Raw genomic sequence first — 72,089 nt, forward strand, 5'->3', positions numbered from 1 at the left:
TCAACTATTTGTAATTATATATTTATTGTGCAGTAATTGTCTTTTGTAGCTGTCCTCTATCATTAAAATTGTTATGTTATAATATATTTCATTGATTTTAATTCTTTACTTTATGTTGCACGTATATCATAGTTGTTTTTCATTCCTAGCTTCGTATTGTTCATGTATCGTGTCTACCACCTTATCTTTTAGCTGTAGATAGACATGTTACAAATTATAAAAATAAATAATTTTAACTGCTAGGACATGAACAATAGTTTAAAAATGCAACAGTTTCAAGTGTTTGCCTCAGAATCTAATTCTGCAGGTAACTTGGGGGGGAAAAAAAAAGGGGGGGGGGGGGGAGAGGGACATGAAACACATTAAGTTATTGTAAATCATCTCGTAAAAATAATTAATTAAATCTATGATATAAAATGTAGTTTTCCTGTGATACACATCAAAATACATTTCATAGCTCAGTGACAATGTCAAAATTGTAGTGACTGGGACAGTATATTTTACAACTGCTTCCATTTGCTCTTTAAAATTGGTACCATAGCCTGTAGTAATTTATGATTATAATAAAACCCTAATGTTATTTCTTTTGAATTTATATATTTAAGTAATATTTCTTCATAAAATATCTATACTGAAACTATCAAAATGATGCATCCTATAATTCCAACTTTCTTTCTTTCTGTTTTAAAAAGCTGTGACATCCGAGTATTACCAAATGTTCTTATAAGATAATTTTTTAGACACAATTTATAAGTTTTGTAGAAATAACAGAACACATATTGTGTATAAATCTGTACTATCCAGATGTCATTTCTGCTATAAAAAAATTGAAATTATATTTCAAACTAATTTTTTGAGTAGGAATTATTAAATAAAATACTGTAGCTCAATAAATCAAATGTTAAAGTCCTTCAATACTATGTCATATAATCCTTTAAAGGATGAAAAATTAATAACATAAAATAGTTTTATAAAATCTTTATTACTCATGTTTAAAATAAATAATGCAAATTATGCTTTGGAAAGAACTATTATGTTTTAATCATCTTCACAAATATTGCCAAATTACTAAAAACTAAATTTTAAATTCATTGGTTAGATAGAAATGTTTTAGATAAATGTAATGACGTAATTTCATATAGTTTTATTTCATAAATTTTCATAGGTATTACATTAAAAAAATTTGGTAGAACTAACTTAAAACCAAAATTCAATTTAAATAAAAATATTCTGAATAAAGAGTAGTATAATTAAAAAAAAAAGTTAACTAGAAAATTTTTGTTTCAAAATAAGTTAAGTGGTTCAAGTAGTTCATCAATTATTTAATTTATTTTTATAGAGTAGGCCTACAAAATTTTTAAAAGCATTATTTTTTTTTTTGATGTGATGCAAGTGCTTGCAAATAATTTTTATCAAATAAACAAAGCCAAATATAGAAGCTGAAAATTGAAAGTACATCAAACTCCATTAAGTAAAGTGAAATGTTAATACAGAAATAGGCGGTGGAAGGTACCAATAATATAGACAGGAAGATAAAGGTTTAAAAATAGGCTAGGTAAAAAAGATGGTATTAAGGCACTGGGCATATTTAAAAGGTTTTTACATTCATAAAATAATGTATCACAATTCAAATGATTTTACAGGGAAAAATAGTGATTACCAACGTAAGGCTATTAATTATCAAATTAAATGCTACAATATAGTCATATTAAGTTTTTTTATACAATGATAAATCATAAACAATAATGTTCAAGTTATATTCACCAAAATTATTTCATCATTTTAACTAGGTTTCTCAGCTATAATATGTGCAACAATGGATAGAATCAAAAGTAAAAAAAAAAAAATCTTAAATAGTCAGGTATGATTTTTTTGTCAGTGTTTTATTGGTGCATTTATTGCATAGTTAGAAGTTTATAAAGCATGAGTTAACTGTCCTTACAAATTATCATTAAGCCTAAATTTTGTCCCCAATTTTTAATCAAAGATGTTTCTACATCTTTTCTAGTAGGTTATTGAAGAGGAACGTACTCTACATTACAGTTCAAGGAAAATGAGAAAAAAAAACCAATAGCATTGCCGGAGGAAATCAGGTCTGCCAGCCTGGGACTCGAACCAAGGTCATCATATATGGTTTAGTGTATTATCTTTGCATCACGTAACTCTGTAATTACCAAAATGCAATACCTCAATAAAATTGAAATCTCAATGTGATACCATGAGCTCAGTAAAAAGAAAATGGGAGTTGTATTTATTTTAATAAATTCAATGGTTTACATTACAACAAAGATTAAATGAATCAATGAAATAATGCACATATTATTCTCATGCATTGTTAGATTAGCAGTAAATGTTAAGTGTTGTTCAATCATGTAATTTAAAAATAAATATTTTTGTTGTAAGGAACCAGTGCCAACTAAACTTCAAATTCACCAACAAAACAAAGAAAAAAATTAAAATGTAAAAAAAGTTAAAGATAAAAGCATTTGATCATAAATAACAGCTGGCGAAATAATACTAACAGTTGATGCTAAAAAAAAATTCAAATATTACCAAATACAGAAAAAGAATATTTTCTGAGTAAATAAGTTAGGCATCATGCAATTGCCAGGTGTACTAAAATGAATGACTATTATTTTTTATAGGTTGACTAAAATCATTTAAAATTATTAATTTTAGATGCTAAAATTAAATTCATGTAAAACAAATTATGCCATACAATGTGAGATAATTAATTTATTAATGTACAATATAAAAATAAAATGTTAATGAAAACTAAATTAACGTTTCATTTCATATAATGGCAGATTTCAAGTTATTGTGATTTAAGTATGTGAGACCTACATGCTATATTGGTTTAGTTCTGAACATAATCACTCAATTGTTAAAATATTCAATATTCAATATTCAATGTTCAAATATCAATTATTCTTAAAGAACATAGATATAAATTGACTTGTCATACTGGATGAGCCACTTACCTACCCTGTGGTTGGAGAGTTTCAAAGGCTGGTTTCTGAAATATCGAACAATTCCCTCTACTTAAAATAACTATGATCTACACTGGCCTGAAATTATAATTATTGTGGGAAATTATGTAAAAAAAAAAAAACATTAATACACAGCTTTCACACAAGTATTTATATATGTAATTTAGCTCATAACAAAAGCAAGTAAGCCTACATTTTTCAAACAAATTCATTACAATTTTTAAAAGACATACATCAAAATTTTTATTGGAAAGTATTAATTAACATCATTACTTAAATATGAAACATTTCCTTACATGCATCTCCATTTCACTTTATATTACCCCATTTTAAAACCTTTATGAATACATTACAATACAGACACCCGAATATAAAGATTTGATAAGTATAAAACTAAGACTACAACATGGCATACAATTGTGCTGTTACATAAGCATTAATTACAAAGTTTGTGCACAAAATAAATTATGAAGAGTTATACACATTGATAAAAATAATCAATATAATATTTTAATGAATACTGCAGATACTGTTGCATTAACATACGGCAATTAATGTCACATTTCTACACTTAACGCTATACTACATGAAAAACAGTACGTACAGCTGTTAAGTTTAAAACCGGCCATTTTCTTACACAGTACTGCTACGGCAAAATCATTTTGTTTGCTGATAGTAAACTACACATGCCGACCTTTTAAAAGTACACTCGACTGATAGAAGAAAATCATCCATTTCAAATGAAAATTAGGTATAAAGTAATTTACAATAAATAATTACACAACAAACAAAATAATCAAGCATTGAATCAAATTGCATCGCTTAACACAATAGAAACTAGCATAAGTTCTCTACAAACAAACAAATTTTAAAATGAAAGATTTACAAACGAAAATTCACCTCGCTTATGACAGAAAAAACACATCACTTCCACTGGACGCCATGGATACAGGCTCGTAACTAGATTTTTTCCCCCCGAAAAACATTAACTTTAGTAAAAAAAAACTAATATTACTATAAACCTTATAACTGCATTACGAATACATCACGATCTGACATACATTCTAAACAAAAAACCAAATTACAACCGACCTACTCTAACACTTCTTCTTCTTTTCTCACAACAGCTAGCCCAACTGAAGTACTGATTTTATTATTTTCACTGACTTCCTTCAATGTCAAGTAAAATATTAGTTTATTTTTACTGTGTCTATTTGAAAATTATTATTTACGAAAATAATACAGCTAAATTTTTATCAAACAACTTTCGTAATATCCAAAGTAACTAAATAGACAATTAAAAAAAATACAAGCATGATTTGAGTAACGTAGCCCATACGCTTTACGATGTCTTCGATCGCTTGTGCGGTAGCTATACGTGCCATTTAAATGGTACGTATACCATTTTAAAGCTTTATGTAGTACAGAGTACTATGATGTTACTACAAAGCAAAACGGTACACAGCGTTTCCCACGGAATGTGCAACGTGCAAGTATGATGCGAACGTAAGTTACGTAAATGCCGCATACACAATCTATTCCTAATGTAATCAATGGATGTTTAATGCAGCGATCACCTTATGAATATAGAAAGAATCTCTTAAACGTTTGTGACTGTCTTTTATCCTAGAATATTGCAGTGCAATGTTTAGAAGAATTTGCCACCGCCCGGCGGTCTCGTGACTGTGAACCGGGTTGAACTGAAGTTGCTTCGGAATTGCCGGCTACTCAGGGGTTCGGTAGAGGGGGGTTCGGGCCGAGTGGCCGAGGGATCTAGTCTCCAGAATTAAAAAAAGATAAGCTAAGTAAAGTTTCCAGGTCCTTTATGCACATTAGGGCAAACACTTTACATGGGGCTGCCGCGGATCCGCCTGTGACAATTTCTATAGGGCGTAGCCTGGTTCCGCGCACATTTTTATTATACTGAAATACGGGACGTCCCGCCCGTGACGATAAATACCCAAGTAGCAAAGACTTAAATGCGCAATGACTCGCGTTCAATACGATAACTGTCCAACTGTACAACACATTGACTGGGGAGTAGTGGCGTAGCCAAGATTTGTGTATGGGGGGTGTTAAGAAGCATGCCCCTCCCCCCCGTATTAAAGCGGGGGGCCCGGGGGTCCTCCCCCGGAAAAATTTGGATTTTAAGGTGTAAAATAGTGCTTTTTTTAGCAGTTTTCGGTACTTAAATTTAAATATTGTAATGGTAAAATTTTTATTAATTTTAATATGAAATTTGTTTGAGTGATGAATAAGAAATTAATTAAATATTTGGTGCTAAGGGGGGGGGGGGGTTGAACCCCTAACCCCCCCCCCCCTGGCTGCGCCACTGCCAAGCAGCAAAGACGCAATGACTCGCGTTCAATACGATAACTGTCCAACTGTACAACACATTGACTGGGGAGACACGTAAGAAAACAATACTTGCGTCGGCGAACGTCCAGTTTACAAAAATAAAGCACGACTCGCGAAACTTGTGTTGAAAACACGCGTGAGAAATGACTATGTCTAAAGCCTAGTACACACTAGTAGACATGTTGCGCGATTTTTGTCTCTGAGACATGTCTAGAGTTGTCCATGTAGACATGTCTATAGACCAATCGCCGTCTACGAGTCTGTTGCGAGACAAAAAATCGCAGGTCTATGGTCTCCCGATTGGAATGGGAGACCATAGACTGAATACGACTGATTGATAAGTTTTTGCATCAAGTATAACAAATTTTTTGGGTTAGCTAGTGTACTAAGAGCATTCTGTAGTTTATAAATAGGTTCAAAAAAGAGCATAAGAATCGTAAAACTGGATAATGGCCTCGCAGACCACTGGTACCATTTGCGATATTGCCTGCTTAGAGATTCTGAAGGTGTACATGAGGCTTGTGAAAGAGGAAACGCAGGGTGACAGCCAGTCGAAGAGAAGCTGGAATAGTTTCTCTAAATGTTGTATCTTTCTTCATTATTAGTCCTCCAACCCTCAGAAGCAAATCTTCAAAATCAGCAGATGTCAGCCGGGTAAAATTTCGAAAACCCATAGCGTCTTCCAGTCTTAATTTATTTAATAACGTATTACCGAACCTAGGTCCTTCTGCGAACACTTCACGCGACCACCAACGTTTACGTTTTCGCGTTCTTTCGCTTGCGATTAGTACTAAGCAGGTACTCTTTCCGCACAAAACAATGTCCTCCATGATGGACTGAAGGAGACGAGACGAGAATTTCAAATCTTAGTGTGGACGCTAGACGAGACGAAGGACGGTGCCCATAGACGGTCTATAGACCATATATCTAGACCGTCTATATACGGTCTGTAGACAAATCGCGCAACATGGTCTATTAGTGTGTACTAGGCTTAAGACGCGACAGGCAAAACTATGCGACCGAAAAACGGTGGTTACTCCCGCACGGCACAGCTCAAGGCTACTGAAGACACCGCGCCCGTTCAAGTCTCTTACCATCTATCCATCCCGGAGCGACGTCGCTCGCACTTCCGCTGCCTCCCATGCCGGGTCCACGACTGTTGCCCCACCGCTGCCTCTCGAGCCCAGATGACGACTACTCCTCCAGGGTGTCCACAAGGAAAAAATATTTTGTACCAACTTAGGCGAGAAAAAAGTACTAGATTTGAAAAAAAAAAAAGTACTAAATTATAATATTTTTGTGGTTTTAACAATTTAGGAAGTTATAATGAACTTGATGTAAGTTTTTGGACATACGCCATTGCTAAGAACTTTTTCTGTTGAAGAAAAACTAATAAATAAAATAAATAAAAATACACAAGAAAGACAAAAAAAAACACAAAATTAAGCAAACAATTGCTGTTGTCAACAAGAATATAAACACCACAAAATATTCCGAAACAGAAATATGGTCAACAAACAAAGAAAAAAAACAAAGAAAAAAGTACTAAGTGAACAAAAAAACACACAAATGATGACAACACAAGTATTTTTGTGTTGTCATCATTTGTGTGTTTTTTTGTTCACTTAGTACTTTTTTTTTTGTTTGTTGACCATATTTCTGTTTCGGAATATTTTGTGGTGTTTATATTCTTGTTGACAACAGCAATTGTTTGCTTAATTTTGTGTTTTTTTTGTCTTTCTTGTGTATTTTTATTTATTTTATTTATTAGTTTTTCTTCAACAGAAAAAGTTCTTAGCAATGGCGTATGTCCAAAAACTTACATCAAGTCATGCGCTCCCATTGCACAAATCTTTTAAAGATAACAGTTATAATGAAATTGTTTTTTTTAATAATTACGCTTAATAATAAAACATTTTGGAGTTACTGTAATATTATTATATTAAAGAAAAAGTACTAGATCTGAGCGCAAATGTACTAGACCACTAAAACACTTATAAAAGTACTAGATCTAGTACGAAAGTACTAACTGTGGACACCCTGCTACTCCTCCCACTCCGCCTGGCGCGTCCGAGCGCCCGCGTCTCTCCCCTCTCCCACGAGCCCGCGGAACACGCGGATTGGTCACAGGCGGAAGCCACGGCCTTGGCGCCCGGTGAACAAATACAGCTCAGAGAATACATAAAATTTCAAATGAAAAAAAAAATATTTACATTAAATTTAAAACAAAATATTTACAATAAATTTAAAAACAAAAAATATATATACAATAAAAATAAATGTCAAATCCTGGAAAGAAAATAGCACATCGCACAGCACCACACTACCGTTGCACTAATAACGCAAGAGATGGTGCTGACGAGGCATAACGGCCTGAAGGAGCCGGGGAGACACTTGGGTCGACGTGAACCTTAGGGTTGGTGTGGGTCGCCGGCCCCAGTGTGGCTCACTAAGCTCGGTGGCTGAACCTGTTGGTGAGGACCCTACTAACTAACGACATCTTTTTAGTGCTTCCTTCTCCGTATAGCTAGTTGATTCCTAAATAGGTTGGGCGACGAACTACTGAATGAAACAAAATGTTTTTGGCGTGCGTGGTTTTATTCACACGAGTCAAGGGACAAGCACTAAGCCTGAGTAGGGAAGCTACAAATTACACTGGAAACACTGTTAACACATGTTGTACTTCACGTCACTCGTCTATGCCTTCTGGCGGCAGTCCTGCTATATAAAGGCTGCGATCCGAATCAGTCGGCCCCGAACTCTTTTTTAAAAATCCACGGTGCGGTCGCACGGCGAAGGAGAAGTTACGGCGGGAGGGTTGCGGAGTAACAGGCGATTTGCCTAACGGCGGTTTGCCTAAACATGAATTCGTCACGGCGATTTGCCTAAAGTCATTTCGCCTAAAGGCGTTTTGCCTAACGGCGATTTGCCTAACGGCGTTTTGCCTAACGGCGATTTGCCTAACGGCGTTTTCCCTAACGGAGTTCTACCTGACGGCGATTTGCCTAACGGCGTTTTCCCTAACGGAGTTCTACCTGACGGCGATTTGCCTAACGGCGTTTTTCCTAACGGCGTTTTGCCTAAAATGTTACTATGATGACAAAACCTCGTTTTTCATAACAGCATTTTGCTAATGGCGATTTGCCTAACAGCGTTTTGCCTAACCTAATTTAACCTAACCTAACATAACCTAGACTAACCTAATCTAACCTAACCTAACCTAAGATAACCTAACCTAAGCTAACCTAACCTAAGCTAAGCTAAGCTAACCTAACCTAAGCTAACCTAAGCTAACCTAACCTAAGCTAACCTAAGCTAACCTAACCTAACCTAAGCTAACCTAACCTAAGCTAACCTAAGCTAACCTAACCTTACCTAACCTAAGCTAACCTAAGCTAACCTAACCTTACCTAACCTAATAGCGTTTTGCCTATCAGCGGTTTTCCTAACGGCGATTTACCTAACGGCGGTTTGCCTAACGGCGATTTGCCTAACGGCGGTTTGCCTAACGGCGTTTTGCCTAACGGCGTTTTGCCTAACGGCGTTTTGCCTAACGGCGGTTTGCCTAACGGCGTTTTGCCTAACGGCGTTTTGCCTAAACGGCATTTTGCCTAAAATTAGGCAAAACGCCTTTAGGCAAAACGACACATGCCCGGGTTGCGCTCTGCATCGCAAACTGGAACAGGTATCGTGGTGAATTAAGTACCGAAGGTTTCGGTTGATTAATAAAAGTTACCGGCATGCAGATCTCAGTGATGTAAGCGTTGCAGCTTTCCCACGTGACGGTCACCTCTAGGGGCTTAGCCAGTGCGGGGGGGGGGGGGGTTAGGGGTTGAACCCCCCCCCCCCCCACCCTTAGCACCAAATCTTTAATTAAATTTCTTATTCATCACTCAAACAAATTTCATATTAAAAATTAATAAAAAATTTACCATTACAATATTTAAATTTAAGTACCGAAAACTGCTAAAATAGCACTATTTTACACCTTAAAATCCAAATTTTCCCGGGGGAGGACCCCCGGACCCCCCGCTTTAACACCCCTCATACACAAATCCTGGCTACGCCACTGGTCACCTCTGCCCTGTACTGGGAATTCCTGAAGACGGTCTAAAGAGGGGAGAGGTTGGACAGGAGAGGGACAGCGCCCTCACGCGCTGCATCGATAAAGCATTAATAATTTTTTTTACTTAAAAGTTAACGTCTAAACATCTAACAATTTTCTTAGTTAAATTCCCCGCGTGAGAAACGCCTGACAGGTCTAAATATGTGTGTATTTTTTATATGGTAATTTTTTACTTGAAAAACACCAGTCAAACCAGAGACTGTTCGTCGTTTGTGGGCTACTCCATTACCTGGAGCCCAACTATTTACATATTATTAAATACACTCAGAGAGCACTGCGTATTAAATCTAGACTGGGGCCGCAAAAGATATTTAGGCATTCGTCAAACCAGGTACTCTCAAGGGTTCACACTCATACTTAACGACGCACTTTATTTTGTGAATCTTATGACTTAACATAACTCTTTCGGGAATTAAATACACTGCACGAAGCACTTACTTAGTTGCGGATAAAATCACTATCGACTCGAGCGGACATGATGCATGGGTGCATTCCGCCAGCAGGGACTAGTACTGGCAGGTGGAAACTGGGCTTTACTATCATAGGAGGTACGACGTCAAAATAATAACAAATATATTTAAATATTTTCATTTGGGGAAAAGAAATTATATGGTGTGTATACAAGAACATTAATAAAGAGTACAGAAACTTTGTTTATCATTATTTTTCAACTACATAGGCCTACCTAAATTGTGTTGCTGGAATATATTTGTTTTGTTCACATCGTTAATTACATCAAGTAAGTAATAGTTTTTTTTTCGGTTCTGAACCTGATTTATTTGTAATTTTCGTGTTTATTTTACCTACTTTATTTATTTGGGACCCTGGCATCTTGTTAAAAGTATTTCTTAATAGGAATGATGTGATTTGCCGTTGCTTCGGCAGCGCGCCTTTCAAAGGTTTGATTGTTTGAATCTTTTGAAAGGCCAGTCCATTGCGTCATGCCAATTGGAATGCTGTAAAATGTCCGGCGGTCTAGGCTAGACGTGGCTCAGTTGTATACATAACCTGGACTATTTCACAGTTCAAAATCTGCAGTAATTAAAGACTTTGTGTTTGTGAAATCCACGAAGCTTTAAGTAATGTTGGTGCTTTATTTGTAATGTTTGCATCAAACGCGATCGTTTTATGAGCGTTTTACCTTTGGTCCAGATTGCAGCATTATCAAGGTAGGCCACAATAGTTTTTTGCACAGGCATCATAGGCACAAAAACGAGTGAGGCCATCTTGTTTTACGACACTTACTATGTGTTTTGGAATTGAAAACCTTTTAATTCACGTGTTCAAAGTCACCGAGAGAAATCAAAAACTCAGGGGCACAAACTCTTCAAACTCCTCACTATTAAAATATTATCAAAATACTGGAAACCTTTAAGTGATCGGTAATTCTGTATAAATATGGCAACACGAAATGATTTTTAACAGCATTTTAAGAAAAGTTTTTAAATGTTTCTCTAGTAAAACATAATTTTCATCTCTTTACCTATACCTTTTAAAAACTTTAAAAAAAACTTTTATTGTTGAAAAAACTAAAAATTAAAAAATAAAATTAAGTTTATTTGTCCAACAGCCAAATAATCCACCATTATTTAACTAAAAGCGCGGGATTTGCTCTTCTCTCAATTTCGTAATGACTATATCCTAAAATAAGTAATATAATATTTAAGATAAGAGATATCCAGCACCCCATTCATTCACTGCTTAAGTACTGTGGCGCGTTTCTCGAACCGACGAGAGCGGCTGTGACAAATTGCGCCACAGGGCCGACCCGACGCGACGCCCGAACTGTCTAGAAGGGCGTCACTTGTTCACACCACTTCGCGGGCAGCCGCGAATTTCCAAGGCCGCTCAGCGATAGATAACAGCTCCGGGGCAGGACGATGCTCGGGACGGTGTGGGGGAGGGGGTAGAGACGACCCTTGTAATCTGGCAGGGCACACGTGGCATGCCTTATGTAAATGGATGGCACGTGACGTCAGTGGCCATGCGGGGCCACCAGCTGTCTCAAAACCTGGCATCGTGGTCTGGTCTCTCGCATTCGCAACAATACACACAGGTCAAGCTAATAAAAGTGTAGTAAAAAAATTGGTTGTCTGTAAAGTCTGTTTACTGACGATAGTTTAACGTGACAACGTTATAATAAAACATTGATGAAATGATTGCATACTTTATGAATAAAATTGAATCATTTTTATTTTAATAATAAAATAATAAATACTTGAAATTATACTAGTAATCAGATTTTTAAAATGCAAGAATAATAACCTTTATTGCCGAAATTGTTGTAATAAGCAATGAAAACCACATTAACTTTTCACTTCACTTTATAAACAGTCGAGTGGAAGAGAGATAGATGCGGCGCAAGCGTACAATGAGCGTAACGGGACACAGCGTAACGGAACAATGTGCGTAACGGGACACAGCGTTACGAAACAATGTGCATAACGGGACACAGCGTAACAGAACAATGTACGTAACGGGACACAGCGTAATGGAACAATGTGCGTAACGGGATACATCGTAACGGAACAATGTGCGTAACGGGACACTTTTTCGTGCGTGCAGCCGGCGTTCATCGATTTATTAGACATTGTCACGTCAAAAAGTTACAATTTTTGTCTTTTTAAAACTTAATTTATGTTACTGAACAACTTAAAATATATCATACTTAATACCAAAAAAACTAACAATCAATAATTATCAAATATTAGTTTTCGAGCTTTCATATCAGTGAACATTTCAATTAGAGAATTAAAATTCAAAATCCACGCAAGTCTTGATTCAATGCATAATGTTCCTAGATCAGTGTGTCTTTGTTAACACTTTGTTGATCTCAGGCAATTCTTTATTCTGCTAAGCATACACTGAAAGAATTTTTTGTCTATTTTACAAGGAAAATCCTTGGAAACCCTGTTGCCAAGGATATTACTTGTAAAACTACAAGGCAGAGCTTTGTACCATGTGAGATTTTGCAAGGCTCTGCCTTGTAGTTTTGCAAGAAATATCCTTGGCAACAGGGTTTCCAAGAATTTCCCTTGTAAAAGTTCACATTTTTTTTAGAGTGTACTGAAATATAATTCTGTTTGAGCAACATAAACAGGAAGTACATAGAATATGCACAGTGCAACACACATATTCGGAAATAAACTAGCAATATGAGTTCTGTTAATTTTTTGAGGGATTTTAGAGGCTACAACATAGATTTAGAAATGTTTGTCTTATGAACTTTAAGAACAATGTGGAATTTCGAACGAATTATTTACCTTCTTACTTTATTTTTTATCTGCGCTAGATGATGCATACCCAATCTTAAATACAATTGTTTAACTTTGTTAGCCTTTTCTTCTGTTTAGGCTTTTTTTCCCCTACTTTTGAGCACCTAATTTATGCCTATATCCCATAATTTCCTGGGAAAATGTAGCATATCGCATTTTACATAACTTGCATTTATAAATAAACAGATTAAATAAAAAAAGTGGCACGTATCTATGAGCTTAACAAATCTGCTCTCATATTTATAACTCAGAAAAAAAAAGACTCGATGTATATATAATATCTCAGGTACCGTAACAAATGTTTTTGACGTGACCACGTCTAATAAATCGATTAACGCCGGCTGCACGCACGAAAAAGTGTCGTGCTAAGCCTCAATTCCACTGAGGCAACATTTTGGCAACATGTAGATGCGGCTGACGACAGCTGTCGCCGTGTATAGCATGCGGCTTGTCGTCTGCGGGAAGGTACGGTGCCGCATGCTACATGTGTTGCCGCGTGTCGCATGCGCCATAGAGTAAATAAAGTACTGCATGCGCTCCTTGTCGAAACGTGTAGCATGTCACAAATGCAATTCCACTGAATCGACAGTTTCCTGGCAGATTCCGGTCAACAAGGATGTCTTGAATTATTCATTAGACCACAAGAGAGACAAAACGAATTTTATGACAAATTGCGTGCTAACGACAACGCACACTTCAGAATTTCGTGAGGATGAGTCAGGAAGAATTCGACATTTTGCTACAGAAGATTATGCCCACTATAACAAAGTGCGACGCCAACTTCCGTGAAGCAATTCCAACAAAAGTGCGATTAATGATAACACTCAGATTTCTCGCAAGTAGCGACAGTTACGCGTCTCTGATGTACTTGTTTTTAATTTAAATCGTATAATAAATAGAGATTTGTAAGATGGCGGCCGTAACGGAAATCGCAACGGTGACGTCATAATCCTAGATGAGGCTTATGAGAGGCTTTAGACATGGATGTTTAAGCCTCTTTTAGGAATTTGTGTTGTTTCTAAGGCAAAAGTATTTTGAGGTTTTTCGAAATCCTAATTTTTTAATTTTTGTGGAAGAAAACGAGAAATTTTTCCTCAAAACGGGGATTTTTGAGTCATTTTGAGTCATTTTTGAGGAATTTTGAGGAATTTTTGAGTCCAAATTGGCCGCCGTGACGTCACAATACAATATGGCGGTCGGCTCCACTGTCTCCACACCCTGAACCCTGTCCCAGCTCTGTCATTTTCATACTACTTCCATAGTTCAGGGGCATTACGATAGTCTTCTATAAACTGCACGGTTTTTTCGTTGGGCCATTCCATCTTGTCGCCAAAAATTTTCCGCACCGATCCACACACTGCCGGATCGAGGGCGACACTGTTCGACAGCCCGATTTTTGTGGCATGCGGCAATATTGTCGGCCCGACAGGTGGCGACATGTGGCATGTGTCACTGTCGCATGCCACATGACGCACTGTGTTGCCTTAATTGAAAGCCAACAGCCTGTGCGTCATTGTCGTATGTCGCATGTCGCCCAAAATGTTGCCTCAGTGGAATTGAGGCTTTACGCACATTGTCCCGTTATGCTGTGTCCCATTACGCTCATTGTACGCTTGCGCCGCATCTATCTCTCTTACACTCGATTGGAACAACCATAGATTTGACTTTTTCGAGGCACATTAAACTTGAAACACTCCCATTCGTTTCCTACTTTTCCTATCATCGTCCTATCCTTAACAGAATAATACAGATTGGAAGAAGTTAAATAGCAAACATGTATAAAAGTTATAGCTAAAATAATCTCTTCGTTAAAGTAATAAACTTATTTGAATTAATGAGTGCAAATAAAAGTAAATTTATCAATTAAACTGTAGATTTCATTTCACTCCTTCTTTGTATCCATACAAAATAGTGATAATTCAATAAAAATGATTCAATTTTATTCATAAAAGTATGCAATCATTTCATCAATGTTTTGTTATGACGTCACGTTAAACTATCGTCCGTAAACCGACTTTACAGACAACCAATTTTTTTAAGCAACCTACTCTATTTATTATCTCCATGTTTAGCGAGACACACTACCGTTTCTTGCGTGAGATTTCGAATCTTTGTACTTACAACTGGCTCGAACAAATTTTTGCACATACATGTATGCTTCGCCTACTGTATATGTGCGTTTTGCTCACTGTGGAACAAACTAGAACTAAATTTACACAGTAGACAAATCAAGGAGTGTAAATAAATCTGAGTTACTGGCTTTAACTGAAGTTGTCCCGCATATTATTTTGAAATAACATCTCCCTCACACAACATATACCTGTCGTGGCCAGAAGATTTTTCACTGCCTTATCTGGTTTTTATTAATCTGCTGACAAGTGTTAACCAACCCTTCTCATCTAAAATGAAACAAAATATCTTACAGATATATTTTTGTCTCATATTGTAGTCTGTTATCATATCTTTCTTTCTGGCAGATTTGTTTGAACAAAGATACAGTAGCCACGACTGACATGAAATGAGCATATCACATAACTTAAGGTTTCCAGACACGTAATTTTCGTCCTGCTGTCAAGGTAAATTCACAAATTAAAAAGTCTTCAAATGTAACTGGCTCCTCTGTGTCCTGAATGCTTCTGGTGCATGAACCGCAGGGATTTTATCCCCTCCACGCCCCCTGCGCACCAACACTCGCCGGCCCTGCTTATATATACGCATATACCGGTACTGATAGTGTGTTCGCTGTCACCCGTGGTTTCATGACTGAAACCCGGGGTGAACCTAGTGGGATGACTGGTGCTGGAAGTTTGAAATCTATCCGGAAGGACACCAGGCTAGCTTGCAAACTAACCAATTGTGGTTGCGTGGGTCGTCGGCTCCAGTGTATTCCATTATGCTTTGTCATGTCCACCAGTTTGGCCTCGGCTGTTATGATAGCGCAAGCCCCAAGTGCGCCACCCATCCAACATAATCTATGGGGAGGAAAGTTAGTTCGCCACCCGCCCCTAGATGGCAGACAAAGGATAATGTAAATTAAGGAAACTTTGTCAACCTGCCCAGCATAATTCAGGACAAATATGTAAATACCCAGTGTTGTAACAAGAAGCCTTTGAATTATACAAGTGAATGTAAATATTATTGTAATTCTACTATGTATGAACAGGAATGGTACAGGTGATGCATATGTACATGCATTGTATATTTACTCTGGCTGAGATAAGCTAGGCAGAATGCTCTTCCCAGTAATTTCTGGGGAAATAAATTTGGCATATTACTTGAACAGTATTATTTAGGTAGCAACCTTCCTGGAGGACTGCTCCTACTCCTACCTCCTCTGGTAGGTAGCGACCTTTCTGAAGGACTGCTCCTGCTCCTATCTTCTCTGGTAGGCAGCAACCTCTCCCTGCTCTTGGGCAGCGAACCCTGCTCGGGGACCGCTTCCGCTCCTCCCCTCTGCTCCCCCAGAAGCCCGGGACAAGTCAGCTTGATCATGTCGATGTTTCTAAACGAGTTAATTAACTATTAAAACATATACATACTCACTAAGCAGCATAGAGGGCTGATTTATACCTATATTAGGTTGCAAACTACTAAAAGAAATAAGTTTTGAAGAATACATGGTTATAATCATGTATTACATTGACGCCTTCTGCCTTCTGCCGAGGTGATATTAAGGGTGTGGTGTTGCTTTTGGGCGCCAATTAGCAATATTAACTACATGCTAGTGCATAGCCGAGACTCTTGGCTCAGAGCGTGACATCGCCACGTGGCCGGCAGGCAGTAGGGGTTGTTCTGCCAGAGTTACCCCCGACTGTTTTAGCCACCAGGGACGCTATGCTAAGGGCGTTGTAACAGATACGCGGAGGCTCAATTTAGAGTGTTTTATTACAATGTCCGCTATACATGTGCTGCGTCGTGCATGGCCCGCTTACTGGGAGCGGGGCTCTACAGGCCACGTTTCTGATGGACTGGTGCCGCGCTAACCTAATGTTCCGTGCACACTTAACACTACACTAACCTTAAACAGTTCCGGAATTTAAGTAATACTACATTGAAGTTACACACAGTTCAGGGATCCACGTAACACAGAGAGTTCCATTGATGAGCACAAATTAGGTAGGGCTATCGGTGAACTCAGGTCGACTAGCCGGGCTGTCCGTGAGGCTCGGAGCTGACGGGTTTAAAAACTCACGCAATTCCGGTAGAAACGGCAAGGGCGGAGGTTGAGAGGCCCCGCGGGCGACCCGCGACTAGTCTCCTTGGGGGACGGTGATCAACTGGCGATGGCTGTGGCATCCGTACGACTCCCCAGCCTCGCTCCCGCGAAAACGTGTCGTGTGCAAAAGTAATCCCGGGCCATGCGTGCCGCCTGATCGCACTAAAGTCCAGAATTACAATAACATTTTACCATAGCCGTTACTCAATTAAGATTGTTTTCAAGAGAGCTGAAAGTTAATTACAATGTCCAGATAATGAGGTCACCTCACGGTACCCCCCGTGGTCGACTATCGTGCGGGCGACAGTCGATTAGGCGGGGCAGCTTATGTTCGAGGCGTTGCACCACCCTGCACCCAGGTGCGTTCACGTCGCACACGCTCGGGGCGAGGCGGCGATGTGCCATAGCGGTCTGTGCGAATTCGAGTAGCACTAATGGTTGGCGTCAACATTTTGTACAGTTACAGTATTTGGGCAGAGAAATTACAGTGACACCTGAAAAGGTAAAACATGTTTCACACTCGCTAGTGCGAAACACACTAGAATTAGTCCTGCGACAGTGTGGTGGGGGACGAGGTAATTCTGATTGAAGCCAGTTAATCCTGTGAATGGCTTAGTTGAAACCAAATGTGGATTAGACTCTACAGCACGAGCCATGATTCTACATATACTGTGCTGGAAATAATTACATTAGTCGCCCAGTGCTTTAAGTAATAAACCACGAGGTGTGAGGGCCACAGCAGGTGAAATTAATTATTTCTGGGTTATGCCATACACCATAAATTATCCGAGGACATATGTGGAGTGAAAAGCAAGAGACTGATGAAGTATATTTACCAGAATTACTGAATCGGTGAAACTAAGATGAATATATATATATATATATATATATATATATATATATATACATATATATGGGTGGAGGACAAATCATCACACAAAGTGGAGAATGTAAAAGAGCCCAGCAACATGTATAGCATAGTGCTCTTTTTGCATCTCTTTGGCCAAGTACCCATTATCTGTCCTTTTCGCATCAGAAATGTTTCACAAAACAATGTTTCACAAAAATGTTGCATTAAAATTAAGCCTTTAAATGTTACCCTCATCGCGCACAAAGAAGTTTCACTTCAGAAATTAGGTATCTTAGAAAATATAAATAAAAATGAAGACTGTTTTTTTCTCATAACAACTCCATTTATTACTATAGTTTGATTTACCATTAGGACACATTATTGACAATATTAACTAAATTAGGTAATTAAAAGAAGTGTTAAGGGCAAACATTCATCACTCATAGTTAAATGTGTGTTGACACTTATGTTCTGAATTCATGCAGTTAGCTGGAGCTAGTGGGGAATAGTATTTGTGGGATGATGACTGAACTTTAATGTTACAGGAGGGGTGATGTCAAATCAATCATCCTCAAAAAATGCAGATAATAAACATAGTCTTTTTTTCTGGCCTAGTGTCATACCTGTCTCCTAACCTGTTCACTATTTCTTGTTAACACTCTCTCCTCACTTAAATAATTCTATTCCCAAATCGTTTTAACGACCAGCAAGTTTTTCATGCATTCCATTTTCTTTCTCTCTTTATAAACCTTTTTGGAATTTTTTCTCCTGTTTCTATAATTCTCTCTCTCTCTCTCTCTCTCTTTCTCTTTCTCTCTCTCTCACTCTCTCTCTCTCTCTCTCTCTCTCTCTCTCTCTCTCTCTCTACCCTGTGTCAAAACTTTGTTCATCCTTACTTACTTTTCTTTCGGTCTTCTATGTTTGTTTTCTTTATATTTCCAATATCTTTGGTTTTTGTATCAAATCAAAGCCTTTTGAAAATTATGTGTTGTGCGTTCTCTATGGTGTTTATGTTTACCTAGTTTCCAGTGTTTCAACTGAAATATATAATTGGTCATTAACGTTTGACTAATTTTTAAGATACTAATTGGGGTTTTGAACTATATGCTTATGCAGAATGTAGTGTAAAATTATAGGTGTGTTTTCTGTATTTTAACTTTGTTTTTATTATACATTACTTGACATTGAAGTTTCATAATATTTCGCTGATACAATATATTAACTCTTAAACGTTTTGAGCTTTTTGCTATTCGAAAAGTGCCCCATTTCATATTCATTTAAATTCTGCACTTTCTTACTTACACTTTCGTAGTGTTGTTCATATAAGTTATTATTCTTGCACTTTTAGGCACGGGTAATGATTTTGGGGTCTATGGACCATAAAACGAAAAACCATATAAAAATTTTCCTAAAGTCGCACCATGGTAATGGCTAAAATAGGTGGTATTTCTTTGAAATCCAGCTAAAAGAGACTTGAAATCTGGTTACGAAAGTAACATCAAAGTCCCGATATGAATAGGAATAGTGTTGGAAGTCACATAAGACTACCCTTTACTTCCAGCCAGGGCCGGTGCAAGGTAAATTAGCGCCCTAGGCGAAAAACCTTAATGTCCCCCCCCCCCCCCCCGGCTGGACACCCCAAAAAAAAATTTCCTTGCCTCAAAATACATCACGTAAGCCTAAGATTTTGTCAACAATCAAATGTAAGCAGGCTTGTGTCTTTTTTTATTACTTTTTTTACTTATTACAAATCATAAACAGGTCACAGTGGACTTTAAATAATTACTTATATCAATATAAACATTCCAATGTTACAAAAATCCATTTTCATATAGTTTAAATAATCGTTAAACATATTATATCAGCTATTATGTGTCGTGCTGCGCCGCCCCCAGCTACTTGGCGCCCTAGGCGGTTGCCTAGTTCGCCTATATGGACGTGCTGGCCCTACTTCCAGCAGCCCTTCTACTGACTTTCATTTTGATTTTTAACACCTCATTTCAGTTTATAGATGCCCAACAAATATTGGTATACTGTCCACTTAAAAAAAAATGTGGATATTATATCTGAAAATGTTTTAGCTTTCTTACTTAAGAAATTGCCACATTACTGCAAATAGTAGATTTTTTAGTATTATATTTGTTTATATTTAATTTTTTCTTAGTACAAAAATAATTGTAAGAATGTGTTATTAAATTGTCATGAAAAAGTCAGATATTTGGTAATTTGATATTTAAAAACATCCTGTTGTAACAAATATAATTAAATTAAAAATTAAAAAGAAATATATTGCTTCCTCAGGCTATGGCAGAAAAAGTGATGTATACTTACTGGTTTCTTAATACACTGAAAAATGACTAGTGGTATTGTCCGTGAAAGAATGCCCCAGTTTCAATGGTATATTACAACAGTTTAATTTAGACTATTTACAACAAATCATACATTAAATTGAAGGTAAACTTACCTAGTTTGTTTACAAATGTTCAATATGTGCACCTACAGCACACATCCACCCTAAAGTCCATCTAAACACATAACTGTAAGAAATGAGTGAGACTTGCTTCCATACTTGCATAATTCAAGCAACGTTGACTTAATTGTAGATTTTTTTTGAATCTCATATATTTACTAAACTTGGAGCTATGTAATACCTTTCATTCAGTGTTTGTTATAAACTTAGGCAATGTTTTGTTTCCATTTAAAAATGTATATTCAAAATAGCATTTATCAACTTTCTCAAAAATAATAGCATCATGCCATGAAGAACAGCTATAAACTTAATTTCATAGAAAATATCTGCCAACCTTTTACTATAAAGATCAATGGCCCTGTTTTGCCCTTTCTGTCCTAAGGCAATCTTAGTAGTAGTAATGAACCAAAGTGCTTTAAAATGTATACTAATTGAAACTCATAGGCATAAGGCCTTATGCTGGGTATCCAGTCAGTCCTTTTGAATTCAGTTGGTTTTCTTATTTGTTTTCTTAGTACCTACATTATCATCTTTTAAGATATTTTTGTATCTAATGTTGAAATTATTTGTTTTAGGTTAGTAAAAGAAGAGGAAATTTGCAAGTATATTTTTCCATTCAAGTGGTCCCAGCATCATCAACAAAACAGCAGTTCTAAACATCAGACAGTATTTGCAAGCAAAACTAGTGGTAAAAAGGTTGTGTCAACATGACTGAAAATATAGATGCTAAAACTATCCAGAATACATTAGAAAGTGAGAATAATAAATCTGATGCAGCTAATATAAATGAAGAGGTTATTGTTGTCAAAGAAAAAAGTTGTGTGAACATGACTGAAAATATTGATAATGTAGCTATCCAGGCTACAGAAGGGAGTGAGAACAATAAAACTGATGCAACAAATATAAATGAAGAGTTTAGTGTTGTCAAAGAAAATGAGTGTGTGGAAACAGAGTATCCACTCAAAAAAAATCAAAAGAATGAAGACAGTTGTGAAAAAATAGAGGCTGTAAATTTAGAAAAAACAAATGATGTGGAAAATAGTAACAATGTTCAAGCTGCAGATACAGTTATTGAAAATTTTAGTTTTGCGATTGGTATTGAAAATGTAGAAAATGATACTGTTAAAGATAATAGCAAAATTAATTCCAAATATGTCGAAAGTAGACTTACTAAAGAGAATTCACGTGAAAATACTATTGATAAAGCAGAAGAACATGGTAGTTCAACTGAGGAAATGGTAGATCTTCCAGATACATTTTTTGATGATTTAATGGATGTGGAATTCTTAGGTTCCTTTGATGTTGTCGATTCTTGGAAGCAAGATGAAGATGTTTCAGATGAAAAATCTGATGGGGAACATAGTGACCTCATTGCTGGAACAAAAGACGAAATAGTATCTTCTAAAGCTGATGACAAAGGCAAAAAGATAAATGATAATTTTGATAAAGTGAAAGATAAAACTTCAAGACAAGACAGGAGACCAAATTACTATTCTCGGTTTAAAGATTGGCATGACAAAAACAACTCCCCGGATGGGAAGAGTCAACAAAGTTCATCAAAATCAAAAAATGAGAGAAGCAGATCACATTCTAGAAATGAAAAATCTCGAACAGACAGAAGAAGTACATCACAATCTATGACAGACAGGAGCAAATCTATAACAAGGAAAGAAACCAGTAAATATAAATCCAAAAGGAGAAGTGTATCTAAACACATAAAAGGAAGAAGTGCTTCTAGATCAAGGAAAGAAAGAAGTACTTCTAGATCAAAGAAGGAGAGAAGTACCTCCAAGTCAAGGAAAGAAAGAAGTACCTCTAGGTCAAGGAAAGAGAGAAGTACCTCTAGGTCAAGGAAAGAGAGAAGTACCTCCAGGTCAAGGAAAGAGAGAAGTACCTCCAGGTCAAGGAAAGAGAGAAGTACCTCCAGGTCAAGGAAAGAGAGAAGTACCTCCAAGTCAAGGAAAGAGAGAAGTACCTCTAGGTCAAGGAAAGAGAGAAGTACCTCCAGGTCAAGGAAAGAGAGAAGTACCTCCAGGTCAAGGAAAGAGATAAGTTACTCCAGGTCAAGGAAAGAAAGAAGTACCTCTAGGTCAAGGAAAGAGAGAAGTACCTCCAGGTCAAGGAAAGAGAGAAGTACCTCCAGGTCAAGGAAAGAGAGAAGTACCTCCAGGTCAAGGAAAGAGAGAAGTACCTCCAGGTCAAGGAAAGAGAGAAGTACCTCCAGGTCAAGGAAAGAGAGAAGTACCTCCAGGTCAAGGAAAGAGAGAAGTACCTCCAGGTCAAGGAAAGAGAGAAGTACCTCCAGGTCAAGGGAAGAGAGAAGTACCTCCAGGTCAAGGAAAGAGAGAAGTTCCTTGAGGTCAAGAAAAGAGAGAAGTACCTCCAGGTCAAGGAAAGAAACGAGTGATTTCCCATTGAGGAAAGAAAGTTTACCAAAGGCAAGAGAAGATACCAGTCACTTTAGAATGACTTTTACTGAAATTGGGGAAGGCAAAGAATTACAAAATATACAAGTCAGTAAAGATTATTCAGATAAAGACACAGTGGAATATCAAAATTACACAAATACTGGCACTGGTTGTGAACCACCATTAAAATATATGTTCAATAAATCATTGCTAAACATCAATAAACAGCCAGCCCCTCCAGGCCTAGAAGATATTTTTCCACCAGGTGAAGAGCCAATGTTAATAAAACCTAGAATGGATACCTGTAAATTTAATGAGCAGAATACAGAGAAAATTTTTTTTTATGAAAACAACTTATCAAACAAATATTTGCCTGTGGAAAAACCAAGATTAAATCATGAAAAGAAAAATGAAACTGATGATTCAATAAAAAGAAGGGAACAAAATGAAAATTTCAAAGGCAGATCAGACATGGAAACTAAACAGAAAAGAACTGATATCATTCGGGAAGACATGCTTAGAAATAGAGAAAGTTCAAGAGAAGAATTGAAATCACCATTCAAAAGAGATAATTCTTACTCAGATTTTTTTCCTATTGATACTGATCCAAGGCATTCAAGAAGTATTCACCAAAGCACAAGTGCTGAAAGAAATCTTAGGGATAGGTACAGAACTAGAGAAAGACCTGATGGTTCTTACCACAAATCTGATAGAGATATTGAACATTTGAATTGGTTGCGCAATATGGCCAAACAGGAGCAGTTGAGACCTTTGGATTCAGCTTCAGATGAACGAATGTGGGACAGTAGAAAAAGAGATTACTATCCACATAGAGAAAGGCAGAGATCACTGTCTCGTAAAGTTTCTTTGTCTCCAATTTCTCTGTCCCCAGTTCGGTCAAGATACTCACGTTCCCCATCATATTCTCATTCCCATTCTCGGCGCAAGACTAGAGATGGCAGACGCCATAGAAGTCGTTCTCGGAGTAAAGATTCTTTAGGGTCCCTGTCACTTTCTTCCTTATCTTCTAACGGTAGTGCGCATGGAAGGAAATATTTTCGCTCTCGGCGTTCACGTAGAATACGTAGCAAGCGTAAACCATTTTTTGAAGAGATTGCACAAAAATTGGGCATCCAGACAGACTCATCAGAACAGCCATCGTACCCACCGCACCATGTAATGGTATGTCTGAATTTTCAATCTGATTGTCTTTTTTAATTCTAGATAAAATGCATTTTCTTAATTTATTGATATTTTGCTTGCCATCACATTTTTCTATTACTTGTTCTTTAGCATGGTACAATTTATGAAACTTTCTTAATTACATTTGAATTTGTAACTACATAATCATATAATTGAGTGTTTTGAAAATTTAATTTCTTTTATATTTATTATATAAATTTTATATCTAGAATACGTATGATTCCTGACTTTTTTTCCATTAAAACATTTGTCTTTTTTTAAGAATTGGTTTGTACTTAATCCATTTTTTTTATGCTAATATAACGTGATAAAAATATTTTTAAAGAAAGATTATACTTTTGTACAGAAAAAAACAGATTTCCACATTTTGGTCTAACCAGAATCCTAGTTGTTTGTCCTGAAAAGCCTTTTGGTTCTGTTATTTTGTAGCCACACAAAAAAGTATGTTTTGCTAGGTTAAATGCTAGTGATGTTAATCATGTGGATTGATGCAAATACTAAATGAGACTGATAAATATTTTTCAATAAACTGAAAATAATATTCAAAAGATGTGCACTATATTGTTAACACTCTATTATAATCAATTAGGTCGGTAACATGTTTATAGTATAATACATGTAGACATTACTAGTATGTTTCGTGCACGATAAAATACGTGATTTTAAACAAACTAATAAAATATAAATGGAAGGCAAAATTAGTTTCAGTGGTCTGAAGAATAAAAGAACTCTAAAAGATGGTTTTTCTTCAAGGAAATAAACTTTATAAGTCACACAACAGGCGATTTGAGATAGGTCAGCTTTGGTATTTCGGTACCTGGTAAGTAGCAGTACTTATGTAGCTTATTTCTAGATTCTATTTTTAATCTAGATAGCAGCACACCATTGCTAGTTTTATGGAATATTTTTCAAATTTAAGGCTTCTATTATGGACAAACTTAACTTTCCTTAAAATTGTTTGCTTAGGTAGTTCAGTGTTTTGCATTATTTTACTGTAACATCAAAATTTGCAAATATTGAAAACACTAGTAAATATCTAGGCAGACACAGACCTTCTGAATGTAAATGATCACAGAATCATAAGATTTAAGATACCAACGAAAATAGCCAACACATTACTAGACTTAACACATACACACACACACACACACACACACACACACACACACACACATATGCACACACAGAGAGAGAATGAAAGTGAGAAAGAGTAAGAGAGTGAGAGAGGGTAAGAGAGAGAGAGAGAGTAAGAATAGAGAGAGGGTCAGAGTGTGAGAAAGAGAGTGATATTGAGTAAGAGTGAGCGAGATTGAGAGAATGTGTTATTTTATTTATTGACCTACATTAGCTTTCAGTTTAGATCCGGTGTTAAGTTATATTATTGACAATATAACTCACTATCTGAAGTGTATTTACAGGAATTAGTATATTACCAGAGCATGTTTTTAGTTTAACATTTACAGACATTCAGTTTTAATCCTGCGTATTATCACTTTACTGCTAGTAATACATTCCCGTGTGCCTTAATATAGTTAACTTTGGACCAAACAATTAGTAAGTCAGTTTCAATTTTAAGGGCAGCATTGAATGTTGTAAAGTGGAAACCTAACTACATGAGTATGAACCTTCTAAACAAGGAAAATTCACCCGGAAAATCATGGGAGAGAAATTGTCTGAGAATTGAAAATCTGAGAGATTATTTTTTTTTACTTCTGTAATTAAAATATTTATACAAAAATCATAGATTTTTTACTCTGCAGCATGATCCTGCCTGTAAAACAAGAACTTACTTTCTGTAATCTTCAAGAAAACTGATATGAATGGAAAAAAAGGAGGGGAATGGTAATATTGCTTTCCTCCTAATTTTAGTCATAAAATTAATTTTTTTTTTTACAAAGTCAAAAAGTATTGTGATAAAGAATTACGTGCTGATGGTGATTTATTTCTTCATAAGTCTCTTGAGATTAAATTCATAAATTCTGAGCTCCAAAAATTGATGCATTATTCCCCCCCCCCCCCCCCCCCCCCTATAAATTTGGCCCATTATTATATTGCTTCGAAGATGTTTGCATAAGTTACACTCATAAATCCTCCCCCCCCCCCCCCCTTCCCCATCTAGCCATTAGAATGTGGTGTCACAAAATAACCCATTGTTTATCTCTAAGGAGAATTAACAGTCTTTATCGTCATTATTTGGGGGTCTTTTTTTTTTTTTTTGTGTGGTGTACCAGTGGTGCCATTCTTTATTACCTTTCTTAATTTCCGGTCGGTGGCATTTAGCCAAAAAATCCTATATGTAGGTTAATAACAGACATGGTTGGTTTCTTAATGACAGTTTAAAGAACTCTAACACAATTTTTTTTTGTTTGAGAAATTAAGGAAATATGAATGAGGTTCTAAATAATTTATGGATGTTAAAAATAGTACAGACCATAAAATATCCAGGCCATGACAAAACCAGACAAGCACAATAAAAACATATACAATTTTTTTTTTTGACTTTTGGGACTATTATCCGCAGTAGAGAATACAGTGTGTGTACACACACAACACACAAAAATGCACAATTTTTTGCAATGGCTGGTTAAGATATAAATTTCTCAAATATGAGGGAAAAAGTCATTAAATAGTTCATACACGATAAGTGACAGAATAACTTCAGTGAAAAACACTTCAAAACTATTGTTATATGTCAACGTAACTCAATATCAGTGCCCCAATACCAGGTTATCAAATTCTTTGGGTTCCTATCAAAGCGACAGTTAAGATATGCTGCTATTCTATCGTACAATCGTCGAGCACCATTGTCATTTTGAAACTGAATGGCCTAGTCAATATGAAACTAATATTGGAAAGTATTTGCTACTACAGTAGTCTCGATTACCCGAAAGTGCCGTTACGGGCAAAGACTGTTGAAACATTTTCTTAAAGACATAGAAAATGATCTAACCATTTTCGAATTCCTATAAAAAATTAACCTTGTAGATTCAATTTACCGGTTGGGTGAAGAAAAACTATATGACATCACTCCAAAATAATTATACCACTGGGCCGGCTGAAAACCAAGACAGTTGGTTGTCTTGTTCTATCAACGTATTGTAATCCCAGATTTTTTTTTTTTTTTCGATGTGTTGCCATGGTCCACATCAGCTCGATTAATCGAGACTAGGTACTGTACTTGTGGCTTAACGACACATGAAGATGGCCCGCTTGTCCACGTGTTATCGCAGGCTGCCCGGCACCAGCGGGGGATGATGATGATTTATGGCGAGGGCCCGGCGTTGCTGCCCAACCCCGGGTCGGTGTCCCTGCCCGGCGCGCCCCCGAACCTCCTCGTACCGCCGCCGAACCTCTACGTGCCGCCTCCTGCCCACCACACGCCGCAGCTGGGGCACCCCCCGCCCCTGTACGGGCCCCCGGACATCCACACGGCTCCCCCTCCAGTCCCGTACCAGCAGCTGGTGGCAGTGCCTCCCCCGGGCATGGAGGCAGCGCCCCAGTACGCAGTGGCCCCGGCTCACGAGCTCCCACCGCAGCCTGTCGCCGCCGCGCCTGCGGAACCAGTGTTCAGCGTGGAGGTACGGTCGCGTCCCCTTCCCCGACAAGGGTTCATTCACGTCGTCCATCGTTTATTTCACAATGAAGTAAAAATGTGATTCGTAGTTACTGCATGGTACCAAATACCTTTCCTGATGCTTCATTATATTTGGAGATATAATTAACTATCTTCAAACCATATTGACCTCTTTTTCATCCCCTTAGGGACTGAATTTTGCAATATGGTGCGAGTTTGGTGGGTAGTTTTTGTATGTTTATTATTGGTACCCAATATCTTTTCTTGAGCTTGATTAGATTCAAAGATATAATTAATCATCTTAAAACCATATTTACCACTTTTTCACCCCATTAGGAGTAGAATGCTGTAATTATATATAGCCTAGTTCTTAAGTTGGCCAAATATATTTACTAATGAAAAATTTTTCATCAAAATCTGTCAAGTAGTTTCAATTTATGTTGGAACAAAACAGCCAAACAGACAAATATTTAAAAACAATATTTTGAGTTCCAGAAGGAATCCTGGTTAGACGCATATTTACGTGGGGCCTAACACTGTACCGCCTCTAAGCGCAAGGCATGGGACAGCTACAAGATTTGAGCGCCAACCGCAACTTTATATGGCGGCGAAATAAATATTGAGGTGTGATGCAAGTCTCTTCAGTAACTTGATGTAAGTTTTTGGACATACGCCAATGGCGTATGTCCAAAAACTTACATCAAGTTATGCACTCCCATTACACAAATCTTTCAAAGATAACAAGTCTCTTCAGTGCTTTCAAGAATCTCTACCAGTTGTTTCGTGCTTGTTCTGAAAATATATACACATTATAGCCAGTTTCAATCTTTTGAAAGTACAGTCGAAGAATAATTAGAATTTTTAACACATAAATAGTCACACTTGTATAATCATTTCTCTGTTATTTTAGGGCAACAAAATACGAAGTAAAAAAATTCTCGCATAAAAATTGTGTGATGTTTTTGATCCCGCTGTTAGGTTCCAAGTGCTTTGGGTAGGTGTTAATTCCCATGTAAAAAAATTTTTAGTGGAAGATCTGAATATCTGGCTAATCCGAATGAGTTTAGGATAGAAATAAATATTTAAAAGAATTTAATATTTTTTTATTTTAAAAATTATTTTTGAATTCTTGTTTCAATTATTAACATTGTTGTAAAACTATAGGCTGTGTTATGTGATAACTAAATGCTTATAGAGATACATTTTACTGTCACTAACAAAATGAAAGGATAGACAGTGTTGTTAAGTGGCAAAAGTCTCCTTGTTCTATACTCCAAAGCTTTTTGCTGAAGATAGAGAGATAGATAGATATATAGATAGAGAGATAGATATATAGAGAGATAGAGAGATATATATATACATAAAGAGAGAGAGTTTTTATCCAAATCTGGCAATACCGTAACAATCTTCCAAGAGCATATCACCGCCACCTTGGGGCATCAGCTTGTTGATTGAAAATGGAATGCAAAAATATTTAAATTGGGAGAGATAGTCAGTGTTTGTTTACTGCTTCCCTTATCTTTGAGTATGCTAATGTGGTAAATGGTTCATTTCAGTTTAGGTATTATTCTAAAGTAGGTGCTTTTCTCAATAAAATAAAATTAAAATTCTGAAGATGGTATTTTTTAAATTTAATTGTATTTGATGATTCTGTGTAACTGCATTACAATATTTAAAGTAGTTTATTGGTATTTGACCATTTTATTTAATTGGTTAGGTTAGGTTAGGTTAGGTTAGTTTAGTTACATTAAAAATATTGTAAAATTATTTGAATGTTTGGATAAATTAAGTTAACTACATTTAAAATGGCCTTATTTCATATGATTCTTAAGAATTTATATTTACAGCAGAACACTGTGTATTCAATATATTGAAGGTACATAATGTTCACAGTTGTGTCTTTTGACACCCTTGTCTTCATGCTAGTATGTTTTCAGATGTACGTACATAGTTCTACAATATATTAGTTGCCAACTATTCCATGATGGCAAAACAAAAAGTGTTTTGTATTGCTGCTAAAGAGTGTAATTTATTTCATTTGTAGGTATGAATCCCAAAATTACATATTTTCGATTGGCAAAGGCATTGGAATTAAGCATTCCCACTCTTAACTTCATTGTCATGATTCGTGAGACAATTTTTTGTCAGTTATAATAACTTGTTTATCTCTTAAAGTGTGATCTGACTTAACAAAAAATAAAATTTCACTATCAAATTATAAAAAAATTGTAATGCTATAAAAACTGTTGAAAGCAATATGGTGTCTTTCAGTTGCTGCCCCCCCCCCCCCCCCCCCCCCCTGCCCATAAGCCAAATATGTATTGTGGACTATTCCATAGAAAATTTATTCCTAAACTTGAGTGATATGATTCTATGAAATGTGTATCAAAAATAATGTTCTATGCAACTAAAATCAGGCAAAAGGAAAACATTTACATTTATCAAGCTCAAGAGATTTATGAAAATTTATGTATATTGAACATCTTGAATTAAAGAACATATTCATTTAAAGAGGTAGGTAATTGAAAATGTTATTTATTTTTTGCATATGCCTAGATATAACCTAATTCTACTAATAAAAAAAAAGTATCTTTTTATGCTGAAAACCTTCCAGACTATATTATTGTATTGATGTCACCACCATTAATATTATATTTTTTAATACTGAACGTATATTCTTCCAGTAGTAATAAAAGATAGCATCTAGTACACAAACAAATCAGTTTTTAAATATCGGTATGTGCTGTTTTTTCTATGATCTTTTTATAAAGTTTTCTATAGCATATGCTGTTTTACTGCTAGTGGTAATCCAATGTTGCTGCGATTAAAATATATAATAACTAAACAATAGCTCTAATGCTTTATCAGTTGATCTCTGTCTGCTATTGACCAGAATGAAACCCATTGTTGGAGATTGCAGAAGTTTCATTATTATTTGGAAACAGGTTAAGACTGCCAGCATGCATTTTCTTTATCATTACAGGATGTCCACATCCTGGAAAGTCAGGGAATGTACTTGAAATCCTGGAAAAGCATGGAAATTCCCGAGTGATAGTAACTTGAAAGAACAATGTCACGCTTCAGTCTGCCATCACCCATTCTATGAAAGTGGTTGAATTACGAAAAGTGCCCCCTCCTCCCATTTTGAGCTAGATGTGCCCTTGAATAGATCAATAGATTATGATTTATAAAGTACCTACAATAGTGTGATGTTTAAATTAAGATCTTAGCACAGTAGCTACAAAATTTAGTAACGATCCAGAAATATCTTTGTGGCTTTTAGAAATAGAAAATAAAGTTTTGTGTAGTATATTATGCATTTTAGCTTTAAGGGGGAGATATGGGTACTGTAAGTCACCTTATTGGATCCAACAGTTTTTATGCCATTTAAAATTTTTTAGTGCTTACTGTGTGTCCTGTGTGTGTACTGTGTGTCCATTGCGTGTACTGTGTTCTGTGTTTAGCTGCACAATTGTATAAAAAAGAATGCTTAATTAACTTGTAAAAGTTACAAGTTTTAAAACTTTTAATACTTAATTTTTATGAAATGAACTCAAAAAATAAATCCTTTTTAATAATAAATCAGGTTCGTGGCCGTGGCTGAAAATTATGAAATGTTGAGTGTTAAGTCTCCCTTAATGTTGAAAATTATTGCAACCTGTAGCATTGTGATAAGTGTATCCTAATGTATTTTTTAACATTCATTGTTGCATTATAATATACATATTTTTTAATGGTTAGGCATAAGTTACAAATTACAAATGGTAGAATATATATTTTTAGAAGAATTTACACAACTTTTTTTTTTTTTTTTTTTACCTGTTTCAGTCACATTCCACGGAGCCATCAAATAGTCTATCTGGTTATCTTGAAGCCACTATGAAAGGTAAGACAAAAAAGAGGGTTGGGTATTTCATTTTAAATTTTGCATTGACCAGTGCTTCAGTGACAATTTAGATTACGTACTTAGGGTGTGAAATCAGGAATCTGAGATACACTGCAAGCCCTTTCAGGCCTGCCACAATAGGAATTCGGGTTCGATTCATGGCGGGTTACTAGTCTCGATTTTTCACAAGTGCGAAACATGGTCGTTAGTGCCAATAGCCTGGCACGTCCCTCAGTAATCAAATTCATTCATAGAACATCATGCATAGAACAAATGCTAGAAAGTTTATGCCAAATAATAGACTCAACAAAAATAATTACCTCTTACTCCTGTACAGCAACCAACCAACTTATCCATTAAATTATTTAGAAAAATTACAGTTTTGCAAACAGCTTATTATTTAAAATGCTAAAATAAGTTTCTGGGTACATTTATGTTAAGACTTAACAAAAGGTTTACCTTCTTGTTACAAGAGCTACGTTCATTTTTTGAAACACTGATACACGCAATATTCCAGGTGTGTTATTAAGTTTCTCTGTCGCCGTAATAATTAAATAAATAAATATAACCCCGTAATTTTGTAACTGGGCGGCTAAATCAGTAATAATGAGGTAAAAATCAGTTAAATTTGGTCAGCACCGCATGGCAGTCGTTGTGCGAGATGGCTGGCAGATGTGCAGCGTACTCCCGTTTTTTCCTCACCCATCCATTCCGTCAGTGTTCCTTCCATATCTCGCCCCCCCCCCCCCCCCCCCCCCCCTTTGTACTCATTGTGTCTAATGACTTCGATGTGGACGAGACGTAAAGCCCGGGTTTGTTCAGTCCACCTCCAAAGGCTGCCACTGCTGTCAGAAGCACCTCCCGTAGTCTTGCTGGTCTTGGCCCTGGATGGCTGTGCCTCCGCCAACTCCTGGCAGAAGACAGGGATGCCTGTTGTATGTCCAGGTTCCGCTGCATCCCGTGCTTTGCCTACCCATTTCCTTTTAAAAATATTCACATTTCTCAACTTTATCTCTCACCGTCAGTTATACCTTTTTACACATGTAATCCCGAGGTCTATTGAAATTTTATCCTTTTTTAATTTGTGTAGTTTTTGAGTTCATTTTGGTCCATTTTATATTTGACTTTCCACTTTTTTAAAACAGCATTTTATTTTCAGGGCGACTGAATTGTTGCCCATTGGAAGGGCAGCCCTTCAGGATTTTTCTGACAGTGGTTTATTTTTACAGAGACTGGAAGGGCAGCCCATCCAATTTCTGAAAACACGCTCCTTTAAGAGTTTAAATAATCCTGAAAACTTGCCCCTTGGATGGGCAGCCCATCAGGATTTTTCTAACAGTAGTGTTTTTGAAAGGTTGTCTGAATTGTTGCCCCTTGGATGGGCAGCCCTTCAGGATTTTTCTGACAGTGGTTAGTTTGTTAAGTGACTTAACCTAACCTAACCTAACCTAAACGGGCAACAATTCAGCTCCCCCTTATTTTCACTGTCATTTTCTGAATAACCTTAAGTTCAAACTTTTTCCGAGTCAAATTTTAAGTGTGATAATATCTTGCAGTCTTGGATTTTTTAAAGTATTATTTGCAGTTTACAATGCAGATTTATTTTCTAATTTTGTGGCTCGGCAAACATCAGGACCTAGCTTCAGAAACTCGTCAAAGCCAAAATTTGTAAATTATTGTAAGTGTTAGGTCTGCATCGCCTGCGCAAGGTAATTGGTAATTTCCTTTCGGTGGTTTAATGGCTGGAACCAGGATGTAGCAAGATAAATAAAATTATAAATATTTTATCAATGTTTTGTCTTACCAATTATTTGGGTAAATTATTTAAAATAGAAATTATAGCCAAAAAAATCTACAAAACCAAGATGGTAGAGTATTATCTACCTTACTAGTCCTACAAATGCTGTGTACTTGTCTTTTCTTTTAAGTATACTGGATGTCCCAGGACTTAACATCATGCAGAGAACAGTGGATACGCCAATTTATTAGTGTTATTAATCAAAAAACCAAAATTAATGAAGTGTTCTATGTTTTGAGTTATAGGCATTTTTTTCGAAAGTTTTAAAATCCTCACCCTGCACCAAATTATTGTATACTGTGACTACAAAATTTTGTTCAATAATCATGAATAATCCTGCTCATGATAAAAATTTAAAATAAAATCAACATACTATACTATTGGTTTTCTTTTTTATTCAAAAACGTAATTAATTAACACATCAACCTTTCTCGGCTTGACATTGAGTTCTAGGACATGCTGTATACACTATATTTTATGTTACTTTTGTCTAACTATTCTTGATCATTAATTTGTTTGTTGCATTTGTGAAACATTATTTTTACTTGTGTTCAGGTGATAAGAATTCAAATCATCTGCTTCATGAGAAGTCTGTTCCAAAAGGTAAGCAAATAATCTTCTTATGTACCATACATTTTATTTTTCAACAATTAGTCGTAATCTCTACCTGTTGTGTGAATGTGTAGTTTTTTTTTAAACTTCATCTACATGTTTTTTAAAAGTCAAATAGCCCCCATTTAATTGTAGTTTTTTTTTTTAAGGTGGGGAGGGGGGGGGGGGGGGTGTTGAGCATTTCAACCGCTAGTGAGTTAGGCATAAATTTTAAGTTTGTACCTTGAGATGTGTATGTGAGCAAATATTACGAGAGAGGAAACTCCATCGCGCATCCGGTGACTGCAAAGAAGTGTGGTGTGAAAACCAGTAGCAACTGTGCCACAACGCAGGAAACCTTGCAGCGGTACTCGGCCACCATCACGTTGTAGAAGAGAAGTCCCTTGCCTGTCGATGAGCCATTTCTCGCCTGTCGTGAGCTTCTTTGCCCCATGGGATGGTTCTTCACTTGTTCGCCGACAACTAGGCGAGTCGTCGCCGGCTCCAACACAAGACCAGTGCTCCCGCAGCCGGTAACGAAGAGGCCAGCCAACGTTTCCCGGGTGGAAGTGAAGATGCCGGAAATCCACGAACCAGCTTGGAGATACATTACTTCTGCTTTCTAGTTGGTGAATTCCAAATTTGAGTTATCAACTAGTTCCTCCATATTATTTTTTTTTTTTGCAAAATTTTTAAACTTGTTTTGTATTACACATAATGTTGATATTGTCTGTGAAGTTGAAAGTACGTTAATAGTGCTATTTTTGTGTATTTGTTCTTGTTGTGTATTGGTGAATAGTTATGTTGCTGTTTTAAAAAGTGTAGGTATGTATTGCTAGCAGTGGCATGCTTGTAAAACACATCTGAGGCCTGGTTGTCTGGCCTATTTTACATATTTTGACATATTAATTAAAATATAAAAGTCCTGAAAACAAGGTTTCAACCAGCATGAGCAATCAACTAAATGCAAGTCAACAACAGTCCTAATGTACTGCAACACATAATAGCCACTTCTGTTTAACCAAACAAAAAAAAAAACATATAATCTTTCAGTGTGCTGGAGTTAAATAATTAGACAAATTAAATTTTTTTATTCATTGTGATGCTCCTTATAAAATATGAGACAAATTGTACAGGTTGAATTTTTTGTACCTTTTTGGTTCATAGTTGCTAATAAACCTGTACAGTGTTGTCTGATTTGAAATATGTTGTCGAGAACCACCCCAGCCTTTGGTTGGCTTCAGCCAATTGCAAGGGGCAGCCAAACAGCTGGAACACAGATATAGCAACCACGTACCAATCCGGCAACAGCGCTCTGGCATCACGTCTGCAGCTGCAGATGGCAGGGTCATCCCCTCTCTCACTCTTCATCCACTATACCCAGCACCACCACTGAAGTGTTTGTTGCTGGAGGCGAGAAGCAAACGGGGCTGGAAATTGTTTGCCAAAGAACGTGAGAGGTGTCACGTTGCAGTCACAAACAATTTGATTGCTAATTTTTGAAACATGTGGCATGTGAAAACAACCAGATTCCAACTGGCACACCTTTTAGGCTCCTGTTATGAAATTGGGGAGTATTCGAGGTGATTTTGCGAGTGGACACACACAAAAGCCAGTATTCCAAGACACAAAAAATAAAGGTTTTGGTATTGAATATGCTAATCCTTTACCCTAACCGTATTCCAAGAGCGCGATAAAATACGGACAGTCCCCTATTTTTAGGGAATGGATTTTGTTGTCCTATCCGTTGCCATGTTACCCTAAAGTGTGCATGCGCGGAGCCCACTTTTTCATCGATTTCTTTCAAATGGCGAACCCACATCTGGCGCCATTAACTCGTGTATAGTCATTTTTGTGATCATCGGGAGATGTACCGAGCGTGTTGGTGTGCCAAATGAAACTTTATGATAGAAAAACTATCCTGGAATACATTTTGTACCCTTTTTGGTCATAACAAGAAATAATAGCAACTTAAAAAGTAATTGAGATAATTTGAATACTGCCCTAAGGCAAACAGTGTGTTTATGTGTGATGTGAACATTTTTTTTTTCATAGTTTAGAGCATTACTGGCTTTTATTGAAGACTAGTGGTTAATGGTTGGAAACTGTCCATGAGCATTTACACTTTTGTGTGGGCGGTTTAACCTATTTTCCCATGTCCCATTTTTATCATTTAACTATCAATTACAACTAATAATATGATGCCTCATAGGGTGTTTGTTGGTATTTGTTGTGAGAATTTGTCACATGCGATTTGTTTTACATTTGTTACGAGGGTGATAATGCTCTATACGGACTATAATAATCATTTCAGCTGGTGAAGAAAATAAACGTCCAACTATTATTAGACCGGAAGTGGTGGCTCGTTGCGAAGATGCGGTGGCCGCCGTCCGTGCGGAGAACGCTCTGTCCATGGTGCCGCTGGGACGAGTGATCATCCAGCAGAAGTCTCCAGGGTCGTTCCAGCAGCACAGCACCGACCAGGTCAGCTGCTTCCGGTCGCCCCTCTTCGACCTGTCGAATCCGAGCTTCTTGTTCACCACGCCGCCGCTGCACGACTTCGTGTCGACCGGCCTCAAGATGGCTGCCAGGAAGTTGAGGCGCTCCCAGCAGTCCCGGAAGCCGCCGCTGAGGAACGCCGGCGCCACCGCCGGGCCCAGGCCGGCGGAGAAGGACGGCCCGAGGCGGTCCGTGTCGATCGCCGTCAACACGGAAATAAGTTGTGGCACTAGTGAGTGGTGTTGTAAGTGTCGAGCATACAATGTGGGTACCGCCGCTTCTGGTCCATCTGCCAGACACGGCGTGGTTGCAGGCGAGAGCCAGCCGTCTGCCGTTAAGAGAAAGCACCCGGATCCTCGTGCTGGGACCAGAGGGCCTAGCACTTCCAAGACCGACAACGGTGACGATTCAGACGTGGAGATAGTTAGCGTTGATGCTCAAGCATCCAGAGTCTCGCTCCAGCCACCTAAGGTTCCCCACTTGGTCCCGCCACCCAAGGGTATACTGAAGGGCAGTAAAGTGTCTCCGGAAAATCATGATTCGCCTGGGCCTCCTACGTCTAGTCTGAAGTCGGGTAAACATCCCTCGCATCTTATTGCCCCCAGAGGTCCTCTTCACAGATTTTCAAGCTTTTCCCAGTTGGCTTTGAATCCGGAAAATCTTCACAACTTGACCCCGCGTAGATACTTTGAAAGCATCGAAAAGACTAACACATAGAAACAAAATAATTTTGATAAGAGCTGGGTGGAGAACTATTTAAGTTAAAGGGGATTCTTGAAAATTAAAGCATCTTTCACTTTCCTTAGTTTTTATAAATGGGTAAAATTTGATCCCTCACTCTAAAAAAACACCCTAGCATCCTTTTTGAAGCACTTTGTAGGTATGTTGTAAACTTTACTTTTTAAAAAACATGTTTGAACATACCTAAGGTTTTGTAGTCTAGAAGCATTGGATTGCTGCAATATCCTTAAACATTGAAGTTATTCTCTGCACTTGGAGATTTAAGTATATCTTCTTAAATCAAACACATTGTATGCAAGTCACATTTGTTTAGAAGACAAGCTATGATATTGTAAATGTGTATATTTTATTGGAATGATTTTGATTGTCTTATGTCAGTTAGTGTTCATGTTTTCTTTTTTTTTTGGTAAGTTGTCAACCTGTAATATTTGTGTTTGTTATGTAATGTTCAGTATACATTCATTTGTTAGTTCTATGTACTGTGCCTTTTTTTTTCATTATTCATTGTTTGAGAAACTATCATCAAAAATGGTTCATATATGTATGCTAATTCATGAAATGTTCATGTTTGTAGTGAATGTAATATGAAAGTTTTTTTTGTGTTTGTAACAGAGAAAGTGTAATTTTGGATGTTTACTGCAAGTTAGAACAATAAACTATGATGAATAAAATAAAAAGTATTTGTACAAATTTTTTTGTGTGAAGCTTCTTATGTACTCCTAATTAACAAGACAATGAATTCCATTTGAACTTGTTTCTTCTACTTCACTTTCAAGTTGGGGTGTTTTTATGTTCTGTACTACTTTTTAATTTTTTTTTATATGTTATGCATGCTCAGGCTATTTACACTTTCAATGGTTGACTCTCTCAGTAGTATTTTTATTATTATTATATTGAAACTATATCTTTAACAGGGATTTTGAACAATACATGTATTGTTACATTTTTTTTCTTTTAGTTATCAGCAGAATATTTATCCTGCATTTATTTTGAATATCAAATGGTTTTCTTTTAAATATTTTAGTAAAGTTTGATTTTTCTTTGCTAATCCCATTAACCCATTTGCATCCACTCACTTTAATGTTAGACATACCATGGAATCCATAAACTTTTTAATATATTACTATTATTAAAGTTATTTTCTATTTTCATTATATTTTTATTCTTTAAATAAAATTTTAAAAATAGTTTAAGTTTCACGATAATATACCTTTGTATACTAGCTACTCTGAGAGGTTATTTTCATTCTAAACGGATTTTTTCAAGTTTTTCGGGCAGATTAGCCATTTTGCGTACCAGTAAGCCTATGGTGTTATCGGCCAGAAAAACAGCTGCGTACTAGTACGCTTGTAGATGCAAATGGGTTAATAAATAACCAACCTATGTTAGTGGAACATGTGTGATCGTAAGGGATGCAGAATAAAGTAATATAGTAATCTCTTAATGTTGCTTGCCTTTTTTATTTATCAAAAGATGCCTGCTGGATAAAATATGAAAATTGATTTACCACCCTAATAGATTTTATTCTAAACAGTAAAAAATTGTCTTGTTACTGTTCCATTCATGGATTTGCTGATTTTTACAGTATTTATTTCTTAACATCTGCTATTCCTAGGATAAAATTTTAACTGCAACAGCTCTAGCTGTTAAAATAATACTAATTTATTATTAAACTAAACAATAAAGATACATACTGTTTTTTGGGGCGCCATAGGATAAACATATAGTCAGCCAAGATTTTCGCTAATTTTGATGTAGTTAAAGGGCAGTATCTACACGGATGGTTATCATTTCATCTGAAGTGTTTAGACCTAACATAAAATGTGTAATCGTTATTTAATTTTCATGTTGATGGGTTTAAGTGCTAAAATTTAGATTTTTATAGACATACCTACTATAAATTTGTGTGCGTAACTTGCCCAAAACACCTTGACTTTTTTTATCAGTACCAGTACTGCTGCAATGCTATTGTATTTGAACAGTAACCATTTCCATCTTATCCATATTCTTGTAGAATATAATGAACCATAAGTATTTTAAGTTTTAATAACATAGGAGGGTTGAAACTTGAACGTCGGCAACAATTTGTTTCTAGCCAATGAGCAGTGGACTGCCTGATGAATTTATAGAAAAGTTATGGAAGTGGGGTGCTACAAAGTGGTGTTTAAAATAGTATAAAAATCAATACAAAATCATTTGCAGAAGTTTGTGTTTTTTTTTTGTATAAAATATTATCGTTTTGCTTTCTTCTTTTCTTGTAAAAGATGGTTGTAGGTAGTTTCAAAAAAGAGCATTTTAACTACTCACTGACGATCTGTCGGGATACAGCATACTTTTGGACAACATAGTCTCGGTTATACCTTAGAATCACAGTTATGATTGTATTGCCAAGATTCTGACAAGCACATAATTTTCATGTCAAACCCGTAACATAATTTAATTTATTCAATTGTGATGAAGCATTTACCATTTGGCCCAAGTCACATTCAGTAGATAATACGGTGTCGCAAATGCTTCACGTTCACGAGGCAAGGATTGTTGGTTCGACTCCTGACATTGTACAGGCTGTTCACATTCTGGAAAGTTAGGTAAAATCAGGTAAAATGATGGAAACTTCACAGTGATTGTAATATGAGGGGAAAACGTCATGCTCCTATTCTGCCATCATTTAAGACTATGAAGGTATTTTTTAAAATTGTGTTTTAGTGCATTGTTATACACTAAAATGGCATTTGCAAGGTTCTGTTTGAACTAGGCCAATATAGGGATGGCGGAGGCTGTTTTCTTTATTTCGTTTGAAAAATTGTTCAAAAGGTCATTTTTAAAAAATAGTATTCAGGGAAATTTGTAAATCTTGTCATGGAAAGTCAGGGAAATTTTTCTACAGATTAGTGTGGACAATCTGATTGCACAAATTTGTGAGCACCTAGTCGTTATCTAAGTGATTCGGAGCTCACTATAATCTTATTTTTGGCATCTCCTTGAACCTTGTAATTTCCCCATGTGATGCATGTTGCCATTTGTTTGTTGCATATTTTATGGTTAAAAAAATTAATCTACCAAGCATAGTGTAGTATTTATTGTGTTGTTTCTGCTAGTTAATAATTTCAGTTTCGTAATACTAGTTGTCTAGATATGCAGAAGTGAAGTGGAGCTCTCCAGAGTTGGAAAGATGATGTCGCCGTCTTTTAGAGAAGGGTTCGAACAGGAAGGTAAGTTTTTAACATCTGAAGGACCGACATTTCACGGCAAAGGTAATCAGTTTTCTTAAGGTAGGTAATCTTGCTTGTTATGATGCTCTGGTAAAGGCAAAAGGGGCAATAGTTCGCTCTTAAACTCTGCTGTGTCTCATGGTTTATCATTACCTGTGTACAGAATTTGTATCCATGTGTCTTAAAGGCTCTCTGCAGTCATAAGTCCTGCTGTCTTTAGCCTATCTGTTCATAATTAAAGACCTCAGGTGTAAATATTGGTAACCTACATTCTGGTGAATCATTGCTACAATGAACCTAATGTTTAGGAAACAGCTAGAACATTTTTTTATGAACCTTTGTTCCTTGTAATTTTCCATGTACATTTATACTTTAAACTCAACTTCAAAAACGTAAAATTTTGAAGAAAATTTTTTTAATGTCTGACAGGTAGATGATACTTGCAAGGTTATCACAGTTTTACACCTGAGGTCTTCAAATGTCAGAAAACTGTTCTCCTATCCAACCTCAACATTTCCCACCAATATTTTTTACTGCCACTATCATTAACATCCTCATTGCCACTATTGCTATAACCACTACCACTATCCTAGCTAATCAGTGTCCAGACCTTACTAAATATTTTTATGTCAAGAAAATCAGTGTTTGTTAATGTCAGTGATCTTTACTAAATTAAAAGTAACTTTCTTTTTGCTTGATGTTTATATCTTGAAGTTTGGTTCCGAATGCGTCTTGAAGCTCAGTCATTCACTTCATGTGGGTTATATCATTTTATTGCAGTTTTAAGTATTTCAAAGCTCTTGTAAATTTTTCTCGGTAGCTGTCTTTCATATTAAGTCACAAATGTTTTCACCATATCTTTACTAAGTGTTATCTAATAGCAGTCATCCAAATTTTCATAACTATGATCCCTTGCGTGCCATTTTATAACTTGCAAGTAAAATTGTGTAAATATGCCTAGATTTTCAACCAAACGCAAATTGCAAGAGAGCTGTCATGATAAATTTACAGGAATAGCTTTCGAATTCTAAGGATGATCTGAAAACCCACTGTGTGGTTGATATCAAGCCTTAAGAGTTTAGTAGAACAGTTTTTTTTTTGTTTTTGTTTTGTATGCACACAACCAAAATTGTGTGCAATACTTATACTAAAGAATAGTCTTATTACTGCCAACCATAACTCTTAAGGCAGAATTACAATAGCCTGTTGCCTCTGTGCGTTGGTCACATGACCTTAAGCCAGTCGGATGGCTCGAAAAATTCTACCAGTTTGTCCGTTAAAAGCTTGGAAAGCTCTAACTTGATGGATGGATAGTTTTGTTCACTGCAGTCAATTGTTATCAGAATACAGACCTTTGGTGTTTGTATAGGTCATTCAGGCATTTTGTATAATAATATTGTGGTTCTTAAAATTCGTTTCCAAACAATTTAATCATGAGACTTAATTTTTCTTACAAAATGCTAATAAAATAAGTACAAAAACATGATGTAAATATCAAGCATCTGTACAAATCTCCAGTACAAAAACATAGATTGTTGTCAGTACTTAAATCGCTTGGCAAGAAGCATAGTATTGACAATGGAGGCAACAAGCTATTTTAATTCCTCCTCTAAAAAAAATTCACAGTACAAAAAAATTAATTTTTATTTATGAATTATTTTGAGTTAAGCATGAAAATACACTCATTAGGAAACAATACAGCCATATGATTTTTGTTTAAAAAATTCCAAGATCATCCATTAAAAAAAATAATATTTTAAATTGAGTTTATAAAAATAAAATGCTTTGATTAGATTTGTTTGTATAGCTGTGATTTTTTCTGCAAAAACTTTTGTCCTAGATTAATACCTATTTTCATGTGTATATTTAGAAACTGTGTGAATAATTTTAGTACTGGAGTTTTGACTTCAATACATAAATAATAGGCCCTATGAAGATAACAAACAAACCAGGCAATTGTGTCTGACTTGTACATGCACTAAGAATTCCTTGCCATATAATAATTTACTCTTTTATTTGCAAACTATTTAGGGTAAAAACGTCATATTCCTATCTGTCATTTTATTTTTTTTTCACTTAAAGCCATAAAACAATCTGTTCAAACTGTTAATTAGATAATTTTTTTGGATAGTTAAAATTTATCTTTTTAATAAGTTAATAAAAAAGTCATGATCTTTTTAATAAGCTGTTAACATTGATGACCACATGCCTAGTATAGAAGCGTAAAAATTATAATACTTATGTTGCACTGTGGAAACCTTGAGAAGAAAAAATATATATAAAATTTTTAATGCAATTTTAGCTATGGGTTGTAGCAATAAATCATTAATGAACTTTTAAACATTCTATCTTATCCCTTTCTTGAGTCAGTAACGTGATAAGGAGTTATGAAAACAATGGCATTCCATTGTTGGGTGCAGAACCCTAATTTTTTTTCCGCCCCCCCCCCCCCCCCCAGTTTTTTTTTTTTTTTTTTTTTTGCGGAGGGGGAGTATATAACCACTTTTCCCACTATTTGCTTTCAAATTATTTCCGTTGGTGGGATTGATAGATGTTTTTTGGGTGGAGGGGATAAAACCCCCCATCTGTCCTGCATATGCCCCACTGATATCAGAATTTGCTTGGAGTGGTTTCTGTCTGGACAAAGATTCTAAGCCGGATCCACTGGATTGTGAGTCTAGTGTTGTTATCACGGCGCCATCTTGCTTTATACAGGATGTTCAGAAATTTGTATGCATAAATTTATTGTGTGGCTGAAAATGCTAATAACGTGCCATAAACAAAGCAAATGTCCGGACACACAACAGCCCTTCAAAGTTATAGGTGCGAACATTAGCGCACAAATTTGAATTTGAAGGCACTCTTGGAACGTTCAAGTGTTTCGCAGGAAGGACGATATGGGCGCAGATGTTTAGAGTTGGCCATTGGCTGTAGCTCACTGCAGTATGGTGTACCCCGCAGTGATTGGTTGGGTTGTGGTATGTTCACACATTTGGCTTTGGGTGATTAGCGCACTGTTGATGGCAGGGTTGGCTGATTTAAACCTTAGTGGTTTAAACCATGGTTTAAATCAAGTTTTTTTTTTACCATTTGGGTTTTTAACAAATTTACTTTTAAATAGAATATCTTAATAAATTTTAATAAAAGGTCTAATTCCACTCTAATAACAACAACAGTTTGCTCATTAATGTTTCTTGTGATACAGGGAAAAATAATTATATACTAATCAAGATCTTATTTAAATTATCTGAATAAGGTTTAAATTATACCCAGCTAAATACTCCTCTAAAATTAAAGTAATTAGTAAATTGTTGTGAAAAGTAAAAAAAAGTAAATAAATTTATTATTTAAAAAAATCCTTTTTTGTGGGAAATCCCTACTGTTAATCCTTTTTCTGTGTGAAACATCCATTCTATGCAGAAACCTCTTCCTGTGGGGAAATACCCTTTATGTACAGATTTGCTGGACATCAGTTCTTTGATGTTTTAACTTTTCTGGTTCAACATGAGTGGCATGCTGAGAACCATAAAAACTAATGTAATAAAAAAAATGTTTGTGGGGGGGGGGGGGGGGGTAATAATGCTGATAATTTTTGGTATGTAGATAACAGAATGACAGATCAGCATCAGGTGTGCCAGTCAAAGTATAATTTTTCAAACTACGCAAGGATAGCACTTTCAAAGTGGCATTTCAAAATTATGACCTCGGTAAGTTTTGGTGAAAAGAAGGTGCTGAATATCCTATTATAGCTGACAGAGCTCTAAGAATAATACCTTTTACTACCACTTATAGATGTGAGAGTGGTTTCTCAACTTTAGTAACAGTAAAAACAAAGGCCGGAAACCATCTCAATGTGGGACATGACTTGAGATGCACGTGAATTGAAACTAAACCTAACATAAAAAAACCTTGCGAATGAAAAAAATAATTTCAACCTGCACATTAATGTCATTAGTTATTTAAGGAAGTACAATGAAATTGTAACTACATATATTTTTGTGCAATTTTATGATTAATAAAGGCTATTTTTATGCATGTTTTTTTTTTCCAATAAAATTTTAAACGGGGATAAAATCAGTTTTCTTGGTAGGGGTAACAAGACTGAAAAGGTTAGGGACAGGGTATATAGAGCATCTGATGTTACAACAATGTATTAAGTCAGCTTGAATGATATTGCTAATAAATGTATATTTTATTTTTTCTGCAGATATAAATGACAGATTGTCTATAGCAAAGAAGAAATGTGATCACAATACCAACAGTCACAATGCAAGATTCGGAATGCTGGGCTGTTTCCATGGCTTGAAGGAAACCATATGGGCCCAAAGCAAAGGTTACAAATAGTTTCCTGAAAGTTGTAACTATGGAGATACTTGTTCAGGTAAACACAGGTTGAGCTCAAGTATATGTTATAGTTAATGCGGTTCTGTTGTGTTTATTTGTTGTGGTAAGGCATTTGGGAGACAGTCAAATGGTGTAACTGAAATCATGGGATCGAAATGACGTAATTGTTCTTACCACTTGCCTCTCAGACATATCTAACTTAAGGCCTAAAAATTAACTTATTTATTTAACATTTTATTTATAACTTTGAAGGTTATTATTTTATTTAACTTAAATTAATCTAATTATTAGTGTGATTAATGATAGACCATTAATTGAGATAAATTTTAGTTAATATTTTTTTATTATTATTATTATTAAAAATTATATCATTTAACTTAGGTTCGGTATTTGATGATATTAAGCCTTCGGTCTAGCCACAAGTGGTGAGTTTTCTAAGACTGTTGTGTCTCTCTCTCTCTCTCTCTCTCTCTCTCCCCCCCCCCCCCCCCCCCCCCCCATATTTTCTGGTTTAGCCGCCGTTCCAACCCCACTTCATTTCGCCTCAACCTCAACTTCACATTAACAAAGTAATGACAGGTCTCTGGGTGACGGTTGGTCAGGGAATTCAAGAAAACCTGAAATTTCCCAGGAATATTAGGCATTAAAAAAATGCTGGAAATACCCAGGAATTTATTCACCTCTTGGGACATTTCCTGTTCTTCATCCATAGTGCAAGTATCTGTTGACCATGTTCTCATTATTGCATTAATAATACACTTCGGCCTAGTGTCTAGAGAATTTTTTATTAATTATTATTAATAAATTATTAATTATACACTTCAGTCTAGTATCTATGGAATTTTTTATAAATGTTATTACAAAGGAAAGTGGTAAGACACTTAACTTTCATTCTGGAGAATCCAAGTTGAAAAAAAAAACAGCTCTAAAAAACCTGATTTTAATTTTTAAGAGTTCCTCAAAAACTACCTAGGCAAATGTGGAATGGTTTCTTGGGACATGCAGAAACTGATTTCTTCCATAATATCTGTAATATTTTTAGTGTGGTATCATCAGTATTGAATTTTCAGATGACGAGACTTAAAACAAATGAAAAAAGTTATTGATATTCACCAGTCTAGAATGGCTATTACGAAACACAGCTACTTTCAGGGCCTGAATCCGGCTCTGGAGCATTGCTTTAGGGTTTGTTACAACCCTAAAAAGTGCAGTGGCTGGCAGGCTAGCTTCAGGGATGGTCGAAAACCTATTTGATTTACAAACACGGCTTGTGAAGCTGCCGGCATCAAATATACAACTTGATTGATTGTTGGTAATTAATATATATATTCAATAACATATTGTGTGCAAGAAATTAAAAGTTGCTTGTCTTTTGATTTCACAATGTTCGTGTTACTTCCTGTGTGTGTAGTCACACATTTATTATGATTTTCAAAGTGTATTTCACTTTAATTTATGGTATTTTGGTGTCAATTTTTTTTTTGTTACATCCTCTGCAGCAACAATTTGATGTAGCTGAAGGAGTAAGCTAATTATGTGTTAATGTCGGTCCTTCCTTATGTGACCCTTTGTTTGTTTGTTTTTTCTCTGTGTTATTATTTGTACAGGTTATGCCCCTATTGTGCTTTGGCCAGCTGCCTGTTTTCTGTTTGGGCATCTTGAATAATCACAGCACTTGCTGTCCAGAGATGGCAGGTTTTGAGACCCAGGCTGTTAGCATGGAAAACTTTGCTGGTACACAAGTTGCAAGTTAACTGCAATAATGTTTCAGAGCGACTGCTACAGGACACCTGGCTTAGAGCTTCTTCAACTCCCATATGTGTGTATATACATACATATATACATTTATATGTATAATATGTATATATTATAAATATATACATATTATGTATATATTATATATAATATATATAATGTTTGTGTGTCATCACCGTACTTTCATCCATTTGTCACCATTTTTAAAACTTTTCCCATTTGTAACATACATTGTGTGGTGTACTGGAAAAAATTGGTTAAGAAACAGAAACATTTACGAGTATTTTGCTGTCAACAATGAGACAAAGTGTGACGTCGTAGGGCCTTAACACATCCTGAAGTGCACGTAGATTGTGTGTGCCCGGGTGCCACCGTGTGGTTGTGGAGCACACGGACCCGGCAGAGACTCCTCAACAGGGTCGTGACATCGCCCGTGTGTGGGGCGAGACTCGAACTGCCCTGCTCAGACCCCCTCAACCCTTCCAGACCTAGTCCGCGGGGAGCGTCGGGCACGCCTACTCGAAGAGTGGGCTCTCTTAAAGGCGCATCCCACACGCTGCTACTATGAGTAGATCAACGTGAAACAATTGGATACAGCTCAATGTTCGTTTGGTTAATTACTTGGCGCGGTTACTTACACTCCTCTAGTTACAACTGTAACACGCCTTGCGGCACTAAAATCTATATTTGTGGTCGATCACTCTCGCGCCCGACAAGCTCCTCACAAGGCTATCTCAAAGCCTCTGAAAAGAGTTAAAATTAATTAACAGCCTACCCCCCTCCCCCCAAGATAGGCCCGAGGATAGTATCAAAAGGATTTATGTTAATTGAGAAAAAAGAAGAAACGGGTCAGTGATGGCAAGCGATGGCGTACCCGAGGTGTAGAGGTTTCCTACCTCAGGCGGTGATGGTTGAAGACTGGGTCGGGTATCAGAAAATTGCCACTGATGTTTTCCCGCCCTGCCGATGACCGTTACTAGTTACCAGATCCGTGCCGCTTACGTTACGAAACTCAAACACAAAAAAACACTTCACAGGATAAAACCAATTGATTTATTTTTCGAAACCCTTTACAATAACTGTATTTGAATGTATAAAGTTTGCAATTTAATATAACTGCTGAAGGGTGCATTTCAGTGTGTCGGAGTTCATCTGAACACAATAGAATTAATGATTTTATTTAATGAAAGGGTGTCCATTTTTAGCTGAAAAGAACCAGAGCCCTTGGGAGATGAGCAAAAAAATTACAAAGTTGTATTCAAACATATCCATGGGAACATTGCACTATTCCTAGCGATAATCACTTGCACTCTCCTCCGGGTCTGTGGTGCACTATGTGAATGCTGGCACACATCACGCTGCACACGCGCACGTAAATACAGCTGGAGAGATTGTGGTCAAGGAGGGAGGTGGCAGCACATGGGCTCAAGTGCCGTAGCCCAGACGATGTCAAGTTGTACTTGTCAAAAATGTTTAAAGTCTGAAACTTTGATAAGAAATATGCTTTGTACTTCTGACCTTTTTGAACACAGAAATGGTTCTTATTGCCTTGGTAATTACATAACATAAGAATATAATCTTTTATATCTTTGGTTTTCTAATTTATCACAGTGTTTAGTGGTTCAAGTAAATGAAGTACGTGTTAGAAAAGACGGGCATTCCGCCTTAATTATTAAAATTATTATAGACAGTTCCCCCTGTAAGATCTCTCCATCATCTGTCCATAGGAACTATAAAAAATGGTGATTTCCCTGGCTTTTATAATTCCATAAAAATAATATAATTGGTCCAACTTTTATAAATCTCCTGTCAACTACCAAGTTGATAAATTAACTACCTGATTATGCAAAAAAATATTAATGACTTCATCCCGGTGATTGCAAAAAAGACCTCTTACTACCCTTTCTGGTTCTCTAGGGAGTTAATACATGCCCTAAAATCTAAGAAACACTTCCATAAACTTTATGAAAGAAACTGTATCATGTATTACTACTCATACTTCTCACTAACAGAAGCATGTCAAAATCTTAATCAAGTGTGACAAAATTAATTGAAAAGGAACTACATATTAATAAAAACATCACCAACAACCCCTAAAGGTTTTGGCGCTTTGTCAAAATTACGAAAAACTGTTGTTATGAACAATACTTGCTAAAAGGGAATGGAGTTATTTGTATCTTGTGTTCCTAATTTGCTATCTAATGTTTTTGCTGATTATTTTTTCAGTGTTAATGTGTACTCCAATGACAAATACCAGCTAATACATACCTCTGATTTGTGCTCTGATAAAATCTTAGTTCTTACCATTATCCTTAAAATCTTCCATGTCTTCTTGTCCTGATGGAGTACCTAATTTTATTCTGAAAGGTTGCTTTCCTTATTAGTACTTCTGAAACACATATTCAACATGAGTCTAAAAACTCAAGTTTTTTCCTACAAATGTAAAATAGCAAAGATAATAAAACAATTTTCAATGAATTTACTAATAGGGGTCAGGTTGATGCCAGCTATTTTGATCTAGCAAAAGCTTTTGATACTGGTAACCTTGTAATTTTGGTCTAAGTGATAGTTCTAAAAACTGGTTCTCCAGTTATCCTTATGAGATAAGCTTTTTTTATATCAATTAACAATTGTAATTCTACACTTTTAAGCCAGTTCAGGTGTACCAAAAGAGAGTACTCTGTCACCCCTACTCTTTAATATATTCATTGATGACATATCACAAGTTTCCAATCACTCCACTGTGGTCCTTTTTGTAGAAATATTAACTCACCTAACAATTTTTTATTATTTCAACTTGACATCAATTAAATTAATAATTGGTGCAAAAATTAAATCTATTATTTCTCAAAAAAATAGGGGGAAAATGATATATTTTATTAGGATATAACTCTCAGTTAAATTTGTGTACAAATTAGACAGTACTGTAATTCCCATATCCTCCACTTTAAAATATCTTGGTCTTTTTTTAGATTCTAAAGTTTATTTTCATCAGCATGTAGATTATTTAATCACTAATGCAGATTCCATTCTTTCTCTTTATTTATTACTAATGAAGTCTACATTAGAATACTGTTCATTAATTTGAAATTCTATTAATTCATTCAATATTGATAAAATTTAATCTATACAAAACAAAATATTCAAACTTTGTAATTTCAAACATTTTTCTCAAACTAACTTAGCCTCTCTTTTTGACTGCAGAACATTAATTTCATTAAAAAATGTTATAGTTCCAAAAATAAATTGGAGATAATTTCTAGACAGTACTGCACTTAAGAGTTCCACAATTTCATAGTCATTTAACTTTCACATTGTGTACATACTACAATAGGAATTATATTATTTTTAGGCTAATTTTAAATTTTAACAAACTTGATAATTTTAGTAAACAAACTTGATTTGTAACTGTTCACAATTACTGTTACCTCTAGTTAGTCACAACTAATACTTATTTAGTTTACCAACCATTGAAAAAACTTGTATTATTTTATCAACCATATATTCAATATAGATATCATGTTAACTTTGTCAACATCTTACTATTTACATCCCTTAATGCTTTAAGAGTTGTGGTATTTAACTGTTGTTGGCATTGTTTGTCCATTGTCCTTTGTTATAATTTTTCTGGTTTTGTGTTTCCCATTGTCTTTCCCAATATTTTGTTACTTTAGTTTTTGCCCGTATCTTTTGTGGTCACTGCAGGTGTGTGGTGTGTTCGTCTTCTTGTGTTGGCCAACTGTGGTTTGTGCTGACCGGCTGCGGTGTTTCCTTCAGGTTAGTTTGCATGCTCTTGGTTCCAAGTGTCCATGTACTTGCATTGACTATGTTTGTCTCTTGTCTGTATGTGTCGTGCCCTCCGCTAAAGTCCTTCGACTGTTGGGTGGGCAGGTGACAAATTACAAATAAATAACACCAGATTTCCAGATTCCAGAAACTGCAATGACCCATTTTTCCAATAACTCAACGATGCCAATTCTTTTGCAGGTACATATTTGAATGTGTTTTCGTTAATATAAATTTTTACTGTGCGATGAATTAAAAACATTTCATGAAATATTTGTGGTGGCACCACTGGTGTTCAGAATCACACCACTACCATTTCTGTGTGGTCTTTTCAATATTGAGCTCAACTGAATGTTAAAGAAATTTTAGTTCTGAATTTTAAAGTTTCTTTAACTTTGCATGCTTGAAGGCACTACATTGCTCTTTAAAACTGAGTCAGCATTTATAATTTTTTATATATTTTTTAAATTTAATTATATATTTAATTTAAAAAGTTTTCATTAACATTTCTTTAAAGACTTTATATTATAGTTTATGTGTGTGTATGACATGGAGTTTGAAAGAAGACTAAATCTTATGTATGTATGATTCATAATTTATTGTTTTGAATAAATATGTATAAAAAAATTTTATCGTGGGTTTTATTTTATACCTAAACATCCACCATTTCATTGTAAGTGTGCATTATAAAATGTATTTTTGTTATTAGCACTCTTTCACTGTTGAAATCATGTGACCAAAAAGTTTGGAATATAATCTGCTATTTTAAAGAAAGCTAATCTTTTAATTTTTGTTCCTGTTTTTTTAAATTTATGGACTAGTAAAAGACATTTTGTGAACTACTTGGAATTATTTGCAACTATTAGCTTGAAAAAGCAATAAATAGTGTGTCTAAATGTGTCATTTTGGTTGTCCAAAGTTAAGTAATTTTTTTTGTATATTAGTTAGAGTGCAGTGACAATGTGGAAGTTTCGTTAAAAATTGTCAGAGTAACAACTTTTGTATGACAAAGTCACAATTGCTATTAAGTATGGTATAGATAGGAGAAACAACACATTATGTTAACGTTTTCAAGTTCTTGTAGATTAGTTTACTTTACAGCTTAAATTTGAGCTTTGTTAGCCAATTTTAAAGTCTGAACAAAGTCAATAGTTAAAAATATTGTGCAACTAATTAGTAATTGTGTCAGTCAACAATAAAATCTATACTAATATTATAAAGCTGAAGAGTTTGTTTGTTTGTTTGTTTGAACGCGCTAATCTCAGGAACCACTGGACCGATTTGAACAATTCTTTCAGTTTTGGATAGTACATTTATGGAGGAAGGTTATAGGCTATATTATATTATCAATAACATTAGGGAGCCTTACTAAAAGTCCAATTTAGAATCAGATGCGTTTGAGGGGGTTAGATACAATATGCAGTACACGTACGAAGTGTGTGTTGACAATGTCGCAGGTGCTAGAAGTTCATTTCCTATTGCCTATTAACATTGTTGCCACGCACTAGATGCCTTATCATTCTTAATTTTCCCATACAAGTAAAAAACACCCGTGTGATATTAACAACGAAGCAATCAGTACCCTCATAAGAGTTCAATTAGTATTTAAATACTTTTTATCACTTTAAATTGCAAACCTAAACTATTGTTTTTTTTCTCTCTCTGTGTTTAATTTGTTTTTTTATTGCCCTTTTTTTTCAAGTATATATATTTTACAGACTTGAAACTTCACAGTAATGTTCCTTATATTACGCAGGATGACATTTTCCGAAAATTAGATCCCATGGGTGGTTAAAACCAGGCAACAGTGAGTACTTTGTTTGCATGAGAACAGGATTTTGCATTGTTCATGCCTTCTGCGTCTCTATGGCAACGGGCATCGCGCGGCAGTGGCGTACCCACAAGGAGGGGCATGTATAATGAGCGGCGCAAGAGTGATCTGCCTGTAGACTGCCGTAGCGAAGTACGGGTACATCAGTTGTACGTTGCGTGCACGAGTCGGAAACCATCGGTGCTATTCATTTTCTCTCCGGTACATTATACAGCATTGTAATAAATTTTCACTGAATTTTTTTTATTTACCATTACTGTAAATGGGAGATGTGGCTTGATTTTTTTTTCCATTAGTATAGCCGTGTGAAGCCGGGTCGGGCAGCTAGTAAAAATATAAAAATATAAACAACACAGGTTGGGTTAAAGCTATAACTTAAAGTTGTGACTGTGTTAGTGGATGAGTCTTCTTTGAAGGCAGTATAGTTAAATAGTTAAACTAATTTCTTTGATGGTTTTATTTCACTTTTGCCTATTTTGGATAATCATAATATTACATTTAAAATCATTAGTTGCATGTGTCTGTTAATGGTATTTTTTCTTACTTTGGCACACGGACACAGTCCAATATAAAGTGAAAATTACTTAATAAATAAAGATTCAAACAAATCCTGGTATAAATAATGATGGAAATGGGAATATCTTACCATCTGTCCAGGAAAATAACCATTTATAATATTTATTAGATTTGTTGCTTTCAAAGATGCCAATAATAATTTTCTGTCTGTTTTGTGTGTGTGTGTGTTGTTCTGGGAAAGAGAGAAATTATTTTCCTTAAAATCAACACATGCTTTCGTTTGACGAAGCACTGAATAAGGTATGTACACCAGCATCAATAGGTAAACTATCATTTAACTCCGTAACAGTAGCAACAAAAGTACAGTTTTGTAGACAAGTGGACTTAAGAAAAACACAAAGTCTAGTTCCAGTAAAAGACTGTACAGTCGGTCAGTGCTACTACAGACCGTTTCTCAAAATCAAATACAGGTATGTGAATTATTTGTTGGGTAGGCTATTGTACATTAGGGCCATCAGGAGAAACAAATAATTTATTAAATTTATAACATTTCAAAACCCACAATTTAAAAAATCTAAAGACTGAATCTTAGTGTACCCATAACTGTAAACGTGAACTGTCAGTACCACATAACTTGTAAGGATTCTTGTAAATTCTATTTGGAACAGCCTTTTAAATTTTTTCCTAAGCATTAATAAAAAAATCTTGAAACACAAAACTCAACTTGGATCCCATGGTGCCCAGGTCTCTGGGATTTCCCCCGTCCCCTCCCCTCCCGTCCCATTCTTGCGACAAACCTGGGGCTATTTAGTGATCTTGCACATTGGAATTCATTTTAGTTTGGGCTTTATTCTGAAATATGTTCTCTCTTTTATGAGGTAAAAAATTAACAGAATTAGTAATAAAAAATTAAGTACACAATTTTTAAAACTGTGCTGTTTAGGAAAAGTGTGTGTATGGTAGTGGGGGGGGGGAAGACAGCAACATTTTAAAATGAGTGTTTCATTTGCATTTTTTTTTACTCGAAGTTGATTTGAGTGGTAATGTCTTAATTTGAATGAGCACACAATCGCTGGCCGGGGTAGTTTTTTGACATCAGATTAGTGTAGTCGGACTGTATGGTTGTTTCATATTGTCATTGTTTCGCTGTCTCACACATCCGGGTGCTTTATCACGTCATTGCCCCTGTATACAGGAGCGTATGCAGAATTAAATTTTGTGTGGGGAAAGGGGGGGGGGGGGTGAATGGCACCCGTTTGCTTGCTTTTTGCTTTCAAATTCTTTAATTTTGTTGGTTGGAATGACGTGTTTTTAAAAATATATTTTTTTAGGATATCAAGGGGTGGAGAGGGGATATATCTTCTCCTTGCATATGCTCCTGCCTGTACCGTGTCGTGAGAGTGCAGGCTCCTTGTGCTGTAGGTATCGGGGATGGTTGGCAATATTTTCCTTCGGTGTTTCACCCCCTCTCTCCCCCCTGCCCAAGTCTTTTCCCTTCGTTACCGCCTCCCTCCTCTTTCTCCCCCACCCCTCCCCCCTGAGAAAAGGAGGCCACCCTTCCACCAGCCCGAATCCTCTCCACCCCCTTCTCTCTCTCTGTCTCCCCGCAAGAGTCGGGGCGGCCGTGGAGTTTGTTTGGGTTGGAGGGGAATGACAATGGAGCAGGATGCTCGCGAGGTCACGTGTGCTGCGGGAGGAGGGGTGGGGAAGGGGGGGGGGAGCGGCGGCGCAGATGCGATCGATTCGGCGGAGGCTGCGACCGCCGCGCGCTCTCGGCTCGGCGGAAACAAACAACGAGCGCTTGCTCGCCGCGGCGTTGGACCGAGACACAAGCAGCCCCCTCGCGGGCAGTGACGTCACCCCTGCCCCCTTCCCCCCCCCCCCCCGCCCCCCCCCCCCCCCCTGTTCACCCCTGTCCACGACTAAAGAGTAGGGACCGGAAAAATTCGCGGGTTCAATGACCTCTAGGATGAACTCCATAGTTCTACGTAAACTTGGTCAAATGTGAACCACTCATTGGCTGCTGTCTTGTGAGACGTTTTAGCGTAGCAGCCTGTGATTCGATAAAGCTTTGGTTGGGTGTTTCTCATTGGCCCAGAGTCATCCATATGAGTTGTGCTCATCCAGATGAGCAGAGGCGGCACTGAGGTATAACTATTTGTATTTTAGCCTATCGCGAAATGAATTCGCGAATTTTTCCGGTCTCTACTAAAGAGGGTAGTGTGCTTAACTATGTTGCGTCAAATATTTCGTGGTTTTGCACGTTATTTTAAGTAAATTCATAATGTAACCACATATAAATTGTTTGTCGAAGCCATTCTTCTACCAAACAAGTTCTTAATTGATTTTAATGAACTTAAGGGCAAAATTTTCATATCAATTGTAACGTGTAGGTTACTGAGAGCATGAAATCATGTGGTATACAGTTTTTTTATTAACTGTTAATGTACCTTAAAACCTTTTTTTTTAATATCATACATTACATCAATACAAATATTTAAGGTTTTCCCAAAACCGTAGAAACCCGTGTTTCTTTTTCTTTTTTGTGTATTTTAGGTGAAGTTATTTTTTATATTCATTAAATAATTGACTTACCAAAAAAATAGTTTTACAACGAAAGCTACATACGAGCCGTTAATCCAAAACTGTATATCACATGAGCTCACGCTTTCAGTACATGCTAGTGTGTACTGACATGAACGTTTTCCTTTAAAGTTCATAAAAAACATTGAATAAGAACTTGTTTGATAGTAAAAATAACTTCTATAAACAAATGTGGTTGTATTAAGAATTTATTTAACGTGTGCAAAAAACGTGAAATATTAGAAGCAAAATAATGCACTGCCCTCTTAAAGAGGCTCGGTCCTGCACGCCGAGTTGGATATTTAATACCTTTTGTCATTGCTGTTACTTGGGTACTTTTCTTGTAACATTATCGCAAATAGCTCTCCCACATTTTTATGTTTCGTGCTATCTAATAGCAGCAAAAAGTCACGCACAAGAGCAGGGGCGCAACAACTAAATTTCCAAAAGGGGGGGGGGGGGGGGCAATATACCTTTTTATAAAGAATCATCGATCCCCCCTATTGAAGCGGGGGGTCCGGGGGTCCTCCCCCGGGAAAATTTGTATTTCAAGGTGGAAAATGGTGCTATTTAAACAGTTTTATTATCTAAAAGTTGATTACACAGCACTTTCTTTGCCCCCACTTCAAGGTTTCAGAGGGGGGGGGGGGGCAAAATACCCTTGCCCCCCCCTGTTGTTGCGCCCCTGCACAAGAGTATAACCTTGATCACACTTGCGTGACATTTTACATCTAGGAAATAACTGTTAGTAAATATTTTGTGAGGAAATTCATGACCCAACGACAAACGCAAGCGAGCTGTCTGAATAAGTTTACAGAAAAATATCCGAGTCAGTAGTGATGACGAGATAATGAAATGTCCGATTCGGACATTGGGAGAGGATACATAATATGGAGCATTAGCCGTCAGACGTGAAGCCGTTTTTCCCCCCCCATTTTTTTTTCTGATATTCACATGCCAATATGGCGAACTTTTATATTTGTTTCAGCTGTTTTAGCCTGCTGTAGTTAAGGTTTCCGGAATACAATTATTAGATTAAAATATTATTGGTTAATATGTTTATATATATTTAAAGTCCAAAATTAATAATAATATAAATAAATGATGAGTTGAATTTTTTTTCCCAATTTAACCTCCACAGATACATATATACCTAAACAAACGGCCGCCATATTGGTATTGCAGTACACTGAAATCCCTCTCTTCTTTTGGCTTCACCCCATCTTGGATTTTTCCATATTTTTTGCGATAGTTATAATTTTGAACCTTTTATCCCAAATTTGGGCATGTCAATACATGTCATATCTCCCATACCTTCTTGCTACCACAATTTACTAATAGCCTCTAGTCTGTAAGCGCCGCAAAAAAAATAGCTTGTTACTTCACACGGGCGACCAAAACTGTCGTCATAATCACACCAGTTCACAAGTGTTGCCTTCAGCGAGTAGCCATAGCCAAGTCCTATGCCGTGTCGACCCCAGGAATAAAAAATTAGCACGGAAGTTTTATTGCAAGAAGTATCAAAATTTTTGAAATTGTAAGAGGGTGAGGCGTAATTACCCTTAAGGGGCCCGCATCGTCAGGGATTTACCTGTGTTAGTGAGGCGGAATGATAAGCGCGACGCTCGCTGGTGCTTCTAGCGCGGTATAGCCTCTAAGCGCAAGGCTCTGAACTGGCGCGCTGTCTTCTCATCGTCGCAGGAAAACTGAAATTTGAGCGGCGACCGTAACATTATATGGCGGAGAAATGAAGATAAAGGTGTAATGCAAGTCCCTTAAGTGCTTTCAAGAATCTGTACCGGTTGTTTTACGCCTAAAAATTGCTCTGAAATCTTGTATTTTTAGCCATTTTAACTCTTATAAAATACACAGTTTAAAAACTAAATCCGAAATCAAAATCACTTTTCGGCCGTCATCGTACTCTTAAATGCTTTTCGTAAGCAGACAACACTCGGATATCTCGAGTAGTTTTGAAATCACGTTGTTTTACCTGAAGCTCTGTGCATCGTGTGTGTGCCCGGACAGGCGGAGCCCTTGAAGGCCAGTGCTCACACCAGGGGCGGGAAGCTAGCCACCGAAGCAGTGGTTGTTCGTTCCCACCGGGTGCTCGGGACGCTGGGTCCCAAAGGTCTTGGCTCATCGTGAAGAACCAATGGCAGTGGCGTAATGTGGAAGTCTAGTCTGGGTGCGGCTTCTGCTGTGGAAACGGATGCAACCGGACAAGAAAGAACGCTGTAAGCTCTGGGGCACTGGAGCCGGTGGAGTATACGAAGGGCTGGCCATACGGGACCAGTTTCCAAGGCGTCTCGTGCTTCCCGGACTGTGCTGTGGTAGTTACCGACCTAGTTCACGGACTAACAGACTGTACAAGCTGATCCCGGGACTCCCCGCTGATCAACACTGGTTGCCACTGAAAGAGACCTCAATAATGGACAGAAAAGACGAATTCACAAACACGCGGATAACAGGCCAGAATCAGATGATGTCATGTCAAATGCCCAGAAAGCATAAGAGATTTCCGTTGAAGGAATTTAGCCAGAAAAAAAATTATCACAGCACGGATTAACCCAGTGGGCTGACAATGACGAGCATTTGCAACAAGAGAAGCAAGTACAGACAAACAACAACCTCGGACAACAAACCGACAAAAACACGGAGGGTTTCATGACGCAAACGGCGTCATGGAGAGAATGCGAGGATAAATTGGGTTTAAATACTATATGAACGAGTTTTTTCCCCCTCTAGTTTGAACTTTTTTCTTTCTTTACTTCTGAATGGAACTCGATAGCTATCGAAATTTAACCGTCTTGAATGATATCGTAGTCATTTGTGTATGTGTGTGTTGTCTGTAGGTTACTACTCCCCCATTATAACTTGGAATATGTACCTATATAAGAAATACAGCAACAGCGCGTCTTCAAAACATGTCTCATGTACTTTTAATTGAAGGATGTCTGGTAAAGGGGAAAAAAATGGAGGGAGAGGAAGTTTACTTACCCTAGTCAAAGATACAATTGTGTTAGTGAGGTGGGATGATAAGTGCGACGATCGCAGATTCTTCTAGCGCGATGTCACCTCTAAGCGCAAATGCTGTGAACTGGCGCGCAGTCTTCTCATCGTGCATAAGGCAACTGTGAGATTTGAGCGGTGACCGCATAACATTTTATGGTGAATAAATGAAGATACGGGTGTAAAAAAGGCCATTTTAAAAAATCTGTACCGGGCTTTTCGTGCCTAAATTTTTTTCGGAAAACTCGCGTTTTAGCCATTTATTCTCTTATATAAATAAAGTTCAAAAACGGTATTTGGAAACAGAACTAAAAATCCGATCTCGGTGTATTCTTAAATGCTTTTAGTAAACTGACATCATACAGTTAGGTATCTTGAGCAGTTCTCAAATCGCTTGAGTTGTATTTTCTGAAGCTCTGCACACTGTGTGTGTGTGTATGTGTGTGTGTGTGCCCGGGTAGGCTTTATCTGCACTTTTGGGCAATCGCAACGAATTTTGCACTATATAATCATTTATTCCGGGTTTTGTAACAAATTGTGTCGCCAATTGTATGCTACATGTATTATGCTATTTTTAAAACGCAGGAGTTGGGAACCTTGGAAGACTTGTTTCCTTAGCCGACAGAACTGTGCATAGAGCGAGTGCATTCCAGTTAGTGTTAACATTTTGAAAACGACTCTGACAATCGTACCTGTCAACAAATGCGCAGTTATAAAATTTAAAAGAAAAATAGTTTTGCATTACACCTTCCACAAGTGACAACAGTATAATCAGGGCAATCGGTTTCAAGTACGTAGATTGAAATAATTCACGTTAAGAGTGAATTCTAAAGAGTTCAGGTTACGTGTAACGCCGTGTATTCACTCTGTGAACGGACGGCGTAGTCTCGCAGACATAAAAAGAAAAAAAGAGTGTGCTTTTCGAACAGTTCGGATGTAAGTCGGTGCAGGTCGCAGCTAACGCTTTCTGCAGTCGACGGGTCCCGAAGGAAATCCAATTAAATAAGCGGCGATAAATAAAACACCGACGCAAAAGATCCGAACGAAAGGGAGTCCCTCTTCGTTCAACCCACCCCCTCCCCTCTTTCCCCGAAAACCAACCCTGCGACGCACCGACCCCACGACGTGATCGCCATTGTTTTGTTCCGGGGGCGAGAGTTGCAACTGCGCGCTAATGCACGTCTGTGCTGGCGGCGCCTGCAGCGCCGATCGCTGATTGGAAAGCAGCGGATAACCGCGGGGGGGAAACCGGGTATTTATCACTCGCCGGTTATTCGCTGAAAAGGTCGCGAGGACCTCGCGACGGAAAGGGGTGGATTTATTGCAGCCCTTCCCCGACGTACATCCAGATACGTACGTGCATCCGAGAATTGTTCTTCCCAAAAAAAAAAAAAAAAAAAACCGCGGTGTTAGTGCGAAGGGCCGGCAGACAATCTCGAAAAACCCTCCACTTGGACGTAGCGGATGACAGCAGTCTCCGGATGGACTGTCCTTGAAAGCGTTCATCGCCGTTGTTTAAAAACTGTGCGCTGTGAATAGGGTCGTAACTAGGTTGGACCGGGGGGGTGGGGGGTAGTGCAAATGGGGCTTGTGCCGCGGGCGCTAAACTGGCAGAGTAGTTTTTACTATAGTTATTTACTAGAATATTGTAACGTAGCGCACACAAATGTAGGAGGGCAGATGGACTGAATTATTTGTATTGAAAGCTGCATACGTATTTAAAAGGTGATATTTTTCGCGTACCATCCAACTCGCGATGGCGCGGTGGTACGTTACCGCTGAGTCATGGCACAAATACCGTCCAGACTGTACGTCCGGCAACGCTGGCGTGGGGACCATGGAGGGGGGGGGGGGAAAGCCTACAACTCACGTAGTTTCGGTTCCCTACCTCGTTCGTGCAACTTCGGATTTTCTCTCAAAAATTGAAATTTAAAAAATCGAATGGTTAGGTTAGGTTAGGTCAGTCACAACATGCTTGTTTCCATTGGAAACTTCTGATTTAGCGGCTGAAGTGGCGTTAATACCAAAACGCAAAACTCCGGGAATCTTCGGAAATTCTTGCAGGGAACCGAAACTACGTGAGTTGTATGCTTCCCCCATGGAGGGAACTCCCCGCCCGTCATGAGTCTGAACTGTCTGCAGCTGATCACAACCAAGCCCGCCTCCAGGGGTGGGGGAGGGCTGTGGCCCCTCCCGAGCCCGAATTTAACGTATCTTTTTTTTTTTTTTTTTTGGAGGGTGTATTTATGTTTACTCAAATACCTACATTCGTGTGCTGAGGATTTCCCTTTAAAAAGTTGTACGGAACTATCAAAGTTGAGTAGTTGATTCCAGAAATATGTAAATATTGCAAAGACCGTATTATTTTGCAACTGCGTCCTTTCTTAATAATACGATAGCCGCTGCCGGAATATCTTTCCGGAGGCGACCCTGCTCAACCCAGCACGATCATTCACCCGGGAATTTCTTTTCAAGTTTGTAGCATTCCTGTCCTGCCAGTTAAGTCAATTTTTTCTGTTCACGATTGCACAATCCGTGAACGTTTTGAATTGTGTTTGATATTTGTTTTTAATCATAAATATGTCTATGCGACCGTCTGGTTCAGAAGTTCTCCAGTCTTCGTGCTTGTACCTTGGCTTAATGTCAAAAGACGCGAAGAAAGAAGGTAAGTTATTTATTAACTAATTTGAATACCTAATGTAAAAATTATTAGTTAAATATTACTTTCTTATTTTATTTATTTTCAAGATGAGTATTGCTCTATGACTTAACTAGGGTGACGTTTAGGTCTAATACTTAATTTTACACAACATTTTTAGGGTCCGTAGTCAAAGGACACATAGTTTTCTGAGCGTGTCTGTCTTTCTGTCGGTAATGTGGTTTCTATTCAACGCCCTGTTCAGCGATTAGGATGAAACTTGACAAATTTTTGTGTATACAGTTATTGTAATATTTATAGTATTATCACTTTGTAGGTACTTCATATTAAGATCCTTGGAAAATCTGTGCGTTAATCGTTCCTGCTTGTATTTTTATTCGTTTAGCAGATTTCAATCTTAGTGAGCAATGTTTTGCTATTAAAACCCAGTACCACTAAATAGATATAGCAATAATCTAGAAATACAGGTTTGGTTACCAGAATAAAAAATTATATTTATAGAAATTGAGGAAGAAAAACAATTCATTACAAAACCTGTCAATAAAAAGGATTCACGTTTATGTATCTAAAAAATTCCCTTTTTGTCACAGCTTACAGGCACAGGTAGATTTCGAATTACCTATTATTATGGAATTTTTCTGGAAAATTTTTAGAACTTAATGTACATAACATTCCATGTGATCTCCGATATTCCAAAATTGAACAAATACACATTTTCTCAAATGGTATGCAGTGCAATTTGTTTCAAGTGTTTTTTTAATTCAAGACATCCACTTTCCCTCTACTAAAAAAAAGTTTAAAAACGATATTAAAAAACAGAACTGTTGATCTGCCTTCATCAATCCTTAAATGCTTTCCCAAAAAATCAGGCTCCACTCGAATACGTGGGGCAGTCTTCAACTAGCTGGTGTTGTTTCATTTGAAGCTCTGCGCACTGCATGCAAGCGCGGCTCCAGAAGTGGGACGGTGGGGGCGATAGCCCCTCCCGAGACCAATTTTATTTATTAGTGTATATTTATGTTTACTTAAATATTTAATTTCATACGTTAAACTTTTATCTCATCAAAAGTTGCATGGATCTACTAAGGTTCTGTATTTGAAACCTGTAATTTGTAAATAATATTCCAAGGCCAATATCTGACCACTTTCATTTTTTGCAACTACGACCTTTGTTTGTGCGATATCCCCTCCCGAAAAGTCATCCTGAAGCCGCCATTGACCGCGTGTGCGCCTGCGTGTGCGGGGTCGCCGTCCAAGGGTCGTCGGAGAGGCAGATGAGATGAAAAGAGTATTTGGGGCGTTGACGGGATACGGGATCACGGGATCAGCATCTTGTCACTCGTCGATGCATACGTGGAGAATCGAACCCGGCAGAGGAGTCGACCAGAGTCGATAATGGCGACTAGCGTGCGGTGCGAGCTCGCGAACAGACGGGTTCTCCTACGACGAGGATCCCACTTGACTGTTTACACCAGGGTCTTGCGGCAGTTCTTAGAAACGGCCGTTTGAAATCATGACGAAGGGGGGAGGGGAGGAAAGAATAGGAAAAGGGGAGGGGGTGTGACGACCAAGCCGGCGCCCAGCCCGAGAGGAGGGAGGGGTGATGAAGGGGTGAAGGGGAGCTCCAAAATAGCAGCGTTCTCGCATCGACCGCCATATCCGAGGAGCATAATTTGAATGTTTTGCTGCAGTACTTCGACCCCCTGGGGGGGGGAGGGCGAGAGGGGGCGGGCGAACACTCCAACAACCGCACCTCCTCCCCTCCATCAACCAGACACTCTTCTCTCCCCCCCCCCCCTCCTCTCTTCACGGGGTCCTGGCTTCTCACTTCCATTAACGCCCTCCCCGCCGCCGGGTCGTGCTTGCTGCGGAAGGAAATATGTGATGATGGCGCTGTCTGCGCCACGCGACGCCGCTGTCTCCGGGCGCGCGCGCTTCTTCGGCAACGTCGCTGGTTGCCAGCACTTGTCCCCCGCGAGCCGCGGGGGTCGTAATTCAACCCCTTACTCCCACCCCCTCCACCACCTTCCCCGCATTCTCCTCCCGGCATCAGCTCTGCTTTGGAGAAGAATAGCGAGTGTTGCACCCGTAAACACTCTTCAACTACACGATTTCCTTGCGGCAAATATTGCGGCGGTTGTCAACACCAGTCCAATAGATGGCAGGATACATGCGCAGTGTTAAGGGCCTTGGGCACACATGCGGTGTGCAGAGATTAAAAAAAAAAAAAAAAAAAAACGCGCGATTTGAAAATTTCTCAAGATGTACAAGCGGGGCCTGTTGATGAAAATCATTTAATAATAAGCTGTTTCTAGATTTGGTTTTTTAAACTATAAACTTTTTAGGAGAGTGTTGGTGTCTAAAATGCGTGTTTTCAGAATAATTTCTTGGTATAAAACAACCTGTAAAGATTATTAAAAATATTCAGGGACATGCATTGCATATTTACTCTCATTTCTCCGCAGTGCAAAGTTATGGTTACTGCTCAGATCTTAAGGGCCCCCCACACACGATCAGTGAGAACTGACAGTGCATTGCAGTGTCACGTCATGCCAGCAGGTTATTAGAGACAGGCTTTTTTTTTTTTTTTTTTTCGAAAAAAATTCTGAATGTCCATTAGAATGCAACAAGGTATACCCGCACCAGAGGTTTTTTCCCCCCCATTGTGATTGGCGTTCTACAATAACAAGGAAACGGAGACGGATCACATAAACGGAGACGGATCACATAAACGGAACAGAGTTTCTACAACGGCACGCAGACTGAGACGCACCCGCTGAGCTCTTCCGTTTACGTCGCTCCGTGCGACCAATAGAAGCCGAGTACTTGGCTGCGGTGGTCCCCATGTTTGTTTATGTTCTAAATACTGTTGTGTAAGTACGATAACATCAAGTGTTATATTATTACTTTGTCGTTTATTTTTATTATTTATGTAAATTCTGCCCATGCTATGATTACTATTTCGTAGCCTTTAAATGCCATTTGTTACGTTTCCGTGCACTGTGGAAGCAAGCAAGACGGGATAGTGAAGTGTTTACGTGATCCGCTGCAGAAACGGGCCTAAGTGAAATCGCCTGGGATCGGGAAGCACGCAAGGGAAAATGTCCGAGAATTTCTCGTGGGAAGCAACTGTCCCACAGGAGGGGAGGTTGTTTTCTCTCTCTCTCTCTCTCTCTCTCTCTCTCTCTCTCTCTCTCTCTCTCTCTCTCTCTCTTGCGGGGCAGCCAAACCTGTTGATACTTTTCCCCGATTGCGGCGCCACGCCAGGTTTTTTTTTTTGTTAGGAGCGTCCTTGGGGAGAGCCCCAAGGAAATGGTGGAGGAGGGGTGGGAAAGAGCGGAAACGGAGGAGGGATGGAGAGAAGGGGAGGGGGGGAAGTCGTGTGGATGACAAGTCATTCCGCATCGTGTGACGCGGTCCAATTTACGTTCCCGCACAGCTATTTGCATCGCATTTGCCGCCCGCTCGCGCCCGTGTCCACTTGCTTGGAGAGGGAGCAAGGGGGGGGGGGGGGGGGGACACTCGGCGAAGAAAATAAACTGCCAGAGCGTCTCAGGGTCTCGCAGCCACCCCCACCACTCCTTCCTTCAACCCTCTTCCACCACCTTCCCTCTTCAGCATACGTAGTCCCAAGCTGCAGGCATTGTGGACGCTGTGAAGGCCATTTTCAACCATGGAAAGAGGGAAAGGGGGGAGGTTATATTAATTAATTTTATTTAGTAGCGTGACCTCTTCCGCTAATGCCAATAGGCTTCGCCGTCGTAAGTATGTGTGTTTGTGTGTGTGTGTGTGTGTGTGAGTGTGTATAAGCAGAACCCGGCAGACGTTGTACTGCCTGTGTATATTTATTTTATTTTATATATAAAAAATAGTTTGTATTTTACCTAGAATCGATTAGGCGTCATAAAAAAATATTTTAATAATGAAAGATAACTTATAGTTATAAGGTTGCATTATATTTATTGGTGTTTTTTTTTTTTAAATGGGGGACCCCCCCAGGGGGTCCACCCCGCCAAAAAATGTCTCTTTATTTGAAAAAGAGTAGTACAAAGGGTTATTTCCATGAAAGAGAAAATTTGAAACAATAAACAATAAAAACAGATATATGCAATATTATATACAAGGCACTGGGCCCCTCCCAACACTAGAGTCCTTGGGGGCTGGTGATTTATGGTTGGTGTAGTGTTTCTTTACATGAGTTGGTGAAGTTGATGATGGTGTGGTGGTGAGGCCAGGCCCGTTTGGCTCGGGGCTGGCCTGTGCAGACGGCAACTGGGATGATGTTTCGGTGGGGTGGTCATGATAGAGGTGCTGGAGTACCGTGAATCATTGGTCCCGCAGCGCATTCTTGTACAGTTGCTGGTCCCCTGGGTTAGCCGCCGGCCCCGCCCACTGGGATGTCTTCTTCATCTTCAGAGTCCTCCGCTTCTAGGTGGTCGGTCGTGAAGAGAGGTCTTCTGGGGTGTGGTGAGTCAGGGGGGGGGGGGGTCGGCATTGAGTCTAATGAGGGAATTGAGGCTGTATGAACATTTTTTGATGAATTTCTTTGTTGATTTGATGATGATGTCATGGATGTGGGGGAGTCCGGTCTGCTGCAGGAGTTGTTGTCGTGAGGTGGAGCGGGGAAGTCCCAGGATGAGTCTGGTGCCGAGGAAATATGTTCAGGTGATGGGTCGGAGGTTGAAGGGAGATGAGTGAGTCAGTTGGGGCAGGCGTACGTGAGGTGTGACATGACGTGTGTGCGGTAGACGGTGATCCTGTTTTGGAGGGAGGTGCCAGAGGTAGGCCGGAGGACTGGGGCGAGCTGTCCCATGACTGCCCTGGCTTTGGTGCGGATGTTGTCGAGGTGTGGTATGAAGGTGAAGGATGCATCCAGTGTGACTCCCAGGTATCTGATGGTGGGCGACCAAGGGATGGTGTGTTGGTTGATTCTGGGGGGGTGGTCCTTGTGTGGGTGATAACGGGAGAAGAGGATAGCCTGTGTTTTGGTGTGGTTCAGTCCGATGCCGTGCGCAAGGAATTGGGTGTTGAGGGAGGTGAGTCCTCGGCTGAGGCGATCCCTGAGCAGCCCCTCGGAGACGGAGGAGGCGATGAGGCAGGTGTCGTCAGCGTACTGAACGAGGTAGGTGCCGGGAGGGGGAGTGAGGTCGGAGATGTGTAAGGTGAAGAGGATGGGACTCAGGATGGCACCCTGAGGGACGCCAGCCTGGATGGATCGGGAGTCTGAAAGGTTGTTCTCTACTCTCACCTGGAAGGAGCGATCCTCCAGGAAGGAGCAGAGAAGGCGGATGAGGTGCGGGGGGATTGCTGTGGCAGAGAGGCGGTGGAGAAGTTGAGCGTGAGGGACGGAGTCGAAGGCTCGGGCGAGATCTAGGAGTACCATGCCCGTGTGTTGCCGCCGGGAGAAGCCCTGCACCACCAGCAGCTCCACCCGGGCAATGGCGTGAGAAGTTGAGTGGTGTGGTCTGAAGCCGAACTGATGAGAGGGGAGGAGATTGTGGGTCGAAATGACGAGGAGGAGGCGCTTTAGGATGGTCCTTTCCGCAACCTTGGACAGCATGGGGAGGAGGGAGATTGGTCTGTAGGATGATGGGAGGGTCGGTGGCTTTCCAGGTTTGGGGATGGGGCAGACAATGGCTGTCTTCCATGAGGTGGGGAAGTGGCAGTGGAGGAACATGGCATTGATGAGCTTGGTGAGGAAGACGATGGCTTGCCGGGGTAGTTGGCGCAGGAGTGGGGTGGGGATTGAATGAAAAAAATATTTTCAGTTTAGTTGCGTATGATAAAATTTTCATTAGCGTACAAATAAAAGGATAATAGTTATTCATAACTGCAGTACACGGCGTTGCCCGGGTTTAACACAGGGCGATAGCGCTATATGACAGTGTGGTGAACGTAGAGATAGATAAACGATTCACAATTACTGTTTGTGTGTCTGTGACCTATGATTTTCTGTTTACCCATGGGGATCGGTTGAACGGTTTAGAAGTTAATGCTTTGCTGCACCATCTAGCGGCGAGTTACAAAAAAATGGATAGCATAAAAACCTCCATGGAAAAAAAAAACACTTCCATGTGCCAACTTTCATGGGGATCGATCGGTCAAAGGGTGTCGGGAGTTTATCAACGTCATACATACATACATTCATACATACATACATACATACATACATACATACATACATACCAACATCCAATGTGTATGTGTGTGTATGCGTGTTTGTTTGTTTGTCCCTTATCCATTCCTAAACCATTCATCCAATTGCGATGAAATTTTGCACACTTGACCTTCGAAACACGTCGAAGGTCACGTATAGTTGATATTACGATAAAACCAACCCTTAAGGGGCCCGCCTCGTCAGGGGTGTATGTGTGTTAGTGAGGCGGGATGATAAGCGCGACGCTCGCTGGTGCTTCCAGCGCGGTATAGCCTCTAAGCGCAAGTCTCTGAACTGGCGCGCATTCGTCTCGTCGTCACAGAATAACTGTGAAATTTGAGCGGTGACCGTAACATTATATGGCGGAGAAATGAAGATAAAGGTGTTATGCAAGTCCCTTAAGTGCTTTCAAGAATCTGTACTGGTTGTTTTATGCCTAAAAATTACTCTGAAAACACGCGTTTTAGGCATTTTAACGCTTCTAAAAATACAGTTTAAAAACTTAATCAGAAATTAAAAGTACTTTTCGGCCCTCAGCGAACTCTTAAATGCTATTTGTAAATAGGCCCCACTCGGATATCTTGAGTAGTTTTGAAATCACGTTGTTTTTTCTGAAGCTCTGCACACCGTATGTGTGCCCAGGTAGGCGGGGCCCTTAAAGCAGAATTTAAGGTGGCGCACGAGTAGTATCGGATAACTACCAGTAAGTATTTTATGACGGTTCCTTTTTTCTATGGTCCTGATAATAATGGTGACTTGTGAGTCGAGAGAAAGAGAGAGAGAGAGAGCTAGAGAGATAAAGGGAGACAGGGAGGTATATAGAGAGAGAACGAGAAATATGGATAGAGAAATATATAGATATAAATTTTATATATACATGTATATAGACAGAGAGATTAAAATATATGGATAGATGTATAGAGATAGCTATAGGGGAATAGAGATAGAGTGAAATGGAGATAAATAGATATAGAGAGAGATATGGGAGACTTTTTTTTTAATTGTAGAATGGATGAGATAAAAACTCACACACACACACACATATATATATATATATATATATATATATATATATATAACACTAAATGGCTGGAGAAGTTAATTTCCAGGATAAGTCACAAGGTGTCGACGAGCGCGTGAGAGAAGGACTCGGCAAGTCTGAGGGTTTCTTCCCACTTCTTTCTCTTCCCTTCTCCGTCTCGGGAACCATGTCTCCCGGGGGAGGAGGAGAGGATAAGAAAGGACGAGGAGGAGGCGGATGGCCGGATCCTTGGTTGGCGTGAAGGAGGGGGGGGGGGGGGGTTTAGGTGAGGAAGAAAGAAAAAAAAGAGGGTAGTTGAACTTCGCCCTCCGTTACTTAACCTTCCTTGAGTAATTACAGAAATGTAATTATGTGCCCTTTTTTGCTGATTGGAGCGCGCTTTGTCGCTTCCCCGAGGGCCGGTCCGCTGCGCTAGTCACCGAGACGGCCTGACACCGCCCAGTGTTGCCACCGCTCCAGCTGTCCTGTCCTGTCCTGTCCTGTCCTTTTCCTTTGGAAACCAGTCACTAGTCTCTGCTTGATTTTTGCATTTATGAAATACGTTGTTTTTTGACGTGACAACGTCTAATAAATCGATGAACGCTGGCTGCACGCACGGAAAAAGTGTCCCGTTACGCACATTGTTCCGTTACGATGTGTCCCGTCACGCTCATTGTACGCTTGCGCCGCATCTATCTCTCTTCCACTCGACTGTTTATAAAGTGAAGTGAAAAGTTAATGTGGTTTTCATTGCTTATTACAACAACAATTTCGGCAATAAAAATTCTTTTATTATTAAAATAAAAATTATTCAATTTTATTCATAAAGTATGCAATCATTTCATCAATGTTTTGTTATGACTTTGTCACGTTAAACTATCAGTCCGTAAACCGACTTTACAGACAACCAATTTCTTTTCTCGAGATATTACTGTTTCTTAAGAAAATTGCCGCAAAATTTTTATTTTAATTGGTTGTTTCATTCAAGCGCGCGCGTGTGTGTGTGTGTGTATATATATATATATATATATATATATATATATATATATATAACCATAGATACTATAATCGAATATATTCGTTCACCGGACGTTATTTTATTTTATTATGCTTATTAATGGAAATGTATTCCTAAAACGGTTTACAAGTAACTTCAACTGTTGGAGGTACTACTTGGATAACAACACAAAGAATAAATAAACGCCTGGGTAAGATTCCGAACCCAGTGTTAACTGCGAACACTGTTTGGTAGTGAAACAGTTGTTTATTTATTTTTCATGTGAATGTACGAATTTACAAATATCTGTAATTTTACGCGAATGTTTCGGTTCCATTTACAAAACAAAATTGCAGTGTACCTACTCGGGCGCACAGTCAGCTTCAGGAAAAAACTGTTTGCGAAAAGTATTTAGGAGTAAGCTGAGGATTTCATTTTATAAGTTGTATTTTTTAGAAACGTGTGGATTCGGCGCCGGCCTATTTATCACCGACGCATCTGTCATGCACAGTGTTCGCGATTAAATCGTGGACCCATTTTAAATATAAAATATTAACTAAATTTATCATAATTTGAATAATACTATGAAAATTTTTTAATTAAATCGGCAAACCCATTGTTGAAATTTTAAGTTCCAGCTTGGCTTAAAAACATTGTTTTAAAGAGTACCTAAATTTGTCGAATATTCCGGAGCATGGGGCCACCAATTCCCCCCCCCCCCCACCAACTGCTTTCTGGGGTCGATTACATATCCCCCCCCCCTTCCCCTCATAGACCCACCGGCGATATCAGGACCCCGCAACGTCTAAGGTCGCCAACCAGAGCCCTGACACTCTATCGATTGAGATACGTTCTATGCCTAGCAGCAAATAGACTGTACCCTTTTACCTAGTCGCGCGCCCTGAATTATTCATGGGAGTGGTGGGCATCCGGGTGTAGGCAGCGAGGAATCCGCGCCGACCCCGTCCAAGCATCGCGATGTGTCAGGTCGATCCCCCGCTCGGGCGCGGCTAGACCGGCCCACGCTTACGACGCGCGCTGTTGCCAGATGTCCAACAACGTTACCGAGAAGTTTAGGAATGCACTCCTTTTGGTATTCTGACTGCGTGGGGTGGCACTGCGAGGCAGTCGGATTTAGTTTTCCTTGCTGTCGCTGAATATAATCCATTTGATTGATTTGTAACATTTTAGACCTGTACCTACTACCACGCTCATAAATCTTTAATAAATCGCCTCTTTTTTTTCTTTTACTTAAAACGAGAAGCGTTCACTTGACACGAATTCATTCGAAAATTGTGATGTTCACTTTATATATGAATAAACGTTATCCAGTACCTTCGATTTCAAATACTTATTATATTTGGCAACAGCGCGCTCATGAACAAGGACAGTGCTTACGGCAGTTGGCGTGTGTTAGAAAGAGAGAGAAAAAGGGGGGGGGGGGGGGGGGTTGGGAAAGCACCCATTCACTTCCAGACTGCAGTCTAAGAGTGGGACTCTATAGCTCCACACCGGGCGAGTACCTGGATACGAGTACCAGTCCATGCATGCCGATTACTAGGGACCGGAAAAATTCGCGGGTTCAATGACCTGCAGGATGAACTCCATAGTTCTGCGTACACTCGGTCAAATGCCACCCACTCGTCGGCTGCTGTCTTGTGAGACGTCCCAACGTAGCAGCCTGCGATTCGATAAAGCTTTGGTCGGGTTGTTTCTCGTTGGCCCAGAGTCATCCAGGTGAGTTGCGAGCCAATATCAGAGGCAGCAAGCACTGAGGTATAAATATTTGTATTTTAGCCTGTCGCGAAATGAATTCGCGAATTTTTTCCGGTCTCTACGCGATTACATCCCCTCGTGGTGTCTTCTGGGTCTCCAGGTGGTTCCTTAGTACGTGCCGTGGTTGAGTCCGTCCCCATTAACCCGAGCTTGTTTCAATGGGGACTAAGCCCTGTTATCTTGGGTTTTTACAACTTTGTTTGCTGTAATTATAATTTTTTTTTTTAACTATTCATCCCAATTTTAGGCATTTCAAGGCATAACTCACACCTCCCAGAAACCTTCTGTACCTGGTTGCAACCTCATATTTACAAACAGACTCTAGTCTGTAAGCGCCGCAAGGAAATAGCCTATTATTTCACATGGGTGACCACACAACTATCAAGATAATCACACCAGTTCACTAGTGTTGACTTAAAAAAGCAGCCAAAGCTAATTCCTACGCCATGTAAAAAAAAAAGAGGCCAGAAGCTTTATTACAAGCGGTATCAAAATATTTGAACGTGCAAGAAGTGGACAATTAAATCCTCTAATGATACATGGAGTCTATCAAACCTTGAATGTGTGCCTGCATCCTAGTGGAAATAATGCTCTATGGCTATAAAATAAATAAATGTTATTTTAGTTTCATTAATTATTATTAAATAAATATGCATTAATATTTTAGTTATGCCATCAAATTATTACTGCACATAAATTAAAAAAAATAGTTCAGTTACAATGAAAAAAATAATAAAATTAGGTATATCTTAGGAATGAACAAAATGTGCCTGAAAGAGTTATCTGTGTGTTCTGATGGAGAACCCTAAGCTGTACATCAAGTTCTGTCCCTGCCCGAACACGCCCGAATATTCACCTTCGGCCAACCTCGGGATTTGTTTTATTTTTGCCGCAGGAAAAATTAATTCAAATATTAAAAGTGGTCGGTTAGGTTAGCTACATTAAAACACTTTAGAACACTATGGACGGTTAGTTATGTTAGTATAGCTACATTAAAATAAACAGAGAAATATAAATATATATAAATAAACCCGAAGTTGGCCGAAGGTGAATATTCGGGCGTGTTCGGGCAGGGACAGAACTTTATGTACATTTTAGGCTTCCCGTCTGATGCCCGCACAGTCGACAAGGCTCTGGTGACGCCCGCGACTTCGAGCAGGTTGTCGTGATGTGGACACTGCTTGCTTGGAACCTGTCACGTATTTCTCTCTCCCCCCCCCCCTTTAATTCATTGGTCTCCTATTATTCCGTCGCTTTCTGCCTTGTTTCTCTTCGTAGAAAGGTGAAATTCGGAGGGCATGTTGATTTCACTATACAGGTGTCATTTAATTGTGGCCGGCAGGGCCACATTTTTACTTGTAATTTATTTTTGTTGCTGGTCTCTAGTTTTATATGGTTTTTTATTTCACGTATTTTTACGCCTTTTTTAATTAATGTTAATTTATCTGTAATTTTTTT

At 38.1% G+C, this 72,089-nt stretch overlaps 2 protein-coding genes across 9 annotated transcripts in view; one reads left to right on the top strand and one right to left on the bottom strand.

Moving 5' to 3' along the window:
- LOC134539463 (uncharacterized) overlaps positions 1 to 4,336 on the bottom strand; it is a 58,634-nt gene extending 54,298 nt beyond the window's left edge. For 3 of the 8 annotated variants that reach the window (XM_063381523.1, XM_063381521.1, XM_063381522.1), the window contains exon 1: positions 3,287 to 4,234. In XM_063381523.1, coding sequence (XP_063237593.1) covers positions 3,287 to 3,298 — 12 coding nt within the window. In that variant the 5' untranslated portion in view covers positions 3,299 to 4,234. Of the gene's footprint in view, positions 1 to 2,981; positions 3,017 to 3,286 lie in introns of all 8 variants that reach the window. The other 5 variants (XM_063381518.1, XM_063381519.1, XM_063381516.1 and 2 more) reach the window with 5 other exon arrangements.
- A 14,402-nt stretch (positions 4,337 to 18,738) lies between these two features.
- On the top strand, positions 18,739 to 37,662 carry LOC134539464 (uncharacterized). The gene is made up of 6 exons (XM_063381524.1): positions 18,739 to 18,951; positions 20,861 to 23,875; positions 27,127 to 27,474; positions 31,299 to 31,356; positions 33,710 to 33,757; positions 36,060 to 37,662. The coding sequence occupies exons 2-6, from the start codon at positions 20,993 to 20,995 to the stop codon at positions 36,959 to 36,961; spliced, it is 4,239 nt and encodes a 1,412-aa protein (XP_063237594.1). The 5' UTR covers positions 18,739 to 18,951; positions 20,861 to 20,992; the 3' UTR covers positions 36,962 to 37,662.
- Positions 37,663 to 72,089: the final 34,427 nt, after the last annotated feature.

The sequence above is a fragment of the Bacillus rossius genome, chromosome 15 (genome assembly GCF_032445375.1).
Source record: "Bacillus rossius redtenbacheri isolate Brsri chromosome 15, Brsri_v3, whole genome shotgun sequence".
Taxonomy (NCBI): domain Eukaryota; kingdom Metazoa; phylum Arthropoda; class Insecta; order Phasmatodea; family Bacillidae; genus Bacillus; species Bacillus rossius.

What these genes read in the sequence shown, in the direction of transcription:
- LOC134539464 (XM_063381524.1), top strand. Translation starts at nt 20,993, where the DNA reads ATGACTGAAAATATAGATGCTAAAACTATCCAGAATACATTAGAAAGT. An exon ending in TCTTGAAGCCACTATGAAAG is followed by an intron (nt 31,357 to 33,709) that starts GTAAGACAAAAA and finishes ACTTGTGTTCAG; the next exon opens with GTGATAAGAATTCAAATCAT. An exon ending in TGAGAAGTCTGTTCCAAAAG is followed by an intron (nt 33,758 to 36,059) that starts GTAAGCAAATAA and finishes TAATCATTTCAG; the next exon opens with CTGGTGAAGAAAATAAACGT.